Source organism: Nicotiana tomentosiformis, chromosome 6 (genome assembly GCF_000390325.3).
Source record: "Nicotiana tomentosiformis chromosome 6, ASM39032v3, whole genome shotgun sequence".
NCBI lineage: Eukaryota > Viridiplantae > Streptophyta > Magnoliopsida > Solanales > Solanaceae > Nicotiana > Nicotiana tomentosiformis.
The window spans coordinates 149,518,741-149,590,829 of NC_090817.1; the positions used below are offsets into that span (position 1 = coordinate 149,518,741).

The 72,089-nt window shown below is 36.5% G+C and overlaps 2 protein-coding genes across 2 annotated transcripts; both read right to left on the minus strand.

Annotated features, from left to right (window-relative positions):
- Positions 1–18,793: 18,793 nt before the first annotated feature.
- Positions 18,794–40,294, minus strand: LOC104090147 (syntaxin-81-like). The gene is made up of 6 exons (XM_033654611.2): positions 39,937–40,294; positions 39,735–39,861; positions 20,845–20,988; positions 19,717–19,983; positions 19,455–19,598; positions 18,794–19,025 (listed from the first exon to the last, which is right to left on the minus strand). The coding sequence occupies exons 1-6, from the start codon at positions 40,086–40,088 to the stop codon at positions 18,882–18,884; spliced, it is 978 nt and encodes a 325-aa protein (XP_033510502.1). The 5' UTR covers positions 40,089–40,294; the 3' UTR covers positions 18,794–18,881.
- Positions 40,295–56,396: 16,102 nt separating this feature from the next.
- On the minus strand, positions 56,397–58,086 carry LOC104090138 (uncharacterized). Its single transcript, XM_070179663.1, has 2 exons — positions 57,974–58,086; positions 56,397–57,108 (listed from the first exon to the last, which is right to left on the minus strand). The coding sequence occupies exons 1-2, from the start codon at positions 58,084–58,086 to the stop codon at positions 56,397–56,399; spliced, it is 825 nt and encodes a 274-aa protein (XP_070035764.1).
- Between the last annotated feature and the right edge of the window lie 14,003 nt (positions 58,087–72,089).

A 72,089-nucleotide genomic window follows, 5' to 3' on the forward strand; every position in this document is an offset into this window, starting at 1 on the left:
ATATATATATATATATATATATATATATATGTGTGTGTGTGTGTGTGTGTGTGTATGTGTGTGTGTGTGTGTGTGTGTGTGTGGCCTGAGGCCGCAATTTATTTATTTAGATAAATAGGTGGTTCATCATTCAGAAGAGGGAGTATTCATATCTTTACTTGCTTGTTCAGTTATCAGTTATCGGTTATCAGTTCAGTTTTAGTTTCAGTATTTACAGTTCTTTCTTTTAGTTGCTTTACATACCCGTTGATGTGATTCTTCGAGTTAACAAAGAACCAGCCGACCAGGATCAAGATCTTAAAACGAAAATGTGGTTTATGGGTCGATTTCAAGAAATAGCGCATCTCAAGTTTTAGGACTCGAAATCTGATGATTCAAAAATGAGGTGAAAGATGATGATCTTAACTATAAGAAAGACTATTTACTCGTTCAAAATAAGTAAATATTGATGTTGTACCTATTCAATGAAAGTTATGATTCTATGATATCAAAAGAACGAATTTAGATCAAGAAACATGTTCTTGAAAGATCAAGAACTAAACAAGTTCCTAAAGTCACCACTTAATTAACGTGATAAAGAAACTCCACACGCAATTGAAAACAAGATAAAGACTATCACCACCTTGCTTAGAACCAAAAACAAGGATAAAGAAGACAAAATAGAGAAAAATACTCTATTGTAAAACTAGGGCAAGCCTCAAAAACATTAATTCCTTCTCTACAAGGCATGAGAACCCTTTATATAGGCCTAGGGTCTCTTCTTTGATGACTACAATTCCTATTCTAATAAGGAAATAAAATATCTAAAGACAAAAAAAGTAAAATCCTTATTCTACAAGGAAAAGAAATTAGAATCCTGCTAAAAACAATCCTTATTCTAAAAGGAAGAAAATAAATAAAGTCTAAACCTACCAAGAAAAAGAAACAAGAAACCCTTTCTTGTAAAGAAATAATAAATCCTATTTTAAGAAGGAAAGAATCTTGGCTTCTTGAAATCAATCTTGAGCTTCTTGGACTTCTTGCGCTTCTTGAAAATAAGTCCATATGTTTGGACTTGAGTTCTAAAACATTATCTTTGCCAAAATTAATAAAATTTAATATAGATTTTTCATTTTCATCATTCTCCCCTGGTTGAAAAAGACTCGTCCTCGAGTCTAGAGGTTCCACAAATAGCACAAGATTGGAAACTTCCATGATTCGGTTGAACTCGTATTCACCAGGATCTAAGTTGCATTTTTCTAACTTGTCAAAGAGCTTCATCGTAATGTAACAAAGCTTAGGATGTGGCTGAACTAAATCCCACTTTCTCAATAGTTTCTTTGTACCAATATTTCTCCAATGAATCCTCTTAAATCGATTTTTAAACACTAAACCATAACCATAAGTTATTTTCTTTTGATCTTCAAGAATCCTGAACTTCTCCATGTCAATGTGGTACTTATGGGATATGCCCATAAAAGTTTATTTAGTACCACAAAAACCCTTAGAAGAATCAAATTCAAGTACCTTTGGATCAAGCTTGGAGATCGAAGTATATCTTCTTGAGAATTCATCAGCAACAACGCTATCATATTTAACTAGATCATAACCATTGATGGAGTTTGTGTTGAGATCTCTTACATATTCTTGAATATATTCATCCTTTGGGGGCAAGAAAAAAGTTGGAACAAAATATAAACTCAAACCATCCATTATGGACTCCTTTTTAAGCAACCCTTCCTCTTATAAAATTTTATGGACTTCTGGATTAATGCAATATGTTGCCTCGTTTGGAAAAACATAATCAATAATCAAATCATATATTATGTTGAGCATCTCTATTAGGTGAAAAGTTAAGCTCACATATAGGATGCTCCAATGGATCATCATCAAACTTCGGAGGTAAATCCTCAACTTGTGGATCTAGTGCATGCTCCTCCTCCTTGTGCTCTTCCATAGTAATACCAACATTCAATGACTTTTCTCTATTGATTGGACCAATTGTTTGTAATTTGGTCACAAAAGAATCATCTGTGGGCTTCAAACATTTAGCAATTTCTTCTGGATTCAATGGTACTAAAATAATCCTACGTCCATCCTTTGTAAAAGGATAGGTATTAAGGCCTTCATCATATTTAGCACACCTATCATACACCCATGGTCTTCCAAGTAATAAGTGACAAGCATCCATCTTCATTACATCACACCAAATCTGGTCTTTATATATCTTATCAATAGAAAAAGATACTAGGCATTGATGAGTTACCTCTAAAACATCATCATCTTTAACTTCGATGCTGTAAGGATATGGATGAAATTTGGTTGAAAAACCAAGTTTAATAACCATCTCTTCAGAAACGATATTTATGTGACTCCCACAATCAATAAACAACGAACCAACTTTTCCATGGGAGATACATCTAGTGTGGAAAAGAGATTCATGTTGTCTTGTTTCTTCATCTTCTTGAACCAAGAATCTTCCTCTTGGTTGAATCTTAGACATGATGATTTCTTAACCTTAGGACCTGTGGGTTATAGCTCTGATAGCAAATTGATGTGATTCTTCGAGTTAACAAAGAATCAACCGACCAGAATCAAGATCTTGAAACGAAAACGTGGTTTGTGGGTCGATTTCAAGAAACAACGTATCTTAAGTTTTAGGACTCAAAATCTGATGATTCAAAAACGAGGTGAAATATGACGATTCGAACTATAAAAAAGACTATTTACTCATTCAAAACAAGTAAATATTGATGTTGCACTATTTCAATGAAAGTTATGATTCTATGATATCAAAAGAACGAATTTAGATCAAGAAACGTGTTCTTGAAAGATCAATAACTAAACAAGTTCCTAAAGTCACCACTTGAAATCAATTAATGTGATAAAGAAACACCACACGCAATTGAAAACAAGATAAAGACTATCACCACCTGTCACACCTTATTTTTTCCCCGCAACCCTTATTACGAGGTTGGGTTAGAAGAGTTTTTTCAATTAAAGTGACGATTTGAAAAGGGATTATTTATTATTTGGAGTCGCCACTTGGAATTGAGTTTTGGTGTTCCAAGTCACCTTTTATTTGAATCCCTCATCAAACGAAAGATTTGACTCCTTATTTATGGTCTACGAAAATAGAAGACTGAGTAAGGAATTTCGTTGACCGAGGGGAAGGTGTGAGGCACCCCTCGAGTCCCGTGGTTCTAGCACGGTCGCTTTTATTGACTTATGTCCGGCTTAAATCAAGTTTTGGTTATTCTTGTATTGTACTGGTTATGGTTTGCTTTTACCACTTAATTAATTATTCAATTTTATTAATTCTTTGGACCCAGATGCGATATGCACGCAAGGTATTTCTTTGAAGTTAGATGTTAAACCAAAGTACGGAATGTACACATGGTTAAGACATAATTATTTTAAATTTTAAAAGTATCATGACGCGGGAATGCGCACATGATCCTTTCATTACTTAAGCATATCAATCCAAGGTCAGGTATGAACACATGGGCTAATATTTAAAGTGTGTCTAAAGCGTTTCTATTCTATTTATAGTATTTCATTCCTAAGCTTGAGATTATTGTGATGCTATAATTTAGGGATATAAGGTTTTGGGAAAGAATATGAAATCTTTTTGCTAAATTATTTACCAGGTCGATTATACCACTAATGTAATGACCCAAAATCCCAACCTGTCGTGATGACGTCTATCTAGATACTAGGCAAGCTGATAATCTCGATAAACCACAATTTCTCTTAAGTTTGAAAATATAATAATTAAATACAATATAAAATCCCACAAATACTGATACGAACACTCCCCAAAATCTGGTGTCACTGAGTATCTGAAGTCCCTGTACTACCTGGTCTGGAGTATGGGCAACGGGGGTATGAGTACCTCCCCTGGCCTGAGAAGTCGCAGGTGCGGCTTGAGCCGAAACCACCTGAGCCAGACCAGTGCAAGTTTCCAATATCTAGGCCAAAGTCTCCTGAAGGACTGGAATCTCAATGGGCACAGCTGGTGCCTAAGCTGACCCTGTCGGCTCAGCTATATCTGGAATCTGCTCCTGAGCTGGAGCAATTGGTGTTACTATAGGTGCTGGTCCAACTGTGGTACGAGCTATACCTCGACCTCTACCTCGACCCCGGCCTCTACCACGGCCCCGGCCTCTACCACGGCCCCGCCCTCTTGCGGCCCTAACTCGTGGCTGACCGTCCGATCCGGTAGTACGTGTCCTCACCATCTGTGAGAGAATAGAATAACAAAAATTTAGTTTCCGGAATCAACAAATTCGTACAATAGAATACAAGAAAGTGAAATTTTCCTAAGGGTTCTGCAGCCTCTCGAAGATAAGTACAGACGTCTCTGTACCGATCCGCAAGACTCTACTAAACTTGCTCATGACTCGTGAGACCTATGTAACCTAGGCTCTGATACCAACTTGTCACGACCCAAAATCCCAAACTGTCGTGATGGCGCCTATCTCGATACTAGGCAAGCCGATAATCTCGATAAACCACAATTTCTCTTAAGTTTGAAAATATAATAATTAAATACAATACAAAATCCCACAAATACTGATACGAACACTCTCCAAAACCTAGTGTCACTGAGTACATGAGCCCATACGCCCGTCAACTAGCATGTGCGTCACCTCCAAAGTAATCACATGATACCAAATTTCGGGGGTTTATACCCTCAGGATCAGATTTAAAACTGTTACTTACCTCAAATCGTGAAATTCTTATTCCACTAAGCCCTTGCCTTGTGAATTGGCCTCCAAACACCTCGAATCTAGCCATAAATAATGCATTTCAGTCAATAAAATTTATTAGAATTAATTTCATATGAAAATATAATTTTCTCATAAAAATCCGAATTTTAGCTCGAAAATCGTCGTCTCGGAACTCGACAAAAGTTACAAAATATGAACCCCCATTCCACCACGAGTCTAACCATACCAAAATTACTAAATTCCGATAACAATTCGGCCCTCAAATCCTCAAATTTATCTAAGAGGGTTTTCAAACTTTTCCAACTTAATTCACCAATTAAATGATAAAAACAACCATGGGTTCGGGTAATTTGACCAATAATGAGTTAAGAACACTTACCCCGTTGCTTTCCTTGAAAATCTCCCGAAAATTGCCTCTTTCCGAGCTCCAATCTGTCAAAAACTGAAAATGGGACGAAGTCCCATTTTCAAAACTTAAACTCAATGTCCAGACCTCTCTTCTTCGCGAACGCGTCGCGTTCGCGAATCACAACTCGACTGCCCACAAATTTAACCCTTCGCGGACGCGACCACGGCTTCGCGAACGCAAAGCTTTACCAGCTCAGACTTTCGCGAACGCGACCACCACCTCGCGAATGCGTAGATTAAGGACCCGGGGGTCCCCAATAGTCTCACTCCTCTTCACAAACGCGACACTACTCATGCGTTCGTGATGCACACACAGACCATACCTTCACGTTAGTGTCCTCCCCTTCGCAGACGCGAAGAACAAAACCTCACACTCAGAAAACACTCTTTGCGAATGCGAGGGCCCACTCACGAACGCGAAAGAGAAAATCAAAAAAATACAGCAGTAGATATCAGCTGTCACGACCCAAAATCCCAACCTATCGTGATGGCGCCTATCTCGATATTAGGCAAACCGAAAATTTCAATAACCAAAACTTCTCTTTAAGGTTGAAAATATAATATTTAATACAATACAAACACTCCCCAAAACCTGGTGTCACTGAGTACATGAGCATCTAATATGAATACAAGTCTGAAAAATATAGTCTATAATAGTATGATACCAAATACAGTAAACAAAGAGATAGCACGGCAGCTACCTCAAAATCTCCTGAAAATCAACCACTCGAAAGGATCAACACCCGCTATGTCCGGGAATACCTGGATCTGCACACGAAGTGTAGGGTGTAGTATGAGTACAACCAACTCAGCAAGTAACAATAATAAATAAGGAACTGAAGATAGTAACGAGCTACACAGTTATGTTTCATTTCCAGTAATTCCGGCAAAGAATAAACATGCTATCAAATCTGGCAGTTTAATGTCAAATCAATTTTTATACAGTTCTTGTTCATGTAATCCGTATATCAACAATCTTTCAGAGATTTCACAACAATGACAGATAGCAACTAAGTGTAACAACAAATGAAAATCAAGTACAACCTCTTAGGACAACAATCACTCACTGGGCTACCTCTTAGGACAACAATCACTCACTGGGCTCCCAGCCCTCATCACTCACTCTCAATGGGTACCCGCGCTCACTGAGGGGTGTACAAACTCCGGAGGGGCTCCTACAGCCCAAGCGCTATAATCTGCACGGACAACTCACGTGCCATAATATAAATATTTGGATCCGCACGGCCAACTCACGTGCTACACGGCCAACTCACGTGCTATAGTATAATATAAGGATCTGCACGGCCAACTCACGTGCTGCACGGACAACTCACGTGCTATGATATCAATATTTCACAATCAGGCCCTCGGCCTCTCTCAGTCATAAATCTCTCCAATCTCTCAGGCTCTCATTAATACAAAAATCATCCCAAACAACAATGATATGATGTATCAATAATAATAACATAGACTAAGATAAAATGTGCAAGTAAAAACTGAGACTGAGTACATATAGCATTTAGCAGGCAATTTAACAAGTACGCGACCTCTGTGGGTCCCAACAGTACTATCATATAGCCTAAGCATGATTTCTAACATGATTTACAGTCAAATTTTTATCAACACATAGAGAGCATATAGCTAACAACAGATTATTCAACTTTACAGTTTTCCGGGACGGACCAAGTCATAATCCCCTCGATGCACGCCCACACACCCGTCACCTAACATGTGCGTCAACTCCAAAATAATCACATAATACCAAAATCTAGGGTTTAATACCCTCAGGACCAGATTTAAAACTGTTACTTACCTCAAAACGTGAAACTCTTTACTCTGCTCTTTGCCTCGCAAATCGGCCTCTGAATGCCTTGAATCTAGTCACAAATAATTCGTTTCAGTCAATAAAATTTATTGGAATTAATTCCATAAGAAAATACTAATTTTTCATAAAAATCCAAAATTTAGCTCAAAAATCGCCCGTGGGGCCCACGTCTCAGAACCCGACAAAAGTTACAAAATCCGAAAGCACATTCAACCACGAGTCTACCCATACCAATTTTACCAAAATCCGACCTCAACTCGACCCTCAAATCTACAAATCTTATTTCTAAATTTCTAAGTTCCAATCTCCGATTTATACCTTAAAATCATGTAATCTAGTCGGATTATTCGATGATAATTCAATATTATGGAGTAGAAATGATCACAAGGGACTTACCTCAAGTTTTCCTTGAAAATATATCAAAATCGCCTCTCCTCAAGCTCCAATTTGTCAAAAATGGCAAATGGGATGAAGTTCCTATTTTTATAATTCTGCCCAGACAACCTCGGTTCTGCCTCGATCTTGGCCTTCGATCGAGGTCCTCGAACCTAGGCCTTGATCCTGGGCTTCGATCCTGACCCTCGATCCTGGTCCTCGATCCTAGGCCTCGATCCTAGGCCCTCGACCCTGGCCTTCGATCATGTCTTCGACCCTGCCTTCGATCGTGGCCCTCGACCCTAGGCTCGATCATGGCTTCGATCGTGGCCCTCGACCCTGGGCTCGATCTGGGCTCACATCTGGGATCAATTTCTGGGCTCGATTCTGAGAGATTTCTGGGCTCGAATTTTGGCAGAAGAAATTTCCAACAGAAGAAAATTGCAACAGCTGTTGTAGTTCATTTTTTGATCCGTTAACCATCTGAAACTCACCCGAGGCCCTCGGGACCTCAACCAAATATACCAACAAGTTCTAAAACATCATACGAACTTAGTCGAATCCTCAAATCACCTCAAACAACGCTAAAACCATGAATTACTCCCCAATTCAAGCCTATTGAACTTTGAAATTTTTAATTTCTACAAATAACACCGAAACCTATCAAATCACGTCCGATTGACCTCAAATTTTGCACACAAGTCATAAATGACATAACATACCTATTAAAATTTTCAGAATCGGATTTTGACCCCGATATCAAAAATTCAACCCCTCGGTCAAACTTTCCAAAAATTCAACTTTCGGCATTTCAAGTCTAATTCCTCTACGGACCTCCAAAAATTCTTCCGGACACGCTCCTAAGGCCGAATTCACCATACGGAGCTATTGGAATTATTAAAATTCGAATCCGAGGTTGTTTACACATAGGTCCATATCTTGTCCACTTTTCTAACTTAATATTTTTTCAATTATGAGACTAAGTGTCTCATTTCACTCTAAATTCCTTCCGGACCCGAACCAACTAACCCGATAAGTCATAAATCAATAGCAAGGCATAAATTGAGCAGTAAATGGGGAAAATGGGTTATAATATTCAAAACGATCGGTCGGGTCGTTTTGAATCAATCTCACCAAGGCCAAAAATGACCCGTTAATCATCCAAAACTCACCCGAGCCCCTCGGGACCTCAATCAAATATACCAAGAAGTCCTAAAATATTATACGGACTTAGTCGAACCCTCAAATCACCTCAAACAACACTAAAACCATGAATTACACCCCAATTCAAGCCTAATAAACTTTGAAATTTCTAATTTCTACAAACGACTCCGGAATTTATCAAATCACGTCCGATTTACCTCAAATTTTGCGCACAAGTCATAAATGACATAACAGAGGTATTTTAATTTTCAGAATCGGATTTTGACCCCGATATCAAAAAGTCAACCCCCCCGGTCAAACTTTCTAAAAATTTAACTTTCGGCATTTCAAGCCAAATTTTACTACGGACCTCCAAATAATTTTTCGGACACGCTTCTAAGTTCAAAATCACCATACGGAGCTATTGGAATTATCAGAATTTAAATCCGAGGTCTTTTACACATAGGTCCACATCCTGTCAACTTTTCTAACTTAAATTTTTAATTATGAGACTAAGTGTCTCATTTCACTCCGAATTCCTTCCGGACCCGAACCACCTACCCCGGTAAGTCATAAAATAACTGTAAAGTATAAATTGAGCAGTAAATGGGGGAACAAAGTTATAATACTCAAAACGACCGGCCGAATCGTTACATGATGTTTTTTACAAATTGTGACTTGTCCTAGCGAATTTGGCAATTAAACAAGAATGAAGACAATATAACAAAAGCAATAAAAATATTCTTATTCCCAACTCTCATCTCAGTCATATCCAAATAATATTTTATATTTATTTATCAATAAAGCTAATAGGCCTCTTAATAACGAGCAAGGTTCCATTTTTTTTACAAATCATCATACCTACAGTTTTTATTTTAGACTAAACTAGCTAAATACTCCAACTAGCGTCACGTTAATACTTAATAAATTCAAAAAAAAAATAAAAAAGAAATAATCCCAAACAAATCTACTACGTGACATAGAAAAAAACTAACTAATGACCTAAATTATCAAATTTGTAGTCATCAAAGACTGGCCTTGGAAGCAGAATTGTAGTCATCAAATACATAACATATAGTTTATATGTTAGTTATCAAGTACCATATAGTTTATATATATATATATAAAAAAACATATTTAAATCCCACAAAACATAGAAATTAAAGCTCGGGCTTTATTTAATATGTTAGAGTAGAATCAACGCATTGTAAATCCAATATTAATGGTAGATTACGACTAAAAATAACGGGAAAAGCGCCTCAAGAGCAAAGGGCAGAGAGCACAAATGACAAAGAGATAACTTACAACTTGAGTTTCTCCGCCGAAAGAGCAAACTCGCCACCGCCGGCGATGACTATCTACTTCGGCCGCACTGGACTAATTCAAAATTGATCAATCCTTCGTTCGCGATCCGACCCGCAAGAAGGGATTTAGGGGGGGTGATTCTACTCTAACATATTAAATAAAGTCCGAGCTTTAATTTCTATGTTTTGTGCGATTTTCACTAAAACTTACATTCTTACAATTGACACTAGGCTTTTGTGAAAATTCTTGTGCAACAAGGCGTGCCTTATATCTTTGTACCTCAATTTTCTCAATTCTCTTACGTACAAAGGCCTATTTATAGTTAACAGGCTTAACACCATTAGGGGCTTGGACTACAGTCCCAAAAACTTCACGTTTTGCAAGTGAATCCAACTCAGATTGGATTGCTTCTTGCCATTTTGGCCAATCACGTCTTTGTTGACATTCTCCAATAGATTGAGGTTCAAGATCCTCATTATCTTGCATAATACTAGATACAACATTATATGCAAAAACATAATCCACCACTATATCTAATCGATTCAAATATGTCTCAATATCAATTGGATTTATTGATAGTTCGTTATTTTCTTGAGTCTCAGGCTCAGTGATTTCCTCATGAATCTCAGGATTAGTTAATTTGGGATTTCTTCATGAGACTCTTTCATAGTGTCATCTTGATCATTTGTTTTTCTTTTTCTAGGATTTTGATCCTTAGAGCCCAATGGTCTGCCACGTTTTAGGCGTGCTTTTGACTCATTAGATATGACACTAGAAGATTGTCCAATAGGTACATCAATATGGATTGAAACATTCTCTGCAGGGATATATGCTTTTGTTATCCTTTTCAGATCCATAAATGCGTCTGGCATTTGATTTGCTATTTTCTGCAAATAAATAATCTTTTACGCCTCTTTTTTTACAAATAGAGGCACGTGGATCAAGATGAGACAATGATGAATTTTTTCACAAAATGTCTCGTTTGGTTTCACCAATTTCTCCCCCTAATTTTGGGAGACAGTCTGCAAATCGAGCACTGAACAAATCTCTCGTTAATGTTTCGAGTAGCGAATAATAGAGAGCGATTCAAACCCAACATATATTCCTAACCTTCTTCAGGGACCCATTTTGGTGCGATATGGCGGTGTTACATGCACATATACTGCGCTTCCAAAAATTCTTAAATGCGATATATTAGGTTCATGAACCAAAACTAATTGCAACAGGGGATATTTATGATAATTTGTCGGTCTGAGACGAACTGGCATTGCTGTATGCAAAATGGCATGATCCCAAACAGAAGTGGGTAACCTCGTTTTCATGAGTAACGGTCTTGCTATCGATTGCGGACGTTTAATCAAAGACTCTGCAAACTCATTTTGAGTGTGAACATGAGCTACAGGATATTCCACTTATATCCCGATTGATAATCAATAATCATTAAATGCTTGGGACGAAAACTCAGCAGCATTATCAAGTCTAATAGACTGAATTGGATTATCGGGAAACTATGCCCGTAATCGAATTATTTGTGCCATTAATTTTGCAAACGCGAGGTTGTGAGATGATAATAGGCATACATGAGACCATCTAGAAGATTCATCTATTAAGACCATAAAATATCTAAACGACCCACTAGGTGGGTGAATAGGTCCACAAATGTCCTCTTGTATACGTTCCAAAAATGCAGGGGACTCAAACCCAACTTTTGTTGGTGATGGTCTAATAATTAACTTGCCTTGATAACAAGAAGTGCAAGAAAATTTATTATTTAAAAGAATCTTTAAATTCTTTAATGGATGCCCATTTGAATTTTTTATAATTCGTCTCATCATAATTGATCCAGGATGTCCCAATCGATCATGCCAAAGTACAAAAGTATTGGAATTAGTAACCTTTTGGTTTACGATAGAATATGCCTCAATTGCACTAATTCTTGTCCAATACATGCCACAAGACAAAGATGGGAACTTCTCAATAACCATTTTCTGTCCAGAGACATTTTTGGTAACGATGAGATATTCAAGATTATTCTCATCTATTGTCTCAATATGATATCTATTTCGGCAGATATCTTTAAAACTCAACAAGTTCCTTCTGGACTTGGAGGAGAATATTGCATTATCTATGACAAGTATTGTTCCCCTAGGCAGAGTTATAGTGGCTTTTCCACAGCCTTCAATTAAATTATTACTATCAGAAATTATTGTAACATCTGCCTTACACATTTAAATGAGAGAAATATTTCTTCTCTTTGAATATTGTATGTGTCGCACATGAATCAACTATACAAATATTTTTATAATTGAGCTTTGATCCAAGTTTGTTTTGTGAGATATCCATGTTTGCTTCCAATAGTTTGGCATACAAAAGAAAATATACGAATAAATATTAGTATTTTCACAGAAAAAGAAAAGAAAACAAAGTTAAACCAATGATTCAATAATAATATTTTAATGCAATTTCGAACAAATCGTATGATACAAATAATAACATAGCTAAAAGTAATGTAATTATAATTACACTGCTCATATGACTAATACAACTAAGACAAATTTAAGTAGGTGTCTAACGTACGAGTTGTACTTGTCAAGATCAAATTCTTTAAAATTCTATGTACTTACGGTCCAAAGAAGTTTCACGGAAGGTGAAGTATTATCAAATTTCGCTGAATAAAACAAGTGAAATAATAAAGAATTAACGTCATAAGAAAAAGAAACATCAACGAGACAACACACCTTGGAATTAACACCACTTTTCCTGGGAAAACAAAATCTTGGAGTTTTCTGTTTGTCCAAGCAAGAACAAAATTTTGGAAATTTTGTGGTTATATTTTATTACACTAATATGATCAATTTAAAGATATGCATTTGTACCCTTTCTGTCCAAATCAGTAACTAAATTTTCTTTTCACATCACAACGTTACTTTAATAAAGAATATATTAAACCTTGAATACTAAGCAAACTGAAACATTGTTTAAAATGAATACTAGAACTATATTTAATCAAAACGAACTAACACTAATTCATAAATCAATACTAATTGATAAGTATTGATACTAATGACTACTACTAATATAAAGAACTATAATTACATGATATTTATTCACTAGTTATTACGAACAGGCCAAAAAATAATAATCAAACTACTCAATCATCTTTAACCATGGATCCACCGTCGATCAAGTGGTCTATTTTTCCACGAGAGTGTTCAAAGAAGCATGTCACATCCAAGTGGGTGATGTCAAATTCATTGTCATAGACAAAATTAGCTTCAAGAACTTTATTCTTTAGAGATGTTTGATAAAGCTCAACCAAATGTCTTGGTGCACGACAAATATTTGCCCAATGGCCTTTTCCACCGCAACGATAGCATTTAGTTTCTGAACCCTTTGCTTTTTTGGCTTCTCATCTTTTCCCTTTCCACTTTTGGTGGTTATTTTTCGTTGGGGGATGATTAACACCAGAAAAATTTCTTCCTTGGTCACGACCACGACCACGAACATGGCCACGACCTTTTTCACGCTTAGAATAATAGGAATACACCTCATTCACTTCAGGCAATAGTGTAGACCCAGTGGGTCGATTTTCGTGATTTCTCATGAGCAAGTCGTTATTTCGTTCAGCCACAAGGAGAAGTAAAATCAACTCAGAGTACTTCTTGAAACCTTTCTTTCGGTACTGCTGTTGCAAGACCATACTGGAGGCATGAAACGTTGTGAACGTTGTTTCAAACATATCATAGTCACTAATACTCTCTTCACAAAGTTTTAATTTATAAGTAATTCAGAACATCGCAGAATTATATTCAAAAACAGACTTAAAAGTCTTGGATCCTCAGATAAACCCAATCATATCGTGCTTGTGGAAGAGTGACTAACTCTAAGTTGTCATATATTTCCTTTAAGCAATTTCACAAAATAAGTGGATCTTTGACTAAGAGATATTTTATTTTCAACCCTTCATCAAGGTGATGGCGCAAGAAAATCAAGGTCTTAGCACAGTCTTGGGTAAATGCTTTATTTTTATCCTTGATGGCATCTCCAAGACCCATTGCATCTAAATTGATTTAGCATCCAATACCCATGTCATATAGTTCTTGCCCGAAATTTTAAGGGCAACAAATTTTCTTTTCATAATATCAGTCATAATTAAAAGAGGAGAAAAATTATACCTTAGTCTTCTCAAAGAACTTCTTGAGACGGTAGAGTCTCGTGCTGATAACATGTAATGAAACAATAAAGAATATTGCAAAGAAAGAGAGAGAATTCTTATTGATTTGGAGTGAATTACAATCCATTGTCTTTGTTATTGTCATTATACCGTTGTTTGGCTAAATTCTGCACTACTCGGGTTCTCGATCCTAACAAATTGATATCAGAGCCAGATCTAATCGGATTAGTTTAAATAGCCTAAATGACTCTAACAAAGTCTTATGTTGAGAAATTTGACCGAAGTACAAACTTCGGAATGTGGCAATTAAAGATGGAAGCTATCCTAATTCAGGATGGCTTAGATTTGGCACTGCAAGGAAAAGAGAAGATGCCGGATAAAATGACGGACGAGGAGTTTACCGTCATAGACAAAAAGGCAAAAACATGTATTATTTTAAATCTTTCAAATGAGATTTTGCGTGAAGTTGCAGCATAAAATTCAGCCAAAAGGCATATGGGAAAAGCTTAAAACCCTATATATGAAAAGAACAGTAGAAAACAGACTTTACCTAAAGCAAAAACTCTACACTTTTCGTATGGTCGAAGATACCTCTATACTTACTCATCTTGATACTTTTGATTCTCTTCTTATGGATTTAAGTAACATAGATGCTGAAATCAAAGATGAGGATCAAGCTGTGTTATTGCTTGTTTCCTTACCCTAGTCGTTTAAACATATAAGAGATACTATGCTTTATGGAAAGGACAATATCTCTTATAAAGATATCAAATCTATTTTGAAATCAAAAGAACAAATAGATAGAGATATTACTGGAAAAACTAGTGGGAACCAAGGGGAAGGCTTATTCATAAGAGGTAGATCCAATAAAAAAGATTCAAGTAGTGAGAAACCTAAATCAAGGTCAAAATCCAGATACAGAAATGTCATGTGCAAATATTATCATAAGAAAAGTCACATTATTTCTAAATGCTTTAAATTGAAAAACAAAGAAAAGCATACAGAAAAGAAAAATGAGCACAAAAATACTGACACTGCCGAAGCAAGTGTAGCTGCTGATGAGACTGAGGGAACTATTTTTTTAGCAACTAATAATAGTTTCAAATCTAATAATTAGTGGATTTTAGATTCGGATTGTTCTTATCATATGTATCCCAGTCGGGATTTATTTACCACATATGAATCTATTGGAGGTGGAATTGTCTTGATAGGAAACAATGATGCCTGCAAAGTTATTGGAAAAGGTACAGTCCGAATCAAAATGCACGATGGTGTGGTGAGAACTCTCACCGATGTTAGACATGTTCCTGACTAGAAGAAAAATCTCATCTCTTTAGGCATTCTAGAATCTCTTGGGTGCAAGTACATAGGTGAAGGTGGAGTTCTGAAAATTTCTCATGGTGCTCTTGTGATCATGAAAGTACGTAGATCTGGTACGTTGTATACTCTTTTGGGATCTACTGTTACAGGTACTGCTACAGTTTCAATATCAGATAAATCAGATTCTGACATCACCAAATTGTGGCATATGCGATTGGAGCATATGAGTGAAAAAAGTCTTTTCATCCTCAGTAAAAGAGGTCTCTTATGTGGCCAAAGTACCAAAAATATAGAGTTATGTGAACATTGTGTGTTCGGGAAGCAGAAAGAGTCAGCTTCAAATCTCCAGCGATTCATAGAACAAAAGGTACTTTGGATTACATTCATTCAGATCTTTGGGGTCCTTCATGTACTCCATCAAAAGGTGGTGTCAGGTATATGTTAACTTTCATTGATGATTATTCAAGAAAAGTTTGGGTTTATTTCCTGAAAAATAAAAGTGATGTTTTCTTAAATTTCAAACAATGGAAAGTTTTGATTGAGAAGCAAACAGGAAAACAGGTTAAGCGGCTTAGAACAGATAATGACTTGGAATTTTGTAATGATGAATTCAGCGAATTTTGCAAGAATGAAGGAATTGCTGGACATCGTACTGTGAGAATGACACCTCAGCAAAATGGTGTGGCAGAAAGGATGAATAGAACTCTTTTGGAAAGGGCTCGTTGCATGATTTCAAATGCTGGGTTGACAAACGCCTTTTGGGCAGAAGCTATCTTTACAACTTGTTATATTGTCAACCGAGCTCCCTCTGCACCTTTGAACTTTAAGACTCCAAAAGAAATGTGGTCAGGTACTCCTGCTAATTATTCTGATTTAAAGATATTTGGTTGCCCTGCATACATGCATGTAAATGATGGAAAATTAGAGCCAAGGGCTAAAAAGTGCATTTTCCTTGGGTATGCATCTGGGGTGAAAGGATACCGACTATGGTATCCTGATCCCACGACACCAAAATTTATAATTAGCAGAGATATAACCTTTGATGAATCCTCTATGTTACATTCTAAAAAAGAGTCTTCTAGTTCTTGTAATACAGATAAAGGAAAGAGTACACAAAACCAGGTGGAGATTGAGATTGGCATTCCTTCTGAGCCAAGCTCATCAACTTTGGAGAAAAATACAGTTGAAACTCCTAAAGTTGAGACAGAAGCTGAAATTCCTGAAGTTGAGACTCCTAAAGTTGAACCAGAAGAAGAGGAGTATTCTATAGCCAAACATAGACCAAGAAGAGAAGGTAAACAACCATTAAGGTTTGGAGATTATGTTGCATTTGCTTTTTCAGTTGCACGAGAAACTGAAGAAATTGGAAAACCATCAAAATATTCAGAAGCAGTTTCTGGTGCTGACTCAGCCAAGTGGCTGATTGCAATGAATGAAGAAATTGAGTCTCTCCACAAGAATGATACTTGGTCTCTTGTAAAGCCGCCATCAGGAAAAAGAATTGTTGGTTGCAAATGGGTCTTCAAGAAAAAGGATGGCATTCCAGGGGTTGAAGATGCGAGGTATAAGGCACGATTAGTTGCAAAAGGCTATAGTCAGGTACAAGGAGTTGATTTTAATGATATTTTCTCACCTGTTGTTAAACATAGCTCTATTCGTGTCTTGCTTGCCTTCGTTGCCATGTATGATTTGGAATTAGAACAACTTGATGTTAAGACAACTTTCTTACATGGCGAACTTGAGGAACAAATATACATGCATCAACCCGAATTTGAAATTGAAGGAAAAGAAGATCATGTTTGCTTGTTGAAGAAATCCTTGTACGGATTAAAGTAGTCTCCAAGATAATGGTATAAAAGGTTTGATTCCTTTATGTTGGGTCATGGTTATTCGAAGAGCATGTATGATAGTTGTGTTTACTTCCGGAAGCTAACTGATGGTTCATTTGTGTACCTATTATTATATGTTGATGACATGCTCATTGCTGCTAAGGATTTAATAGAAATTCACAATTTGAAATGTCAGCTGAAAAGTGAATTTGAGATGAAAGATTTGGGAGCAGCTAAGAAAATCCTTGGCATGGAGATCAAAAGAGATCGAAAAGCCAACATGCTATTTCTGACCCAGAAGAAGTACTTGGAGAAAGTCTTGGACAGGTTTGGCATGAAAGATGTTAAACCAGTTAGTACCCCTCTTGCTGCTCATTTTAAGTTATCAGCTGCTCAGTCCCCGCAGTCAGAGGAAGAAGAGAGGTACATGGCACATATTCCTTATTCCAGTGCAGTCGGCAGTATTATGTATGTAATGGTTTGTACACGTCCGGACATTTCACAAGCAGTGAGCTTGGTAAGCCGGTATATGGCTTGCCCTGGTAAAACACATTGGCATGCTGTGAAATGGATTCTCAGATACTTGCGAGGTACTTCAAACACATGTTTGGAGTTGGGAGAAATACTAACACTTTGGTTGGTTTTGTAGACTCAGATTATGCAGGTGATCTTGACAAAAGAAGATCCCTGACAGGCTATGTATTTTGCATAGGTGGTTGCGCTATTAGTTGGAAAGCTACATTACAACATGTAGTAGCTTTATCTACTACCGAAGCAGAATATATGGCAGTGACCGAGGCGACCAAAGAAGATTTATGGTTGAAGGGTCTATTTGCGGAACTCAGTTTACACCAAAGTGGTATTACCATTTTCTGTGATAGTCAAAGTGCCATTCACTTGACTAAAGATCAAATGTATCATGAGAGGACGAATCACATTGATATAAAGTATCATTTCATCCGAGAAACCATTGCTGAAAGAAAAGTCTCTGTTCAGAAGATCAACACTAGAGACAATCCTGCTGACATGTTCACAAAACCTCTTCCAATGTCCAAGTTCAAGTTTTGCCTGAACTTGATTGGCATTTATGAAGAATTATTTTGCCCATTGGGGTTTTTGCGGAGAAGGTGGAGCAAATTTACTATATATAAGCCGAAATTAGGCCAAGGTGAAGATTTGTAATATGGCCAAATTTTCATGACATTTGCCATAACATAATATACATTATAATAAATTTGTGGTTCATGACATTTGCCATGACATAATATCTATTATAAGGCTAAGGATTTCTTGCTATAAATAGAGGAGTTTCTCCTCATTTGTAAACACACCAATTCAAGAGCTTTTCACTCTTGTCTTTCTTTCTCCTCCTTTTTTTCATTATAGAGTATTTTGTAAGAGAGTGAGTGTTGGGAAACACTTGTGTGAACCCTTTCTTTGGAGTGATCTTGTGAGGTTATTCTCTTGGGGTATTTGGGATTAATTAGAGTATTTACTCTAATTTTGTACTCTCTTTTGTACTCTTGTTGGTATAGTGAAATTGCTCCTCTCCGCTTGTGGACGTAGGTCACCTTGACCGAACCACGTTAAATTTGTGTCTTCTTTATATTCTTTAATTGCCGTTATTATCAACTTCCATTGTCTTTGTTATTGTCATTATACCGTTGTTTGGCTAAATTCCGCACTACCCGGATTCCCGATCCTAACAAATAATTATACTACAAATTAAGGAAGAGGATTGAAAATGCAACACAAATAGAGAAGAGCAAAAGAAAAGTTCTATCCTATGGTTAACTATACCAATCAAGGAAGAGGATTGAAAATGTAAGCACAAATAGAAAGAGCAAAAGAAAAGTTCTGCTACTGCTGTTCCGTTGAATGGCTTGTGACAGTTCTTTGTTACCAAGTTCCACATTCTTGGTAGCTTCAATTGCCTGAAACGAAAAACTGTATGGTCACACCAACTGAAGCTCAAAGCTTAATTTAAAAATAAAAAAAAGGGGACACACACTTCTTCAAGAGGATGAATTTTTTAATATAGCAGATATGATATATAACATATAATATATGACCTGCCAATGGAAGAATATCATTCAAAATTTTGTGGTGCAGTTCAAAGAAAAATGTAACCTGGTTAATCATTTTTGGTTTACAACCCACGTCTATCATTTTTGCTGACAGTTGTTAAGCTCAAGAAGCAGATGGTGATGTTTGTTAGTTCTACTAGTAAGTGGTTACACATGGGAAAGTTAATACAGAAAATGAAGAGATTGTCAGAATTATTTAAACAAACGAGAGAAAATGACTTTCTTGTTATGTTAACAAAATAGAAATTCTATCCAACTGGAAACTAAAATAGCTACAATGTTGCTAATCTGCTCATATAAAAGCTCTATCTGTTGGGCCTGTTGCAAAACATGAGTCGACATAAGATGGTTCAACGCAGACATTTCCACCATCTTTGTTTCTGTTTCTTGAACAGAATCCAGGAGACTGTTCAGCTCTACCTGCATCATGTGAGTAATCATAGTAGGTAAGAGTACATGAAAGTAGATTGTGATTTTAGCCTCCACATGTTGATTGTTTTCCGGAACTAAATCCTCCAGCAGCAAACTTCCTACTAACCTGGAGCGCACGTGTTTCATCGTCCAAAAGTTGTTCTTGGACTCTAATAGGTGCTGCTTGTGATATATCAGAGTCCCTGATCTCTGAGTCCCTTTTCATGTCGGGGTCGAAACTACTAGACACAGAGGTCTCTGTAGCATTTGATTTAGTAGAGTTCTTCCGTTTCCTTCTTGGTGTTACTCGGTTAATAGCATCTTGAAAGCGGATTGCCCGCAACTGGTCAAACTGTAACATGACCGAGTGAAGCTTTTCGCTTAAAATTAAAACCTAAAGCACAAAAGCAAACAAAAATTATAGGAATATGCATCAAGACTCCTTTCAAATTCCTTAGCACTCTATTATAAGAAAGCACCTCCCCCTTCATTCTTAGTGGGCAGCAAGTGGTACTGGAAGACGGGTAAAAGAAAGTAGAAACGGCTTTAGAACTGTTTTCAACTGAATACATACTTAGCATAGGTTGAAAACGTATATTTTCAGTGTCGAAGAGGTAAGTTAATAATCAGCACAATCTATTAAGTTTAATCACACTATCTCAGAGATACTGTTATGCAGATCACAGAGCCACCACATAAAAAATCCACTTTCCACAAGGAAAATTTGGTGGAGAACAATCTCAGATAGTAGAGATCCACAGATTTAAGATAGGATGATGGATGCTCTCCCCGTAGAATCACACCAAAGACAACCATCCGAAGTATTCCCCCCCAACATCTGAGTTCATTTCAATAATTCTCAACATTAAACAGGCTATTCACAGAAAGTACGAAACACCTGAGAATGGGGGACAAAGTATTGTGATATGGCAACTACGATACTGTTGTGTCAATTGCAGAACAATCACAACAAACATCAACTTTCCAAATAGCAAAATGAAAATAAATCTTTAATTCGAATAATCTAAAATAAGCACATAGATGCAAGAGTTTTAACAGCGTCACATCAAAGAAATCAATTTAAAAAATTCCTCTAACATCACAGGCCATCCAATAGTATCTTTAATTCAAAGTATCTATGAAGTCACTTCATAATTTCCTAATACCAGCGGAAAATGGGGAGAAGATGCTTCATAAGGCAATCATAATCAATTATAAGGATATTTGATGACTATATTGTATGTAGCGACCGTACCACTCCATGCTTGTGTGCTATAGTATCAGCATTCAGATTGTCACCCTTGAATCCAAGCCATCCCTTTGAATGTGCATCTTCCTCATTTATACTATTCTTGAGAACATCTATCTGCTCTTTGCATGATTTTACAAAAACAGTAACCTGCAGAAGTTGTGTTAGTAAAGATCCTTCTAATTTTTTTTCCAATTCTAACTTCATAATCTCGACTAATTACATTTGCATTCAAACACAAAGCTGCAGAAGGAGCACTAAACACAAAGGTGCACAAGGAGCACTTTCTCGAGACTCAAAAGTTAATCAAGACATCAAACTTAACAAAGCAGGAAAAGTAGACAAAATTTTACCTTGCAGGGAGTAAATAAAGATGTACTTTATCAGAAGTTGACTATATAAGAAAGATAGGAAATCAAAGAACAGCGAACTTCAGTGCAGTAGTGTCAATTCTGTAGGTCATATTTTATGGTCTAACTTGGAATGAGAAGTACTGTGAGTCTGTGACCACCAATTCAATTTCTATTGGTTTCATCCTACAATTCTCTTTGTTATTTTCCAAGATTCTGTATTATTGACTGCATTGAACTGTATTATTGTTTATAGGGTATTACAAAAAGTTTAAGCAATATAAGAAAACTAACAAGTTCGTTACTGCATACAAGATCAAACTTTAGAAAAATGTTCAACGTGTGTCACGACTAACTCATTCCATCACAAGACAGGTTCTTCTCCTGGTTTTTCACATCATAAATGTGGGCCAACCCTAAAGCACTTAGTAGTCTGGTAAGCTACTCAAAAATTATTCAAGGTCCAGGAGGAGTTTGGAATTCTAATTCCATGAATTGGGAATTGACGTTTAGGCTTTGATACCATTTTGGGGGGTTTGTGGGTCGGATTTAGCTCCGATTAGCTTTTGTTCATAAATCTTCATAAGTCTGAATATTCTTCTACCAAATCGTATGTATTTTGTGGGTCTTCTACTTCTTTTTCGTATTTAAGTATTTTTTCCCAAATATCTATTTTTATGTCAGTAGGTTTTAATTCTTTGATAAAATATAAGACTAGTATTTTATATTTTTCTAGCATTCTTTTTGTCATGTAAGTAGTTATTCTGTATTTTTCTATCATTCTTTAAAAGTGGTTCAGATTATATTTTTGTTTAGTCTTTAGTGGATTTGTTGTATTTATGACTATTTTTATATTGTAAATATTTTATTGTAATATTCTGTTTGTAACGGTTTTATTTTTAATATTTCCGTTATGTCTTGTTGTATATTTATCAGAAGGTCTATATCCTTTGTTATTAAGTAAGTATTGATTGTTAATTTTAGTTGTTGTTCTAAAGCTTCTATTTTTTCCGTAATTTCTATCCAGTATGATAAATATTCTTGATTTATCATGCTTAATCATAATATTCTCTTATTATAGATTCTAATTTTGATATTTCTATTTTACAATTTGTTATATATTCTACATATTCTATTTCTCCTGTTTCTATATATTCGTTTATATTAATTTTTTGGAGTTGGAAGAATGTTATTAATTTGTTTATATTTAGTTTTTCTAGTTTATCCTTATTATGTAGTTCTTTTAATTGTTTTATATTATCTCTTATATGTTCTAAAAAGATTAGATCTTTAGATTCTTGATATAATTGCATATTTTGATGTAATCTATGTTCTTGTAATTCTATTATTTTTCGGGTTTCTGTTAGGTTCATCTAGTCTGAATATATATCCTCTGTAAGTATATCAAATTCAGATAGGCTTATTGTATTCTCTTCTTCTAAGTCAGATAATTCTGCTAAATCATACCATTGTTGGGTCATTAGTTCTAGTATTTCGTTCATAAGTAATTTGTCAAATATTATATTTTTGATATCATTATTTAGTGATCTAAGTATGTGTAAAATGGTTATTTTATATTCATCAGTGTTATCTAAGATGTAAGGATGATCCATTTTTGTTTGATGTTTTGGCTAAAAATATTCCTTTAATCTCTTCGTTTATCATGTTTATCGTCATCCTATAACAAGTTATTAAGAACAATTCTTTTAGTCACTACCATGATTTTTTGCTTCAATCGTTTTACCCTAACAGCGCCTCAACTCTGGTTACTTCCCTACCACGGCCTTCTGCCTTACTGGTTTCACCCTTAGGATGGCATAGTCTGGGCTTAAACTACTCTCAGCATAATTATTCATGGCAAACTTACTAAAATTATTCTAAATAACAGTTATAACATGATAACAATTATGATAATCTAGAGATTTCAGGAATATATGTATTTAGCTATACATATTTTAAAAAAAACTTACTTGATACTGTATATCGGGGATTTCTTCTTTCATAGGTTTGGATTGCTCCATAGATTAAAGATGTTAATTTATTTCACTGAATAGATTTTTACAAGAGAGGTTACAAGAGTTTTTTCAGAAGGATGTGAAAGGGGTAAGGTAAGGTGTGTCCCTCTAAGCCTTAAGGGCTGTCTATTTATAACGGAAACTAATCCAAACATCGTCCTCCTAACTTTACACTTGGACGGTCTAAAATTAAAGTAAAAGACGCGTTCCCAACAGTTTTTCCACTGACAGTGGTAGTGATAAAGTGGGACTCACAACAACAACTTAAAAACTAAAAGACGGAAAATAATTTACATAAAGTCAAAAGTTGCTTTAATAATTACATAGCTTTTTTCTTTATGTCATTTTCTGCTTCTTCTTGGGTCCTGCCGATCCTGCTAGCTGTCCTTTTGTTTTTGTCTTGTAGCTTTTGTTGTAAGATTCCTTTGTCTCTTTCTTGATATTTTGTTGCGTATCTTTTTAGTTTTCTTCTTCTTCAAATTTGATTTCTGGAACTATGTTTTTCTCTCCTTGACATTTCGAACATATGTGCTCTGAGTAGATTGGACTAATTTGTTTGCAGTATCTTGTCATTAAGTTTTGAGAAATAAATTCTCCTCTAATAGCTCTTGTAATGGGTGCTTCTTCTGGTTGGATTAATGTTTTAATCCATCTCCGTATCTCTTCCATGTCGTTTTCCCTTAGGTTTTTTGAATGGGTGTAGATCATCGTGTGTTCTCGGGATTGGTATCCCCAAATAGGTTTTTCTTCTACATAATTGTTGACTAGTTCACTTAGAATGGTTGATAGTCCTATAATTCTTTTGTTTGAGTAGAATGCTGGTATATCAGGTTTGGGTATTTCTGGTTGTATTTGTACATTTTCTGGGATAATCATTTCTCTAGTTAGTCCTAATTTAATAACTTGGATTATTGGTTTTATCTCGTTATAGAGTATCTCTGCTGGTGCTACATAAAATTTTATATAAAATAGGTCTCCTTTGGTGATTCTCTTGTAGGTAGTAAAGGCACTATATAGCTCTGGTATTGTAGCTATTTCTTGTCCGGTTTGTGTGTACACTGTACTTAATAGTCCGTAATTGTAACATGTTTTAACTAAATTTGCATTCGTCCCTGGTTGGGCAATCAGTCGGTTGTATCCTTGTAATGGTTGTGTTATATAGTCTGTTTTTGGGTTTTGGATTGTTTTTGATCTCGGATTTAGGTTTAAAAAGGTTTGAATCTTGTGGATATTTTGTATATAGCTGTTGGTAATATAATCGTAGGTTTGTTTTTCCTGGTTTAAGCTTTCTCTATAGCTAGTTGTTTGTGGTGATGGTGTCAAAGGATTTTGGGATTTTGGGGTATATGGCTTGTTGAACATGGCGTTCATATTTGTATTTGTATGTTTTCCTTTTCTTATTGCTGATGTTGATGTACCTGCAGCTGTATGTAAAATAGTGTTAGTTTGTAGGTTTTGGGTTTTTAGGTGTTTCCCAACGTCACCTCCTAGGTCCGCATGTTTTGAGCCATGCTGCTGGCTTAGTTCCGCATGTTTTGAGCCATGCTGCTGGCTTAGGTTTTTTGCTTCTATAATCTGCAACCTCTTTTCTACTTCCGTCATTTGTAGTGATAGTGTAGTAAGTATTGAAAATAGGTCTTGTGTAGTTTCTTCTTCATTTGTTTGTGTACTTTTGTCTTGATAAGTAATCTGCAATCACATTCTTGTCAGTAGGAATTATTTCTATTGTAAATGTGAAATTTAGTATATTTAATACGAGTCTTCGTATTTCTTTCGTTGTAACTGAGTCTTGTACCTTTTTGGTTATCCACCATTTAACTTGTGTGTTATCTGTTCTAACAATAAATTTGTTATATACTATATATGGTTCAAACGATAATAAACACTTATATAAAGCTAATAATTCTTTTCTATTTATTTCCCATTTTAACTGTGGTTCCGTAAATGATCCTGAATAATATCTACAGTGATGTTCTATTTTTTCATCCTTATATTTGTATTTAAGTACTCCTCCATAACTATGGTTACTTGAGTCTGTCTCTACTATATATATAAATTCTCTATTTTCATCTGGAAAATATAGTTTTGGTAATTTTTTACACATATCTTTTATTTTTTGTATATATGTTTTGTCTTTTTCATCAAAGTGATATTCTATATCTTTCTTTAATTTTTTCTGTAAAGGTTTTAAATTTTCTGCCAATTTAGGTATATATTCTCTAACTTGGTTAACTAATCCTAAGAATGATTGTAATTTCTTTTTTGTATCTAGGGTTTCATTTAAATTTATTATTTTTTGTACTATATGTGTTTGCATTTTAATTCCATTTTTATCTATTTGAATTCCTAAGAATTCCACCTGATTTTTAAGTATTTCTGCCTTATTTTTACTAAGGCTAATTCCTGAGGATTCTATTATATGTATGAATTTTTCTAATAATTTTATATGTTGATCTTGTGTCCTTGAGTATAGTAGTATATCGTCTATGTAGATTATACAGTTTTCTAATTGATTAAAATAGCTATCCATAAAATGTTGGTATCTTCCTGGTGCATTTTTATATCCAAATGGTAAAACGTTCCATTCATAAAATCCTTGTGGTACTGTAAAAGCTGTTAATTTTTTAGATTCTTCTTCTAATTTTAGGTGATAAAATCCTGATTTACAATCGAATTTACTGAAGTAATTATATCCTTGTACTTGCCTTATTTTTAATATTTTATTTGGTATCGGGTAATTATATGTTTTTGTTTTTGCATTTAAATTCCTATAATCTATTACCATTCTACTTTTACCTCTTTTTTGCTCATTATGTTTATTTACTATAAATGCTGGGCTATTATGTTTACTATTACTTTCCTGTATATAATTATTTTTTAATAGTTCTTTTATATGCATTTTGAATTCTTCTAGATCATTAAAATTATATTTTAATGGTTTCTGTGTTATTATACTATTTTCATCTATTAATTCTATTTTTACTTTCGTTTTATGTTTATCCCATCCTTGAAGGGGATTTTCATTATATAATGATTCTAATTTGTCTTGAATTATTTTTATCTTATTTATAGCAAATATTATTAATTCTATTTGTTGCTCATTTATTTTTTCATTTTCTAATTTTTGGGTTACCTTTTCACTTCCTTTAATCCACGGTGTTGTTTTTCTTATTTTATTTCTTACTCTTTTTGCTCCTATTTTTTGTTTGCATGGTGTAGTAAACCACCAATGAGTTTTTGTTATTATATGTGGGTATAATTTATCTAAAAAGGGCATTCCTATTAATATATCTTTATTTGTAAATTCATAACTATATATTTCATCCATAGTTAGTATTTTATCCCATATTTGTATTTTTATATTTTTTGCTTTTTGCGTTATCAAGCTTCCTTCATTGTTAAATCCTGTTACCACAATAGGTGTTAATAATTTTTCCCATTTATCTTCAGGTAAACAGTTATGTCTGCATACATTTACTCCTGCTCCTGTATCTATCATGGGTGTATAATATCTGCTGTAATATCCTTCTATTATTATTTTTGCTAGTATATATATTTTTGTCATGTTAAGGTTCTTTCAATTGTTATTTTCTTATTTTTATATGTTATTATAAGATGTCTATCTCCTAGGTTATATGGTTTAACTGTTTCTAACCATTTTATTCCTAAGGTAATATTTTCATTTCCTTGGTAAATATTAAATTCTATTTCTACTGGGATTCCTCCAATAATTAGTTCCTTCTTTGTTATTTCTTCTGTTCCTACCAAATTTTTAGGTAATCCTGGGCATATTGTTTCTGTAGTTATTATTTCACTTTCTTTAACTAGTTCTTTAGTTATATAATTGTCTTCTTGTCCAGTATTTATCATTATTAGGTATTTTCTTTGATCTATTACTCCTGTTATATAATAGTTGTGTAACTCCGGTTCTTTTATTAATCTTTGTGGGTTTGTATATTCTAATCTTCTCGAGGTACTTGCTCTTGAAGATGTAGTTTGTGGGGATTCATAATTTATTCTTTTAGATGTGCTTAGTCTTTCTCTTACTATTTCTAAATCTCCTTCCATATCTATATCTTTGTAACTATAATCATTATTGTCTATGACTGATATTATACTATCAAATGGGTTTTCTATCTTTATTTTTTCAATCTTATTTCGTGCTGTTATTTTGTGATTGGTTGTTAATATATATAAATTTTTACATTTTGCTGTAAATATTTTACTTCCTGGTGCCAGCTCTATTCCTGACATTTTCCAGTACAATACTAGTGATTTATCTATATTAGCATCTTTTAATGCTACTGTATAGTTAGCACTAATTATAAATTTAAATTTTTGGTATATCAAATTTCCTTTTATTGCACAAATTATACTCTTTTCTATAGGTTGTACTATTCTATCATCTGCTAAATATATTTCTATTGGTGTATCTATCCCTTCTCTAAAACAGGCTTTTATAAGTATTTCTGTTCCTCCTAAGTGTACATATTTGATCGGATTTTTTGCTTTTATATTCTGAATTTCTTTATTTATTGTTCTTTTATTTATTATAGGTATTTTAGCTTTTCCTCTAGTATATTTACAATCTATTATATGTTCTTTTTGACTTATTACATAATATTCTTCTTTTTTAATTTTGAACCAGTTTTTTATTGTTGGTACTTCTAATATTTTACCGATGCTTAAATCTAAATCTTTTCCTTTTATTTTTTCAAAAATATCATTATCAAATATTACTTTTTGTTCACTTGATTCTTCATCCTTATATTCTTCTCTGCTTATTATTTGTATATCGTTTTCAGTCATTTTCCTCTATATCTGATAGTTCTTTTTCTGATTCTATTTCTGTTTCTAATTCAGGTTCTAATTCATAAATACTATCTTCACTATCTAATTCATAATCTATATAGTCTAGTTGCATGTATTCTTCATTATCAGTGTTAATTTCTGTTATTTGTTTCTTTTTAGGGTCTCTAGGTAATTTACAATCTTTGGCTAGGTGTCCTAATTTTCCACAATTGTAACAAGTACATTCGGATAATTTTTTCTTAATTCTATATGGTCTTTTTCTTTTGTAATCTTTTATATAATATCTTTTCCTCGGGTTTTTATACTTATATTTTAACTTATTTCTTCTATATTTTTTATATTTTCTTTTATAATTTTTCTTTTTATAATAATTATCTGTACATCCAAACTGGGGTGCAGTTTTAATTTTACAACATGTAAGGTTTTTTATCAGTGTTTTTTCCATTTTAATTTCTTCTTTATGTTTTTCACATAATTCTATAAACCAATTCTTTAAATATCTAATTCTAGCTCCTAAGGTATCTTCTAATCCTGCTTTTTCCCAATCTCTTATTATTTTAGAACTAAAAGGTTCTGGTAATTTTGTAAAGTATATTTTTCTGATTTCTTTTCCTTCTTCAACACTATATGTTCCTTTATAGTAATATTCTTTAAATGCACACGTATATTCGTCTATGTAACACATGTTACATATAGCTAGTTTGTTCATTAGATTTCTACTTACTGTTTTTTCTTTTTGTTGCTCTTCTATTTCTGTTGTCATACTACTAAATTCATTTCTTATAGCTAATTCATATTTTATTAATATGTCTATAGTTGTTGTAGCTGATTCACCATCGAATTTTTTATTACTTCTTAATGCTTTTATACTTTCATCATTTAGATTTTGTATCCATAATTTTACTGTTCCTATTATTGTCCTTTCTATATATCCTGGTGCTTCTGGAATTGGTATTTTATTATCTATTAATTGTTTTGATATATATCCTACCCATAGTTGTATTATTTTATTAACGTCTTCTACGCAATCTAAGTCCAAAAAGTTATATTGTTCATTTATTGTTTTTGGTGTCCATTTTCTGTTTAATCTTTTATCCCATAATACTTTACTTCTGTCACTTCGTTCATAATTATTATTGTAATATGTTGGTATTGTTTGTTTGTATTTTCTTTCTTTTGATGTACTTGGTTTTTCGCTTATATCTCCGGCATATATTTCTGGATTTATTATGTTATTTGTTTTAGTTATAAGTTCTGTATATGTTTCACTTATTTCTGAATCTTCTGAACTTTCTGTATTCTGTTCATTTTCATTATTAGTTTCATTTATTTCTTCAAGTTTTACTTCTATGTCCTCTTTTAATTTTTCCCTAAATTTTTCTATTTCTTCCTTCAATCTTTCTTCTTGCTCTAATTCTTTTTTCTTTTCTCTTTCTCTCTGTTTGTTTTCATACAATTCTTTTAATATTGCTAATTCTTTTTCTAATTCCATTATCCTGGTGTTTTTGTTTTCTTCCACTTGCTGTAATTCTTTTTTAGCTTGTTGCCTAATTTTTTCAATTTCATTTTTCCTATCAATTTCTTCATTTTCTTTTATTATTCTTGTCATTGCTGTTAAACTATCTTCTAATCTTGCAGTTTCTTTTTCTAACATTAAATATATGTTTTCTCCTACTTTCTTATATCTTCTTCCTATATTTGAAGTTATTATTTTTATTTTTAATCCATCCAAATTTTCGTATGTTTTTTCGTCTACCGCAAATTCTTCTTTATTCATATTTTATGTTTAATCTTAAGTTGTAAGATATACTTATATTCTAGTTTTGACATTTTGTTTATTAATTTGTCCTTTTTCGTGGTTTTATATTCTTTATATAATTCCTGTAATTTTGTTATTGTTTTCTTTTCTTTTTTAGGATTTTTACTTGTTAATTTTTTATTATTTTTATCAATTATAATTGGTATATTGTATTTATTTGTTATGGCTCTGATACCATTTTGGGGGGTTTGTGGCCACAAACCCCCCAAAATGGTATCAGAGCCATAACAAATAAATACAATATACCAATTATAATTGATAAAAATAATAAAAAATTAACAAGTAAAAATCCTAAAAAAGAAAAGAAAACAATAACAAAATTACAGGAATTATATAAAGAATATAAAACCACGAAAAAGGACAAATTAATAAACAAAATGTCAAAACTAGAATATAAGTATATCTTACAACTTAAGATTAAACATAAAATATGAATAAAGAAGAATTTGCGGTAGACGAAAAAACATACGAAAATTTGGATGGATTAAAAATAAAAATAATAACTTCAAATATAGGAAGAAGATATAAGAAAGTAGGAGAAAACATATATTTAATGTTAGAAAAAGAAACTGCAAGATTAGAAGATAGTTTAACAGCAATGACAAGAATAATAAAAGAAAATGAAGAAATTGATAGGAAAAATGAAATTGAAAAAATTAGGCAACAAGCTAAAAAAGAATTACAGCAAGTGGAAGAAAACAAAAACACCAGGATAATGGAATTAGAAAAAGAATTAGCAATATTAAAAGAATTGTATGAAAACAAACAGAGAGAAAGAGAAAAGAAAAAAGAATTAGAGCAAGAAGAAAGATTGAAGGAAGAAATAGAAAAATTTAGGGAAAAATTAAAAGAGGACATAGAAGTAAAACTTGAAGAAATAAATGAAACTAATAATGAAAATGAACAGAATACAGAAAGTTCAGAAGATTCAGAAATAAGTGAAACATATACAGAACTTATAACTAAAACAAATAACATAATAAATTCAGAAATATATGCCGGAGATATAAGCGAAAAACCAAGTACATCAAAAGAAAGAAAATACAAACAAACAATACCAACATATTACAATAATAATTATTTACAATATAAAAATAGTCATAAATACAACAAATCCACTAAAGACTAAACAAAAATATAATCTGAACCACTTTTAAAGAATGATAGAAAAATACAGAATAACTACTTACATGACAAAAAGAATGCTAGAAAAATATAAAATACTAGTCCTATATTTTATCAAAGAATTAAAACCTACTGACATAAAAATAGATATTTGGGAAAAAATACTTAAATACGAAAAAGAAGTAGAAGACCCACAAAATACATACGATTTGGTAGAAGAATATTCAGACTTATGAAGATTTATGAACAAAAGCTAATCGGAGCTAAATCCGACCCACAAACCCCCCAAAATGGTACCTACGATTATATTACCAACAGCTATATACAAAATATCCACAAGATTCAAACCAACTATAGACATATTAATAAAATATGAATTAGCTATAAGAAATGAATTTAGTAGTATGACAACAGAAATAGAAGAGCAACAAAAAGAAAAAACAGTAAGTAGAAATCTAATGAACAAACTAGCTATATGTAACATGTGTTACATAGACGAATATACGTGTGCATTTAAAGAATATTACTATAAAGGAACATATAGTGTTGAAGAAGGAAAAGAAATCAGAAAAATATACTTTACAAAATTACCAGAACCTTTTAGTTCTAAAATAATAAGAGATTGGGAAAAAGCAGGATTAGAAGATACCTTAGGAGCTAGAATTAGATATTTAAAGAATTGGTTTATAGAATTATGTGAAAAACATAAAGAAGAAATTAAAATGGAAAAAACACTGATAAAAAACCTTACATGTTGTAAAATTAAAACTGCACCCCAGTTTGGATGTACAGATAATTATTATAAAAAGAAAAATTATAAAAGAAAATATAAAAAATATAGAAGAAATAAGTTAAAATATAAGTATAAAAACCCGAGGAAAAGATATTATATAAAAGATTACAAAAGAAAAAGACCATATAGAATTAAGAAAAAATTATCCGAATGTACTTGTTACAATTGTGGAAAATTAGGACACCTAGCCAAAGATTGTAAATTACCTAGAGACCCTAAAAAGAAACAAATAACAGAAATTAACACTGATAATGAAGAATACATGCAACTAGACTATATAGATTATGAATTAGATAGTGAAGATAGTATTTATGAATTAGAACCTGAATTAGAAACAGAAATAGAATCAGAAAAAGAACTATCAGATATAGAGGAAAATGACTGAAAACGATATACAAATAATAAGCAGAGAAGAATATAAGGATGAAGAATCAAGTGAACAAAAAGTAATATTTGATAATGATATTTTTGAAAAAATAAAAGGAAAAGATTTAGATTTAAGCATCGGTAAAATATTAGAAGTACCAACAATAAAAAACTGGTTCAAAATTAAAAAAGAAGAATATTATGTAATAAGTCAAAAAGAACATATAATAGATTGTAAATATACTAGAGGAAAAGCTAAAATACCTATAATAAATAAAAGAACAATAAATAAAGAAATTCAGAATATAAAAGCAAAAAATCCGATCAAATATGTACACTTAGGAGGAACAGAAATACTTATAAAAGCCTGTTTTAGAGAAGGGATAGATACACCAATAGAAATATATTTAGCAGATGATAGAATAGTACAACCTATAGAAAAGAGTATAATTTGTGCAATAAAAGGAAATTTGATATACCAAAAATTTAAATTTATAATTAGTGCTAACTATACAGTAGCATTAAAAGATGCTAATATAGATAAATCACTAGTATTGTACTGGAAAATGTCAGGAATAGAGCTGGCACCAGGAAGTAAAATATTTACAGCAAAATGTAAAAATTTATATATATTAACAACCAATCACAAAATAACAGCACGAAATAAGATTGAAAAAATAAAGATAGAAAACCCATTTGATAGTATAATATCAGTCATAGACAATAATGATTATAGTTACAAAGATATAGATATGGAAGGAGATTTAGAAATAGTAAGAGAAAGACTAAGCACATCTAAAAGAATAAATTATGAATCCCCACAAACTACATCTTCAAGAGCAAGTACCTCGAGAAGATTAGAATATACAAACCCACAAAGATTAATAAAAGAACCGGAGTTACACAACTATTATATAACAGGAGTAATAGATCAAAGAAAATACCTAATAATGATAAATACTGGACAAGAAGACAATTATATAACTAAAGAACTAGTTAAAGAAAGTGAAATAATAACTACAGAAACAATATGCCCAGGATTACCTAAAAATTTGGTAGGAACAGAAGAAATAACAAAGAAGGAACTAATTATTGGAGGAATCCCAGTAGAAATAGAATTTAATATTTACCAAGGAAATGAAAATATTACCTTAGGAATAAAATGGTTAGAAACAGTTAAACCATATAACCTAGGAGATAGACATCTTATAATAACATATAAAAATAAGAAAATAACAATTGAAAGAACCTTAACATGACAAAAATATATATACTAGCAAAAATAATAATAGAAGGATATTACAGCAGATATTATACACCCATGATAGATACAGGAGCAGGAGTAAATGTATGCAGACATAACTGTTTACCTGAAGATAAATGGGAAAAATTATTAACACCTATTGTGGTAACAGGATTTAACAATGAAGGAAGCTTGATAACGCAAAAAGCAAAAAATATAAAAATACAAATATGGGATAAAATACTAACTATGGATGAAATATATAGTTATGAATTTACAAATAAAGATATATTAATAGGAATGCCCTTTTTAGATAAATTATACCCACATATAATAACAAAAACTCATTGGTGGTTTACTACACCATGCAAACAAAAAATAGGAGCAAAAAGAGTAAGAAATAAAATAAGAAAAACAACACCGTGGATTAAAGGAAGTGAAAAGGTAACCCAAAAATTAGAAAATGAAAAAATAAATGAGCAACAAATAGAATTAATAATATTTGCTATAAATAAGATAAAAATAATTCAAGACAAATTAGAATCATTATATAATGAAAATCCCCTTCAAGGATGGGATAAACATAAAACGAAAGTAAAAATAGAATTAATAGATGAAAATAGTATAATAACACAGAAACCATTAAAATATAATTTTAATGATCTAGAAGAATTCAAAATGCATATAAAAGAACTATTAAAAAATAATTATATACAGGAAAGTAATAGTAAACATAATAGCCCAGCATTTATAGTAAATAAACATAATGAGCAAAAAAGAGGTAAAAGTAGAATGGTAATAGATTATAGGAATTTAAATGCAAAAACAAAAACATATAATTACCCGATACCAAATAAAATATTAAAAATAAGGCAAGTACAAGGATATAATTACTTCAGTAAATTCGATTGTAAATCAGGATTTTATCACCTAAAATTAGAAGAAGAATCTAAAAAATTAACAGCTTTTACAGTACCACAAGGATTTTATGAATGGAACGTTTTACCATTTGGATATAAAAATGCACCAGGAAGATACCAACATTTTATGGATAGCTATTTTAATCAATTAGAAAACTGTATAATCTACATAGACGATATACTACTATACTCAAGGACACAAGATCAACATATAAAATTATTAGAAAAATTCATACATATAATAGAATCCTCAGGAATTAGCCTTAGTAAAAATAAGGCAGAAATACTTAAAAATCAGGTGGAATTCTTAGGAATTCAAATAGATAAAAATGGAATTAAAATGCAAACACATATAGTACAAAAAATAATAAATTTAAATGAAACCCTAGATACAAAAAAGAAATTACAATCATTCTTAGGATTAGTTAACCAAGTTAGAGAATATATACCTAAATTGGCAGAAAATTTAAAACCTTTACAGAAAAAATTAAAGAAAGATATAGAATATCACTTTGATGAAAAAGACAAAACATATATACAAAAAATAAAAGATATGTGTAAAAAATTACCAAAACTATATTTTCCAGATGAAAATAGAGAATTTATATATATAGTAGAGACAGACTCAAGTAACCATAGTTATGGAGGAGTACTTAAATACAAATATAAGGATGAAAAAATAGAACATCACTGTAGATATTATTCAGGATCATTTACGGAACCACAGTTAAAATGGGAAATAAATAGAAAAGAATTATTAGCTTTATATAAGTGTTTATTATCGTTTGAACCATATATAGTATATAACAAATTTATTGTTAGAACAGATAACACACAAGTTAAATGGTGGATAACCAAAAAGGTACAAGACTCAGTTACAACGAAAGAAATACGAAGACTCGTATTAAATATACTAAATTTCACATTTACAATAGAAATAATTCCTACTGACAAGAATGTGATTGCAGATTACTTATCAAGACAAAAGTACACAAACAAATGAAGAAGAAACTACACAAGACCTATTTTCAATACTTACTACACTATCACTACAAATGACGGAAGTAGAAAAGAGGTTGCAGATTATAGAAGCAAAAAACCTAAGCCAGCAGCATGGCTCAAAACATGCGGAACTAAGCCAGCAGCATGGCTCAAAACATGCGGACCTAGGAGGTGACGTTGGGAAACACCTAAAAACCCAAAACCTACAAACTAACACTATTTTACATACAGCTGCAGGTACATCAACATCAGCAATAAGAAAAGGAAAACATACAAATACAAATATGAACGCCATGTTCAACAAGCCATATACCCCAAAATCCCAAAATCCTTTGACACCATCACCACAAACAACTAGCTATAGAGAAAGCTTAAACCAGGAAAAACAAACCTACGATTATATTACCAACAGCTATATACAAAATATCCACAAGATTCAAACCTTTTTAAACCTAAATCCGAGATCAAAAACAATCCAAAACCCAAAAACAGACTATATAACACAACCATTACAAGGATACAACCGACTGATTGCCCAACCAGGGACGAATGCAAATTTAGTTAAAACATGTTACAATTACGGACTATTAAGTACAGTGTACACACAAACCGGACAAGAAATAGCTACAATACCAGAGCTATATAGTGCCTTTACTACCTACAAGAGAATCACCAAAGGAGACCTATTTTATATAAAATTTTATGTAGCACCAGCAGAGATACTCTATAACGAGATAAAACCAATAATCCAAGTTATTAAATTAGGACTAACTAGAGAAATGATTATCCCAGAAAATGTACAAATACAACCAGAAATACCCAAACCTGATATACCAGCATTCTACTCAAACAAAAGAATTATAGGACTATCAACCATTCTAAGTGAACTAGTCAACAATTATGTAGAAGAAAAACCTATTTGGGGATACCAATCCCGAGAACACACGATGATCTACACCCATTCAAAAAACCTAAGGGAAAACGACATGGAAGAGATACGGAGATGGATTAAAACATTAATCCAACCAGAAGAAGCACCCATTACAAGAGCTATTAGAGGAGAATTTATTTCTCAAAACTTAATGACAAGATACTGCAAACAAATTAGTCCAATCTACTCAGAGCACATATGTTCGAAATGTCAAGGAGAGAAAAACATAGTTCCAGAAATCAAATTTGAAGAAGAAGAAAACTAAAAAGATACGCAACAAAATATCAAGAAAGAGACAAAGGAATCTTACAACAAAAGCTACAAGACAAAAACAAAAGGACAGCTAGCAGGATCGGCAGGACCCAAGAAGAAGCAGAAAATGACATAAAGAAAAAAGCTATGTAATTATTAAAGCAACTTTTGACTTTATGTAAATTATTTTCCGTCTTTTAGTTTTTAAGTTGTTGTTGTGAGTCCCACTTTATCACTACCACTGTCAGTGGAAAAACTGTTGGGAACGCGTCTTTTACTTTAATTTTAGACCGTCCAAGTGTAAAGTTAGGAGGACGATGTTTGGATTAGTTTCCGTTATAAATAGACAGCCCTTAAGGCTTAGAGGGACACACCTTACCTTACCCCTTTCACATCCTTCTGAAAAAACTCTCTTGTAACCTCTCTTGTAAAAATCTATTCAGTGAAATAAATTAACATCTTTAATCTATGGAGCAATCCAAACCTATGAAAGAAGAAATCCCCGATATACAGTATCAAGTAAGTTTTTTTTTAAAATATGTATAGCTAAATACATATATTCCTGAAATCTCTAGATTATCATAATTGTTATCATGTTATAACTGTTATTTAGAATAATTTTAGTAAGTTTGCCATGAATAATTATGCTGAGAGTAGTTTAAGCCCAGACTATGCCATCCTAAGGGTGAAACCAGTAAGGCAGAAGGCCGTGGTAGGGAAGTAACCAGAGTTGAGGCGCTGTTAGGGTAAAACGATTGAAGCAAAAAATCATGGTAGTGACTAAAAGAATTGTTCTTAATAACTTGTTATAGGATGACGATAAACATGATAAACGAAGAGATTAAAGGAATATTTTTAGCCAAAACATCAAACAAAAATGGATCATCCTTACATCTTAGATAACACTGATGAATATAAAATAACCATTTTACACATACTTAGATCACTAAATAATGATATCAAAAATATAATATTTGACAAATTACTTATGAACGAAATACTAGAACTAATGACCCAACAATGGTATGATTTAGCAGAATTATCTGACTTAGAAGAAGAGAATACAATAAGCCTATCTGAATTTGATATACTTACAGAGGATATATATTCAGACTAGATGAACCTAACAGAAACCCGAAAAATAATAGAATTACAAGAACATAGATTACATCAAAATATGCAATTATATCAAGAATCTAAAGATCTAATCTTTTTAGAACATATAAGAGATAATATAAAACAATTAAAAGAACTACATAATAAGGATAAACTAGAAAAACTAAATATAAACAAATTAATAACATTCTTCCAACTCCAAAAAATTAATATAAACGAATATATAGAAACAGGAGAAATAGAATATGTAGAATATATAACAAATTGTAAAATAGAAATATCAAAATTAGAATCTATAATAAGAGAATATTATGATTAAGCATGATAAATCAAGAATATTTATCATACTGGATAGAAATTACGGAAAAAATAGAAGCTTTAGAACAACAACTAAAATTAACAATCAATACTTACTTAATAACAAAGGATATAGACCTTCTGATAAATATACAACAAGACATAACGGAAATATTAAAAATAAAACCGTTACAAACAGAATATTACAATAAAATATTTACAATATAAAAATAGTCATAAATACAACAAATCCACTAAAGACTAAACAAAAATATAATCTGAACCACTTTTAAAGAATGATAGAAAAATACAGAATAACTACTTACATGACAAAAAGAATGCTAGAAAAATATAAAATACTAGTCTTATATTTTATCAAAGAATTAAAACCTACTGACATAAAAATAGATATTTGGGAAAAAATACTTAAATACGAAAAAGAAGTAGAAGACCCACAAAATACATACGATTTGGTAGAAGAATATTCAGACTTATGAAGATTTATGAACAAAAGCTAATCGGAGCTAAATCCGACCCACAAACCCCCCAAAATGGTATCATAAGATTTAAATATGGTCTTTTTTCATAAGATTATGGCTTTTATACTGATTGATTTAATTCTAAATATTTTTATGCACTGCAAGATTAGCGCCTATAAGAAAAATGAATGTGAAATGAGATTGGATGAGATAGCGGTGCGGTGCCCAAATGCAAACAATTGAGACATATAGACTGAGTTTTCCAAGAGAGTGGCATGATAGATAAACATGCACCACATAAAAGTCATATAGATGGTCGAACTAGAAGAATGCTACAAGAGATTTGTGTACAGATGATACTTAACAAAGTGAAAGGCTAATTCTATAGAATGATTCTGAGACGAGCAATATTATATGGGAGTAATTGTTGAGCCTCAAACGCTAACATGTCCACAAGATGACTGTCGTAGATTACGTAAATTAAGATGAATGTGCATCATACAAAATTAGACAAGATCATAAATTATCACGTCAGGATGCAAGTAGCATACATAGAAGGATAATATAAGAGAGTGTCATCCGAGATGATTTGACCATGCCTTCATAAACCTCCAAAAGCACCAGTCCATAGAAGAGCGATACTATGGTAAGTTGAAAGTTCTAAAAGGTATGTGGTAGACTAGAATCATGTGGTAAAAATATAACACAATGGAAGGAAATTAGCCATATTGGCAATACCAACTGATAAAGATTAAGGCTCGTTGTTCTAAGACTTATATTTGGACAGGGTCGGGATACGTGTGAGAGTTAGAGAATAATTAGTTTTAGATAACTCCTAATTTGCCTTAGCAGACACATTATTTACAAGTATTGGAGTGAAAAGGGCCCCGATACAGCAAACCAGATATAAGAGACTCCTGTTGCTATTCAGACTAGTTTGGAATTGAAGAATGATTGATATTTTATTAAATTAAAAGGGAGCAAATCACTGCCGATTAACGGACAAACTGAATAATTGTCTCAAACATGTAATCCTAACTCCAATCTCACCCTTAAGCCTATAAATCAAGAGGTAGATACCATTGTAATAATCACATTATTAGTTCCATTATTATTTTCATCTTTAAGACACTAGTTCATAGAGCCTGCAATGAGACAAACTTATGATATGGCCTTATCCTATTTGCAAACCGAAACACCCGTTTGTTCTCATCAAAATATATTTTATACTGAAGCATCACAAAACAAGAATAAATATATTCAGGAATCCAACATCGCAGCAAGTAGAAGATAGTTTAGCTAACTGTCATGTTTTGAAATAACAGAGAGGGAACAAAAAAAGAAGGGAAAAACAGACATCAAGTATGCAATCTTACTTCATGCTCAATGCTATCCCTCTCTTGTTCTGTTATACTGTGCAAATCTACATAATCCTTTTTGTATTTCATCAAAAATTGCTCTAGAGCTCCAATGCTCTCCAGCTGACATAAGGGAGTTATGAAGCTATATGCACGATCGGAGCCTACACCAGAGGCAAAGGATAGTATGGATCACATAAGCATGAAGATTCATCAAGACAATTCACAATACGCGACATAATTCTTTCGAACCAAGAAAAGAGAAAAGCAATGAACTGAATAAGTTAAATGTACCTCATCATATCCCAAAGACAATGCTGAACGACGTGCAGCATCTTTAAAATCTTCTGTTCTGTCTCTAATTTTTGACATTCCTTCAAATTGCAGAGAAAATTCAGAAGACTTCTCCCAATCAAATGATGCAGTTTCAATGGTATATAGTGGTTTGGTATATCCAGCTAAAAGCCGAAGATATTATTCCTCCCACATTAATCTCTACAAGAAAATGAAATCAGCAAGTTCTAATTCAGCAACTACAATCTCATGTCTAACAACTTATAATCAGAAAACAGAAACATTACAAGTAGTTTGTTATAAATAGAATTGTATTTAAGGTAAATGTCAAGAGATTCTATGGTTTGTTACTTTGTAGCTAAGTCACCCTTTCCCTATAAATAAAGGGTTCGGCAATTAAAGAATATAAAGAAGACACAAATTTAACGTGGTTCGGTCAAGGTGACCTACGTCCACAAGCGGAGAGGAGCAATTTCACTATACCAATAAGAGTACAAAATTAGAGTAAATACTCTAATTAATCCCAAATACCCCAAGAGAATAACCTCACAAGATCACTCCAAAGAAAGGGTTCACACAAGTGTTTCCCAACACTCACTCTCTTACAAAATACTCTATAATGAAATAAAGGAGGAGAAAGAAAGACAAGAGTAAAAAGCTCTTGAATTGGTGTGTTTACAAATGAGGAGAAACTCCTCTATTTATAGCAAGAAATCCTTAGCCTTATAATGGATATTATGTCATGGCAAATGTCATGAAAATTTGGCCATATTACATTATTGACATTGACATGGTATAGAGCGTATATTGTCATCTTTCATACTTTCTGCTTAAAGACATTCTGCTTTATATATGTACTGCAATTATTATTACTTTCTCATGCCAGCTATATTAAACTTTAACTGCATACCATGAAATGAAGGTGATAGACTCTATGGCCAATGTAATTACCAGCCAAATTCTAGCAGGAAGTAGGGCAGGAAAAATGAAAAAAAAAAAAAAGGAAGAAGGAATTGTACAGGATAGTAGTATAGACCTGGGGTAATCCATCAACTAATATCATACTTTTTATTTTTTCTCAGGAGAATAAAAATATAAAAGAGAAAGGAAGGGGAAAATATGCATGGTAAAGAAAGAAGAAAAAGTGTTTGGCACGACTACTAAAACAATATGATTGCAAATATGCAAACCGAAAGAGAAGTAGACTCCTCTAGTTATGAAGGATAATTGCTATTTTAAATGCTTAAAAAGGCAAACTCAATCTCGATTGTTGCCTTGTTGGTGGAATACAATGATGGTGTTTTCCCTCCAAAACATAGAGGGGGAAGACAAAATGAAAAGCAGGAAATGAAGAAGAAAGAAAAGAAGGGCCAACGAAATGTTCCGGGACAAATTTATTTTTTCTTATAATCGAGAAATTTGAGAGTGAATTGTGTATGATTTGAAATTCGATGAATACTGGGTTCATTCCTCTACTTAAATATTAAGATTTTGTCTGCGGTAAAATTCAAAACTATTAGCATTTCGGTTATATCTTTTCTATCCACTAGAAACTCCACTGTCTTCTAATTTTTCTCTTTTCTTTTTCCTCTGTTGTGGAATTCTCTTTATTACAAAAAAAAAAAAGAGTTAAAAGCACACTGTCTTCAAGTGGGACATTCTACTTATAAGTGAAAGTTTTGGTATACAATAGGATTCGATTACCTAAATATAATACCAAAATGGAAGGATTGAGCCTTGAATTTGTTAGTGTTACTTCACCATACTATTATAATTATAGTAATAGTAATAACACATTATAAGTTTGTTATTACTTCATCAAGCATGGGTAGCAGGAATACACTTAATCCAAATAATGACACTCAACTGCCCATGCTTACTTTTAGAGTTAAAACCTCATAATTTCATTAGTCTTTTCAAAGCTTCAAATGCCTTTTGCAACCTGCACTCATAAGTAGCAGAGTACAATAGCCGGATCGACCAAAAGTGTTTTTTCCAACGTTAAGGTATTTGGCCAAACTTTTAGAAGAAAAAGAATATTTTAGTAGAAACAAAAGCAGTTTTTGATAAGTAAAAAAATATTTTTCCGTTAAAAGTACTTTTTTAAAAAGTATTTTTGAAAAAATACACTTGAAGCACTTTTTAAAAGTTTGATCAAATATTAATTGCCGATCAAAAGTATTTTTAAAATTAATTAGTCAAACACCAATTGTTTCTTAGTAAAAGTACTTTTTAAAAAAAAAATATTTTTCAAAATAAGCTGATTTTAGAAGATTGGCCAAATATACTATTATAAATTGTTCTTGAGAGAGCTGACAACTTGTGCTATCCAAATAATTTGGCATGCCATATTTTCATGTGATGTAATCAAAAGTCATATCTATCAATCAAATTGGAAAATATTTACCCTTAAAATTGGATAACAATTAAACTTATAAATAATTTTAAGGATATGTGATTTCACTTGGCACAAAATGATAAATATGAGAATTAATGCTAGAAATTAACAGTAAAATAAAGCAAACTAATGTGATGAACAAATGTGGCCCTCGAGCTAAATCGCCCTCGAACCAACTGAGTATGCTATTGGAAAAGTATAAACTAAACAGTAGAGCTTAAGAGAGAAACATGTAGTATATTGCTTGATTATGCGTGAATGTATGATGATTACAAAATGATTAGGACCCTCTTTATATAGTAAAGGAATCCTATTTATGGTATAATTTTAATTATAGAAAGAAATCTCATGATTAGCTAAATGTCCGATCTCGACTTGATACGTGTCGAGATTTTCGCTACGATCCTTGCTCGATCACGGATATCTCGGCTTTCTGTTATTCGACCTAGAAGGCTTCCTTCGATCTCGCTCGATCTCTTTCTCGCTTCGATCTCGATCACGAATGATCTCGATCTTGATCGGCCATTGTTTCACGAGCTTACCAATCCATCTCTATACCATGGTCCGATATAACCGAAGCCGAGCCTTAATCTGTCACTCTGATTTCGGTTAGTCATACAAAATTAGGCAAGCTCGATTTTAACCGTAGACAGATAGTCCCCTCATTTTTTGGAGTGCAATGACAAGAAACGAATTGAGTCTTCGAACTTCCCCTCGGTTTATCATGATGTAAGCATCGTGACGTAAGCAGCAGAGGTGACTGAAACGTCTCGTCGGTACAATTCTCTAGGCATTTAATGCTTGTCAGTCGATGGTCGGCCACCACCGTAACTGAATCGTCGCCTTCAACCTATAAATACATCTTTCTTTATCTTTCAAACTTTACTTACAAATTTTCTTCCCTCTAATTTCCAAAATATTTGCCTTCTTCAAAGCTCTATATTCTCAGATCTCTGAATTTCTTTACGTGTTCCATCGCAAAACACTAAGATTTCTTCCCCCGTTTCATCTTTCTCTACATATAAGAATGGCTAAAACATCAAAAACCGTTCCGCACAAGGAAACCGCTTCTTTATCAAAGTCCACCGGCATCGCAGCCGCGGCGGAACATCCCCTCGAGGACTTCTTTCCGACTAAGTGTGCCACTGCTGCTGATTTCAAGGTAGAGAACACACCCTCGACACCGGATCGATGTGAACCAATGTCGAAGTACATGTGTACAATTACAGAAGGTCTCCTCGAGAAGGTGAAAGAGGAGTGCAACTGGGTAGGCAAGGATGTAGTAGTGCCTAGCCCCGAGGAATCCATCACAACTCACGTGGAGGGGTATCTGAGCGTCTATACCTACCCCTTCACGATAGGTCCCTTAGACCCTATCATCATTGCCTTTTACAAGAGGTACGATGTCACCCTAGGTCAAATCCATCTGTCATTCTGGAGGATCATGATCCTCCTCCGATTCTTTGCAAGCAAGATCGAGGGGCATCATTTTACCCTCGATCACCTCATGTGCCTCTACGGCCCCCGACTTTATCGTGGAGGCATGATCAAGCTTCACCGCCGAGCCACCAATCCCCCATTCTTGAGCATAGACGAGACCCGAGACCGAGGTTGGATGGGCAAATTTATCCGAATAAAGACTTCGGATTTAATCCCTACCGAAGATATGTCATTCCCTAAAAAGTAGAACATGAAGTGTAAGTATTGCTTTACCTTTGAATATTTATTTTTTCCGTTTTACTTCTTGTCTTCCTCTCATCCAAGTTTTTTGTGTTGCAGTTGTGGCCATTGTGCCGGAAGTGATCTCCGACCTGGGGAAATAGGTCGAGGGATTAGTATCACAAAAATATTACTCCGAGCATGCCTGGATGGAGTTATCAAGGGGCCAATGGGAGGCTCGTAACCGCGGTAATCTTCTTTCCTTAGAAAGGTTTTCATTCGGGCTTCATTATTGTACTTATTCATCTTTTCCATTTTGTAGGCCTCGGGAAGGATATACCAATGAGGCCCCCCTCTGCTGAAGAAGAGGCACTTCTTTCCTCATCTGCCCAGAAGCAGGGCAAAGAGAAGAAAAGAAAGGAGGTTCAGAGTTCTCCAGGCCAGGAAAAGAAAAGGCCGACTAGGAGGCCCTGTAAGCCTCAGGGGGATGTTATCCATGTAACTCTGGAGTCCGTCCAATAGCTAGTGGATGAGACTGAAGATAAAGACGAAGAAGAAAACTCTGGATTGGTGACTCGTGTGTGAGCTGGCACCGAGATTCAAAGAATTGGACCGGCGGGAGCTGAAACTGCTTTGCCCCGACCTGATGAGCCCGAGCCGGAAAGAATCGAAGATGCCTCATCTCGAAGTAGGAAGGCTACCGAAGATGATGTCGATGATGGCGCAGAAACCAGGCTCAAGGCTCCCCAGAATGAAGACAATGCCTCAAAAGACCCACTTGGGGTAATAGAGATTGGGGGTTCCCCCTCGTTCCCTCCAGTTCCTAACTCGATGATACGTGACGCTCAAGCTATGGAGACTTGTCACGGGGAGGGAGCCCATGGAGAGGAAGATTTCTTCCAAGGTTATTTCATCGAGATAGAAGATGTCACCGGTCTAGGTGATTTGGACGAACCGAGGAAGAGCTCAATTGAGGCTTCTTCGAGCTTTAAACTGACCAACAAATTCCCGGCTCCCAGCGTTGATCCCGAGCATAAGCGGCCACTTATCATCTCGATCCCGGAGGACGCTCAAGTTTTCTCTGCCCCCGTAGGGGTGGTTAGCTATCTTCGATACTTGGTCACTGAAGAGGACCAAGCCAAGATAGATGCAGTGGAAGTTGGTTGTTTGTTTAACGAGGCCCAGCATGCTCTGAATCGGGTAAGTTCAAGGGACATTGCATTATTTCTTTATGACTTTGAATTGTAGATATCTCTAACATTTCCTTCCTTTCTCGTAGGCTTCGGTGTTGCTTCATGAGGCCTTTCTTCGAATCCAAGAAGAACGCAAGGCCGAGATCCAGGGCCTCACTGAGAAATGCGATTCTTACAAGCTTTTTAGTGAGAAGCTTCAGGTAGACTTGGTGGTGGCTCAAGATGAGCATGCTGAGATGGCTGAGCAGGTATTCCTAGTTCTTCATGATAGTGAGGACGAATCATAGATAACAACTGACGATCCAATTCTGCAGGTTCGACAGAGGCTCGAACAAATCAAGGATCTTCAAAGGCAAATAGATGAAGTACGAGCCGAGGCTGAAAAGTTCAAGGGTTATATGGATATCTTAGCCTAAAAAAAGGAGGTCGTCCAAAAAGAGCTGGAGTCAGCCAAATCTCAACTTTGGGTCGCAAGGAAGAATGCCTCGGTTCAGGCAAAGAAAGTCGAGGAGCTCAAGTCCAATTTAGCCAGTTTGGCCAAAGAGCTCGAGGTTTCCAGATCTGAAGCGGCCGCGGCCAATACTAGGGCCCAGGCTACTGCGACCAAATACAATGTCGATGCCGAAGCCACCCTTGAGTAGGCCAAAGACATCGTGGATCATTCGAAGTGGCAGGCCCGAAGTGAGGCTCTCAAGGGGGTTCTTGCTCAAAGTTTTGATATATCTGCTGAACTCGAGATCGCCAAGGCTGAGGAAGCAAAGGCTCGGAAGCTAGCATTTCCTGAGGAGGATTCCAAGAATGTTAGCGGATCTGGAGGAGAAGATTTCGAAGGCGAAGAAGCTTCCTCCGATAAGGGTCGTGCTGCTTAGGCCTAGTAATTTTCGCTATTGCTTTTAGGCTGATCGGCCTTTGTAAAGAATTTTTTGATCGGGCCATGTGACCCTTGTAAAAAACTTTGATATGTAAAATCTTTTTCCTTTTCATGGCTCCCGAATCCGTTGTCCTTTTGTTATTTTTTGCAAGTGTCAAAGTACCTTAGTATAAAGTTATATAATTGTATTCAACGGTCCCAGATCGGATATTTGAACTCAGCCTGAGGCGGTTTTCAATAAAGGAGCCGAGTGAGATCATTTATTTGGACTCGGAATAAGGTAATCTTTGAGTTTGATGTCCGAGTGAGAGTGTTATCTCGAACTCAAAATCAGGTGGCTCTTAGGCTCGAAAAACAGTCCCCGAGTGAGAATTTATTCGAACTCGAGTTGAAGTAGACCTTGAGCTTACTAGTTGAGTAGGAGTGATATCTCGAACTCGAAGTGAGAGTAGCCCTTAGGCTTTTGCCAATTTTGTATTTGGCCGATTTGGCCTTTGTAAAATGATCGTTTAATCATATACATAAGGCTTTTCTCCCCTTTTCGGCCTTTAAAGTTTTCCCTTTGTTTATCATTCGTGTTCACAAAGGTTGAAATGTCTTAGCATAAAATAAGGAACTGTTTGAGAGTTCAAATAATTTTGTACTCTTTAGAGTTTTCGAGGATTGATACTATCAAAGCCTTTTATGATTTCGCCGGGGATAGCCCTTTTAATCTGTTTATGAAAGAATTCGAAAGCCTATGTTGTTACCGAATTCGGACGTCTCTGATCCATGTTAATTTGGCTGTAGCCTCTTTAGTTCGACATTTTTTCCTTGGGCTTATTTTCCCGTTTCACTTTGAGCTTTCTCGAAGTGTCAGTCCCCAAGTGGGATAGCCGTGGCCTATAAAAATCGAGAGTTTCCTGAAAGGTCTTATGGTCTCGAAACTTTAACGATTCGATCTCGTTTATTTTTTGGGCGGCAGTACCCGATTGTGGGGGTAATTATCCGAACTCTGGTTATGATTGGCCCTTAGGCCTATTTACATAATAGATCGAGAGTATGAAATTGTAAAGTAGAAGAACTTTTCTAAGGTATGAGATATTGGAGAGGAAAAATACTTCTCTTTATAATTGATTATATATGCGTACATGTTCTGTGCCAGAGATCGAACAAACTACACAGGCACGGTTCGTTTGACCGTTTGGCCCTTACAAATTTTCCTATCAAGACCCCGATGCTATGGAGTAATTTCCTCGCAACAATGTTAACATTCGAGGGTAATGCCCCCCAGTTTTCGAGGTTGATTATAAAGAAGACTCGGATACTGTTGAATTGTTTTAAGTTAGCACAATCAATGGTTACCTCGTTAAAAACCTCGCCGGAAAACCCATTTGGGATAAAATCAGTCTAAGGGAAAAAGAGTGCAATGCGTGCTTTCATACCTAAAGACTTCGTGTCGAGGAGTCCATCGTTGTTTCTGATCGGACACCTGCAAGGGTTAGTTTTAAAACATAAATGAAAATGGAAGGGGCCGTACCTTAGCAGTAGTATCGTTTTAGGTGCGATACATTCCAATTGTTTGGTAATTATTCTCCGTTCATCGTGCCGAGCTTGTAGGATCCTTTTCCTGTGATTTCGAGAATCTGGTATGGGCTTTCCCAGTTCAGACCCAATTTTCCTTCATTTGGGTTTTGGGTGTTTAGCGTTACCTTCCTTAGTACCAAGTCCCCGACATTAAAGTATCAAAGTTTGTCCCTTCGATTGTAATACCTCTTGATTTGTTGTTACTGGGCAGCCAGTCGAACAGAGGCAGCTTCACGTCGTTCATCCAATAGTTCCAGGCTCGTATTCATAGGCTCGTCATTCGATTCCTTTGTCGTGTATCAGAACCTGATGCTTGTCTCCCCAACTTTGACAGGTATTAAAGCTTCCGTGCCATAAACCAAAGAGAACGGGGTAGCCCCGGTACTAGACTTTGAAGTTGTGCGATATGCCCAAAGGACTTCTGGCAGGATTTCTCTCCACTTTCCTTTGGCGTTGGTCAACCTTTTCTTAAGGTTTTGTATTATGGTTTTGTTGGTCGATTCGGCTTGCTCATTTCCACTAGGGTGATAAGGTGTTGATAAGATCCTTTTGATCTTGAGGCCTTCGAGAAACTTGGTCATCTTGCTGCCGACAAATTGTTTTCTATTTTCGCACGTAATTTCGGACAGTATCCCGAATCGACACACGATATGGTCCCAAATGAAGTCGATGACTTATTTTTCTCTTACCTTCTGATAGGCCTATGCTTCAACCCACTTAGAAAAATAGTCAGTCATAAATAAAACAAATTGAGCCTTATCTTGCTGCCGACACACGATTCCTTTGTCGTGTATCAGAACCTGATGCTTGTCTCCCCAACTTTGACAGATATTAAAGCTTCCGTGCCATAAACCAAAGAGAACGGGGTAGCCCCGGTACTGGACTTTGAAGTTGTGCGATATGGCCAAAGGACTTCTGGCAGGATTTCTCTCCACTTTCCTTTGGCGTTGGTCAACCTTTTCTTAAGGTTTTGTATTATGGTTTTGTTGGTCGATTCGGCTTGCCCATTTCCACTAGGGTGATAAGGTGTTGATAAGATCCTTTTGATCTTGAGGCCTTCGAGAAACTTGGTCATCTTACTGCCGACAAATTGTTTTCTATTTTCGCACGTAATTTCGGACAGTATCCCGAATCGACACACGATATGGTCCCAAATGAAGTCGATGACTTATTTTTCTCTTACCTTCTGATAGGCCTATGCTTCAACCCACTTAGAAAAATAGTCAGTCATAAATAAAACAAATTGAGCCTTACCTGGCGACGACGGAAGGGGGCCGACGATGTCCATCCCCCACTTCATGAATGGTCGTTGGGATAAGACCGAATGCAGCAGCTCCCCGGGTTGATGAATCATCGGAGCATGCCTTTGACATTTATCATATTTTTGCACAAACTCTTTCGCATATTTTTCCATATCAATCCTATAATAGCCACATCGGATTACCTTTCGGATAAGCGATTCGGCGCCTGAGTGATTCCCACAGGTGCCTTCGTGGATTTCCCTCAAAACGTACTCGGTATCACTCGGTCCTAGACATATCGCTAGCGGACCGTCAAACATCTTCCTAAGTAAGGTTCCATCCTCGGACAAGCTAAATCGGGCTGCCTTCGTACGCAGGGCCCTCGATTCCTTTGGATCTGAAGGAAGTATCCCATTTTTCAAGTACTCTATGTACTTATTTCTCCAATCCCAAGTCAAGCTTGTGGAATTTATCTCGGCATGGCCTTCTTTGACCACTGACCTCATTAGTTGTACAACAGCCCCCGAATTAAGTTCATTGTCTTCGACTGACGAGCCTAGGTTCGCGAGGGCATTGGCTTCGCTATTTTTATCTCTAGGCACATGTTGCAAAGTCCATTCTTTGAACCCGGCTTAGAGTTACCTATAGCTTATCCAAGTATCTTTGCATTCGCTCTTCCCGAACTTCAAAGGTCCAGTTAACCTGATTCACAACAAGGAGGGAGTCGCATTTGGCTTCGATCACTTCTGCTCCCAAGCCTTTGGCTAGTTCGAGACCTGCAATCATGGCCTCATATTCGGCCTCGTTGTTAGTCAATTTTATAGTTCTAATAGATTTTCTAACCATGTTACCTACGGGTGGTTTCAGCACGATGCCGAGTCCGGACCCCTTCATGTTTGAAGCACCGTCCGTAAAGAGGGTCCAGATCGCCAAAGATGTACCCGAGTTGACAAAAAATTCTCTTTTGACTTTGGGTACTAGGGTCGGCGTGAAGTTAGCCACGAAGTCTGCCAAGATTGGAGACTTGATGGTTGTTCGGGGTCGATACTCAATATCGTACCCGCTGAGTTCCAAGGCCAATTTGGCCAATCGCCCCGAAAGTTCGGGTTTATGCAAAATATTTCGAAGGGGATAAGTTGTTACAACACATATGGGATAACATTGAAAATATGGTTTTAATTTCCTAGAGGCGCTTATCAAAGCGAGTGCTAACTTTTCTAAGTGAGGATACCTAGTTTCGGCCTCACCTAAGGTCTGACTAACATAATAGACAGGGTATTACGTACCTTGTTCTTCTCGGACCAGGACTCCACTTACCGCTATCTCCGAGACTGCCAAGTACAAGTAAACTTGTTCATCCATTTTTGGGGTATGAAGTAACGACGGGCTCGATAAGTACCGCTTTAGTTCCTCCAAGGCCTGCTGGCATTCCGGGGTCCATACAAAGATGTTCTTTTTCCTAAGCAGTGAGAAGAATCGGTGACTCCTGTCTGAGGATCTCAAAATGAATCGTCGTAGGGCGTCTATGCGCCCCGTTAGCCTCTGCATGACCTTTATATTAACTACGACCTTGATATCCTCGATAGCTCTGATTTTATTGGGGTTGATCTTCATTACTCGATTAGACACCATGAAGTCGAGAAACTTTTCCGAGCCAACCCCGAATGCGCACTTTTATGGGTTGAGCTTCATATTGAACTTCCTCAGTATATCGAAAGTCTCCTGCAAATGCTTCAAATGGTCCTCTGCTCGCAGGGACTTAACTAGCATATTATCAATATAAACTTTCATAGATTTCCCTATTTGTTGTTCGAACATTCGATTTACTAAGTGTTGATAGGTTGTACTAGCATTTTTTAGTCCGAACGGCATTACATTATAACAATAGGTGCCATACTTAGTGATAAACAAAATCTTTTCCTGGTCCTCCGGGTTCATCTGTATTTGGTTGTACTAGGAGTAGGCAGCGAGAAAACTGAGAGTCTCGTGGCCGGTCGTGGCATCGATCATACGATCGATGTTAGGAAAAGGAAAAGAATCCTTGGGGCATGCTTTATTCAGGTTTTTATAATCTACACACATTCTAAGTTTATTTCCCTTCTTAGGGACTACCACTACGTTTGCTAACCATTCGAGGTACTTTACTTCCCGAATGGATCCTACTTTGAGAAGTTTGGTTACCTCATCTTTGATGAAAGCGTGCTTTACCTCGGACTGAGGCCTCCTTTTTTGTTTCACTGGGCGGAACTTCGGGTCCAAGCTTAGTTTATGAGTAGTGATCTCTGGTGGGATCCCTATCATATCGAGATGGGACCAGGTAAAACAATCTATATTAGCTTTAAGAAATTGAATAAGTTTTTTCCTAAGCTCGGGAGTTAACCCCGTGCCCAGGTATACCTTTCGATCGGGCAGATGCTCGATAAATATGATTTGTTCCAACTCTTAGACAGTTGATTTTATGGCGTCAGAATCATCGGGGATTGTGAAGGATCAAGGTATCATACAATCATCATCCTCGTAAGTTCCTTGCTCCTCCGGTTGGGTCGAAGTTGGCGGCTGTGGTTGCTATTTGGCCTCCTATTTTTCCTTTGAATCCGATCTCTTTGCTGATTAAAGTGTCAATACCAGTATCACTTCGTCGATTGCAAACATCTCCTTGGCGGAAGGTTATTCCCCGTACACTATTTTTGACTCCCTCCGATGTTGTGAACTTCAAAACTTGGTAAAGGGTTGAGGATACTGCCCTTATGTTATGGATCCAAGGCCTTCCGAGTAGTGCATTGTACCTCATGTCACCCTCGATCATAAGGAACTTTGTTTCTTGGATGGTCCCCGCTATGTTTACTGGTAAAATAATTTCACCTTTGGTGGTTTCGCTTGCCATACTGAAGTCGTTAAGTACTCGGGCTGCGGGCACAATTTGATCTCGTAGGCCCAGCTGTTCCACGACCCTTGCTCGAATAATGTTGGCTGAGCTTCCTGGATCAATCAACATACGGTTAACTTGAATTTTATTCATAAAGACAGATATTACCAGTGCGTCATTGTGAGGCTATTCGATCCCTTCTGCATCCTCATCATTGAAAGACAAGGTTTCTTCTGGTAAGTAGTCCCGAGTTCGCTTTTCCCTTGTGATCGTCACCATGGTGCATTTAAATACCGGTCCTTGAGGAACATCGATCCCTTCAGCGATCATGTGAATCACATATTGTGGCTCTTTTTACTTGTTCTGTCTGGTCGAATCTCTATTTTTAAAGTGGTTCTTGGCCCGATCACTTATGAATTCTCGAAGATGCCCCTCGTTAAATAATCGGGCTATTTCCTCCCTTAGCTTCCTGCAATCTTCTGTCTTATGACCATGGTGCCATGATACTTGCATATTTGGTTGGGGTTTCTCTAGGCCGGATCGGTCTGCAGAGGTCGAGTCCATCTAGTATCCTTGATATGTTCTATGGCTGATACGATGGCTGATGCATCTACGCTGAAATTATATTCCGATAATGGAGGAGCTTCTTTGGGCCCGACATCCCTGTCAAAACCACATTTGCTTACGAGTCTCCGTGAACTTTGACCTGATCGTTTCTCCTCTCATTCCGTGCAAAGTTTTGTCCAGACCCGCTGCCTCTTCGATCTCCGTTGTACGGTTGGTATCGATCTCTATTCGACCTTGGCTCTCGATCGATATCCCTTTTGATTCTATCCATGGACCTGTTAGGATAAACGGACCTGGAGGAAATTCCTAGTTGGTCATCCTCGACCCTGATCTTCGATTGATATCGATTATGTACATCGGTCCAAGTGACAGCTGGATACTCGATCAAATTTTGCTTTAACTGCTGCGAAGCTATGGAACTCCGAGCATTGAGACCTTGAGTGAAGGCCTGAACAACCTAATCGCCGGTGACCGGTGGCAAATCCATTCTCTCCATTTGGAACCGAGACACGGATTCCCTGAGCATCTCGTTATCTCTCTGCCTTACCTTGAAGAGGTCTGACATTCTTGCTGCAACCTTAATGGCTCCAGCGTGCGCCTTTACAAAGGAATCTGCAAGCATAGCAAATGAATCAATAGAATTAGGTGGTAGATTATGGTACCATATCATGGCACCCTTTGATAGAGTCTCCCCAAATTTCTTCAGCGATACGGATTCAAGTTCGTCATCTTCCAAGTCAATTCCTTTGATGGCGCATGTATACGAGGTGACGTGTTCATTCGGATCAGTCGTCCCGTTATACTTTGGAATCTCGGGCATACCGAACTTCTTGGGGATTGGCTTCGGAGCCGCACTTGGGGGGAAGGGTTTTTGTACAAACTTTTTAGAATCTAGTCCTTTCAATATCGGAGGTGCCCCCGGATTTGGTCGACCTTGGAATTATAAGTTTTCACTTTCTTATCGTTTTCCACGATCTTCTTTTCCCCAATCTCGATTCGCTTCGTCAGTTCCTCGAGCATCTTTACGATAGCAGGATGAGTCTCCGATTCTCCTCCATTCGATCTCTTTGTTACCGATTCGGCTATATGAACAACTTCTTGTGATGGCTCGAGCTCAATCCTGATTCTGATTTTGGAGTTGTGTTATTGCAGCTTGTTGAGTCTGCAACATTTTGAATATCATTCGAAGGCTAATTCCTCCTTCTTCAGCACTCTGTGCATTCTGATCGGCTGTTCGAGCATCTCTGCAGATGCTATTTTCGGGATCGACGCCCAAATTCCCATTAATGGCAATATGGGAGCTGACGTCAATTGGGACCATGGCCGGAACTCCATCGGGGTTGACATGAGGTACTCCGTTTACTGGGGCGGCTATGTTTTCGTTCTCGACATCAAGACCAAGGCTATTGTCTGTGTGTGTGGGTGCTACTTAGGAGCTTGACATGTTGATCCTGGAATCAAAGACACTTCAAAGAACAAGTGTAAAATAATGTGTGTTACGAAAATTGTACCAGGCAATCACTATTATCCTTAGCCCCACGGTGGGCGCCAAACTGTTTACCCTTAAAATTGGATAACAATTAAACTTATAAATGGTTTTAAGGATATGTGATTTCACTTGGCACAAAATGGAAAATATGAGAATTAATACTAGAAATTAACATTAAAATAAAGCAAACCAATGTGATGAACAACTGTGGCCCTCGAGCTAAATCGCCCTCGAACCAACTGAGTATGCTATTGGAAAAGTATGAACTGGACAGTAGAGCTTAAGAGAGAAAAATGTAGTATATTGCTTGATTATGCGTGAATGTATGATGATTACAAAATAATTAGGACCCTCTTTATATAGTAGAGGAATCCTATTTATGGTATAATTCTAATTACAGAAGGAAATTCCATGATTGGCTAAATGTCCCGTCTCGACTTGATACGTGCCGAAATTTTTGCCATGATCCTTTCCCGATCACGGATATCTCGGCTTTCTGTTATTCGACCTAACAGGCTTCCTTCGATCTCCTCGATCTCTTTCTCGCTTCGGTCTCGATCACGGTTGATCTCGATCTTGATCGGTCATTGTTCCACGTGCTTACCAATCCATCTCCGTACCATGGTCCGATATAACCGAGGCCGAGCCTTAATCTGTCACCCCGATTTCGGTTAGTCATACAAAATTAGGCAAGTTCGATTTGAACCGTATACTGATAAGTTAAAAGGAAGGCAAATTTTACAAAAATTGCTTCATTATCCAATTGCATGAAAGATTATCTCGAAACAATATATGCCTATATATATATATATAGTACGTTATATTGTGCAGGTATACTTGGCGACAATGGTTGTTGAACCTCAAATTAAACTTGAAACAATATATCCAACAAATTGATTCAATGATCTTAACACAAAAGGTAGGTAAAATTGTGGACAGTATATATCTAGTTTTGGTTAATACAGACTCTTGGTTTTGACGAGAGGGAATATATACCCTGTTAACGATAGAGATCAATACTTGCTTGCGATAGACCCTAAGAGCTGGGATATTTTAATTAGTGCTATACTTTATCCAAAACCCCTTAGGTAAGGTGCACCTTGGAATAATGATAAAGTTGTCTCCATATGATCTATAAGCCACCGGTTTAAGCCGTGAAATCAGTCACCAGGGGCGGCTCAAGCGCACGTGGGGTCTAAGGCGAAAGTTTAATATGGGGCCTAAGCATTTATAAGAATGTTATAGTATATATTTTTATTTAAAATTTATTTTTCTAGAATCTAGCTATTGGTGCCAAGATGGTTTTGAATAACCGGATGCATATTTATATATTTTTTTAAAATAAATAATATGTACAGAGTAAAATTAATAAATAATAAATAACAAATAAAAATAACACTAGAGAAAGTTAGAATGATATTATCCAATGACTGACTGATTCAAAAAGTTTGAAGACTTTGATTCCAAAATATCTAGTTGGCTTGTTGGAGTTTTGGAGAAAGAAAAAAATCTAATAGAAATAACTAAGAAGATGAGCATAAATAAAGAGGAATGAAGAAGATATGTCTTCTAAAATATGAAGAATGAAATGAAATTGAAATGTTGGATTGGGATTACTTGGGAAGAAGAGTAAAAAGTAGAGTTGTCAAATCAAATTAAAGTATTTTAAGCTTTACTTTATTAATATATATAAAAAAAATTCTTTCTTTTTATATAAAAAGTACAAAAGTACTATATATATATATATATATATATATATATATATATATATATATATATATTATATATATATATATATTATTTATTTTTAAAAGAAAAACCTATAAACCTATAAAATATATATTATTCCTAAAAAATGGTTGGGGGACTAAGTCACTTGCCTTACCCCATACATCGTTAGAGCCGGCCCTGTCAGTCACTGATACTAACAGTAGGGTAGACACACCGTTAGAGTCGGCCTTGTCAGTCACTGATACTAACAGTAGGGTAGACGGCCCTATCAGTCACTGATACTAATAGTAGGGTAGATACACCGTTAGAACCAGCCCTGTCAGTCACTGATACTAGCAGTAGGATAGACTACTTACAGTACATCCTCTTCAGGTGCCGCCCATTTTCGAACTCGAGATAAATATAGATATTCCTTTTTCCAAAACAAGAAACGAAGTTTTGGCAATATTGGATAGTAAGATACCTTGAAATTAGCATACAATAGCTAGTGGGAATTTGAGAATACATTCCCTATTTCCATCTCTCCGTTTCAATACTAACCTAGAAAACGAAAAAAATCAAAAACAAAACACTTTCTAATAATCTCTCTGAAGTTAAAAACCAGCTCAGTATTCTAAAAGCAGCGATCAACTGCATGCATTAGGAACTTCTGGAATCTTCATTCTCTATGCAATTATCAACGGCTCAGATCAATTAGTACCCCCTGCTTCAATACCAAATCTACGGCTCCTATTATTTATGAATAAAACTAATAATTCGCACTAATTTTCAGTATTCATTTTTTGTTTTTGAATTTAGAAGTTAGCTAAGCTTGGCTATGAAGTACAATAGCCAACTTCTCTTGTTGATGAAACTTGACTTGCTTAGCAATAAACTTTTCTATAGCCTTCTCCTCATTACTTAATCCGTCAACTCCATACGCTGTCTCCGTTGACGGCGATACCTCGCCGGAATTTTCAACTTTCACGCACTTCTCTGTCTCCGGTCTCCGAAACTTCACGCAAATTTCCTCTACACTCTTCCTATCCAGATTCTCCGATTGCGTTCTCCTTATCGGACCTTTTGATTCCATTGCCTTAACTTTAGCCATTTCCGGTTCTTCGTCGGAACCACGTGAATCCTCATTTTTCACTGAGCTCTTTTCAAATATCATCTGTTTGTCTTCGTACACAATCTCTACATCTTCCTTTTCGGACGAAAAATTAGACGAAAACTCCGACTTTTTGAGAAACGAGTCGTAGAGTTCAGTTTCATCGACATTGCGGAATGTGGAAGAGTAGTCACCGGAGAAGAGGCCGCCGGACTTCAAGAGGAGAGTGAGGACGATAAAGTTGCATAGGATGAAGATGAAGCAAGGACTAAGTAGTACACCGATGAGTTGACGGAAATACTCGCCGGAGATTTTCACCGCGAAAGGTAAGCGAGTGGAAATCCATGACAACAGAAGAAGCACAAAGCACAACTCAACAATGCGTAAAACTTTCCCAACGCATTTGAGACTGCGAGTTTTAGAATCGCTGCATTATCCATTGGAGAAGCGATGAAGGTTCTAGAAGTACCAGAAATTCAAATACTAATTTTCCCGAGAAATTTCGAAAGAAAATACGGATAAGAAAATTGAAATGGCGAGAAAATACCAAGCATATCATTCACAATTTGAAAAATTGAAAGAGCAGAGAAAATATAGTGGAAAGGGAGAGGTGGAATTAATGCAGAAAGCAGAACTATGGCTATGACGCTTTTGGTTTTATTACTGAAAGAGGAGGAAAAGGACTGGGTTTTGGATTATTGCAGTAATGGAAGCGTTTCGAAAGAATAGGTTTTGGCGTTTTCTATAGAGTACCAGTCAAATGATGAATAAACAATAGAAGTAGAATTTTGGCCAAATAACCAATTTTTTTTATTCGATACAAAAGGTCAATCCGATGCACAGCTCACATTGATTCGGGGGAGAGCCGTGATCCGGGGAGTGTTTACTCTCAAAATCGAATAATAATTGAATTTGTAAGTGATTTTAAAAATACGTGAATTAATTTAACACAATGCGATAAATTAAGTTGCAATTGAAATAAATAATGACAAAGTAAATTCAAACCACACGAATGAGATAATTTCAGCCTTGGTCAATCTTATAGTTCATGACTATGAACTATTCCAAATGAAAGATGGAGAATCAGTGGAAGAAATATTCTCCAGGTTCAGTAAAATCCTTGAAGATCTAAAGTCTCTTGGTAGACCAATCAAAAGTGGAGAACAGGTCAGAAAAATCCTTAGAAGTCTACCCACAATTTGGCAGCCCAAAGTTATTGCTTTAGAATATCAGGACCTTGACAAAATGTCCTATGATGAACTTAGAGGTGATCTAATTGCCTTTAAGAAAACTCACTTGGACGGCCAAATTCAACAAGAAAGAAGAAAACGGTTTCCTTTAAAGCAACTGTTGCTGAATCAGAAAATGAAGAAGAGGAGGAAGAACATGATGAAAATATAGCCATGCTCTCCCAAATTATCACAAGCATGATGGGGAAAAACAGATATAGCAGAAGAGGTAGATCAAACTTTAGAAAAGGAAGGACGAGCAATGAAAATGATAAAAATGATGGAAGATGCTATGAATGTGGAAAATACGGACACATTCAAGCTGATTGTCCAGAACTGAAAAAAAAACTAAGCAAGAACTTTCAAAAGAAGAAGTCTTGTGGAGCCTGTAGCGATGAAGAAGAATATGACCATGAAGAAATTGCAAATATGTGTTTCATGGTCACAAAAGAAGATAGCAATAAAGACTCAGATAAGCCTGAGCTCATGGCAGAAAATGAAGCAGATGAGGAAGAAGACTCCGACGAACTCTGTTTTATGGCAGACAAAGGAACCAGTGAGGTACGTCTTCCTTCGTATCCCAACTGGTATGAGCTTCAAGATTTTGTGGATATTGCTCTTACAGAAATCGAAAAAGTTTTAGGAGAACTCAGAAAAATCCAAAGAGAAAAGAAAGATTGGGCCCTGAAGTTAGAAGTATGTGAAATTGAGCGTGACACGCTTCAAGATGAAGTTAATGAACTTAAACTTCAACTGAATGGATTACTAAAATCCACAAGTCATAGTTCTGTCAAATCAAATCAGACTGTTCCTCATACATCTTTGATTAGAACTAGAAACTCTCTGGGATGCTCTTATTGTGGTAATAATGGTCACAACACTAACCAGTGCAGGAACAAAATCAGAGCAGAAAGAGACTCTAAAAATCAAAAAAAATTCATTGTGTTTTTACTATGGAAAACCTGGTCACACTTTTTATCGTTGCAGGATCAAAGACAACAGCAGATGGGTATGGCGACCTAAATCCATTAGTCAAGCTAACACTCAGAAGTCTAACCATTCAGGACCCAAACAGGCTTGCATACCTAAAAATAAGTAATTTTGTTTTGCAGGAACACCGCAAGAAGAATCAAAAAGAAAAATAATATCTTGACAGTGCGTGTTCGAGACATATGACTGGTGACAAACAATTATTCAAAATTATCACCAGACTAGATGGAGGAACAGTTACATTTGGAGACAAATCAAAAGGAAATGTAATTGGCGTTGAAAAAGTTTCTCTCAGCTCAACATGTGATGTAGATGAAGTGTATCTGGTTGAAGAACTTGGGTACAATCTTCTCAGCATTAGTCAACTATGTGATGATGACTATGAGGTTCGGTTCAAAAAACATGGTTGGTTTATTGAAGATGAATCATGTAAAGTTATTCTCTCTGAAAATAGGGAAAAAATGTTTTTACTATCAGTAACTTGGAAAGCTCTAGTAATCAGATTTGTCTATCTTCCATTCTTGATGACCCCTGGGCATGGCATAGAAAACTTGGTCATACTAGCATGCATACTATTCATAATCTTTATAAAAACGATCTTGTCATAGGTCTTCCAAAACTAGATTTTTCTAAAGATCAAATTTGTGATGCATGTCAACTAGGAAAACAAACCAGATCCTCTTTTAAAGTCAAAAATATTGTCTCCACTTCAAAACCTCTTCAACTATTGCATATGGATCTCTTTGGACCTACTAGAACTGTTAGCATAGGTGGTAAAAAGTATGTTTTTGTTATAGTAGATGATTTTTCTAAATTCACCTCGGTTATTTTTCTGAGCCACAAAGATGAAGCTCTACAAAACTGCCACCCTTGAACTGGATGCCCTTCGATCAGTATCAAGATACAGTAGAATATGAGCTTAAAGAGAGAAATAATAATATATTGCTTTGCGTGTTACAATCTGTTAAATAAATTATTAGACCCCCTTTATATAGTAGAGGAGTCCTACTTTAGGTATAATTTTTATAAAAGGTAAAAATATCTTGATTTGCTGATCGCCGGTTCCTTATTGATACATGACGAGATTCCCGCCGTAATATCCGACCGGTCACGGATATTTCGGTCTTCTGTTGGTAATGCTAACAATATTTCTTCGAGCTCATACGGGGTTAAGGTCGACTTCGGGATTACGAGCCCAATATTCTCGAAGGCAGGTGTTCTGATCCCGGGTTCTAGTCTAGTGGGATTTGGAGTCAACCTTCAGTCCTTTATTGCCAAGTTTTGAGCCTGACCTACCATGTAGTAGGCGAACTCGATTTCGACCGTATACAGATAGTACCCTCATTTTTCGTAGAGTAGACGATGAGAAACGATATGAGCTTCCGATTCTTACTTCGATACCCTGCAACAAAAATGAAAAAATAAACGAAACGTCTCGTCAGTCAAGTCTTAATGGCATTAAATATTTGTTAGTTGCCGGTCGGCCACTCCTGGATGTGAACCGCCGTTAAAAAATTATAAATACCCCATCATTTGTTCATTTTAACTTTACATCCAAACCTTCTACCCTCGTATCTTTAAAATTTTGATACTCTCTGGTGATTATACTCTGGTTAATTTGGGATCTTTTGCAAGAATTTTCTTACATCTTCATCTCAAGCCTCCAACTTCCTTTCTTCCTCTATTTCTCCTCCATTTTTCAAAGAAATGGCAAAGACCTCAAAAACCGTTCCCCAAAAAGAAACACATTCTGCTTCGCGCCCGGCAACTAAGGCAAAAGAAACTGTTTTGCGTACTGGCGTCGATGAACCAGCACAGGAACCCCCTTTGAAAATGTTCACCCTCGAAGGATGATTGGTAAATAATGATTTTAAGGTTGAAAATGCCTCTTCTGTACTGGGCCGATGCGAAGACTTCTCGAGGTACAACTGTTCGATTACCGAAGAGGTCCTCCCTACGGGCCAAAAAAACAATAGTGGTCCCTGACCCCGAGGAGGCCATTACCACCCATGTCGAGGGATACCTGAGTGTTTATACTTATCCCTTCACATTGGGACCGGTGGACCCGGTCATCATAGACTTCTACAAGAGGTACGAGATGTGCCTTAGTCAGATCCATCCTTCAATGTGGAGGATAGTGATCCTCCTCCGGTTCTTCATGAGCAAAATCGACGGTTGTCGGTTCACCGTGGATCACCTGCTTCACTTGTATAGTCCCTGACTATTTCGAGGGGGGTTGATAAAGCTTGTACGCCGGGCCAGCAAAGCCCCGTTCTCTAGTATCGATGAGGAACGAGATCGAGGCTGGCAAGGCTGTTTTGTTTGGGTGAGAATCTCGGACCTAATTCCGGTGGAATTCATGTTGCTCCCCGAGAAGTGGAATACAAAACGTAAGTGGAAATTCCCTTCGAATGTTGATTTTTATGTTTACTTCCCCTTTTCTTATTGGTGTTCGTGATGGTGCAGCCGTTGCTCGGGTACCAAAGCTATTCCTCGACTTGAGAGGTGGGTCGAGGGAATTGTTTCTCAGATGCCCTACTCCGAGCATTCGTGGCGCGAACTCTCCAAGGGTCGTTGGGAGGCTTGTTCCCATGGTAAGATCCCCTTTTCGATCTGGCCGTGTTAGGCCTCTCCTTTTACTATCAAGTCCTAATTCTCTTTACTTTCTATCTCATGTTTGCCTAAGGATGTCGATCTTAGGCCTCAGGTTGGTGACGAGGACTTGCCTATTGAGTCCCTTACTCTGGTGCAGGCCGGAGAAAAGAAAAAGAGGAGGGCTCCGAGCTCCCCAAGCTCGAAGAAAAAGAAACCGAGAAGGAGGCTGGTCCGCAAGCCGAAGGAAACCTCCAGCTCCCGAGTGCTTGACTCAAACTTACTCCACCATCTCAGGGACTAGTCTGAAGAGGATAAAATTTTAGTGGCCCGAGAGCCATCAGCCCCCGAGCAACGGGTGCCATCCGGGGAGGGAACAACAGAGGCCAATCCCTCACAAATACAAGAGGCTGATGCAACAGTGGGGGTCGAGAGCCCTCAAAATGCCGGTTCTGTCCTACCCGGCATTATTGACATAACAGGATCGCCTTCATACAGGGACTCAATGTTTGTTGAAGCTCAAACGACGAAGAAGCGATCGAACGAGGGGGTCCATGGAGTGAACGATATGCTCCAAAACCTTTTTGATGGCGTGGACTCTACCGCCACGGAGGATGTCACCAGATTGGGTGACTTAGAAGTACCAAGGAAAAACCTTCCCTCAGGGGCAGGTGGGTCTAGTTCAAACCCGAGACTGGTCAACCGGTTCCCTGCCCCGAGTGCCGATCCCGGTCAGAAGCGGTCGATTATTATCTGCATTCCGGAGGACGCCCAGGTCCTTTTTGCACCCGTCGGGGTAGCTAGTTACCTTCGGTGCCTGGTGACTGAAGAGGACCAGGTTAAGATGAACGAGCTGGATTCCCCATGCTTGTTCAACAAAGCACAACAGGCGTTGAAACGGGTAAAGTGTTACTAACCTTTTCATCTTCCAGCTTTGGTTACTTAGTGATTTTTAATATTTCTCCTTATATTCGCAGGCCTCGGTGCTTCATCACGAGACCTTCCTCCGATTCCGAGAAGAGCTGAGCCTCCTCGAGGCCGAAGCCAAATAACTTACTGAGAAGAGAGACATGTACAAACTTCTCAGTGAGAAACACAAGGAAGAGGCTAAGAGTCTTCCAGCCGAGTTGGATATGGCGAAGAAAGAACATGCCGACTTGGTGGAACAAGTAAAAGTCTTTGAGGTTAGTGACGATGAGCTAGACTCGGTAACTAACAGTCAGAACCCGCAGGTCCAACATAAGATAGATCGGATCGACCAGCTTCGGGCTGAGATGGACGTTATCAAGGTCGAGGCCGAGGAGTGGTAAGGAAAAATGGATCGTTTGGCCTCGAAAAAGGAAACTGCCCGGGCGTAATTTGCCTCTGCGGAGGCTCAACTTTTGAATGATGAGGGAGAAGGCTGAGGCATAGTCCCAGAAAGCCGAAGAACTCCAATCTCAACTGGGCTCGGCTGTTGCCGATCGGGAAGCCCTTGCCAAGGAGCTCAAAATGGCCAAGTCGGTGGCTGAAATAACCAAGGCCGATGCCGACTAGATGGTAGCCCAGTATAAAGCTGATGCCGAGGCATCCCAGGACCGCTTGAAAGACATCGTCGAGTACGAGAAGCGGCAGTCCCGAAGGGAGGCCCTTAAGGAGGTTCATGCTCGGGGTTTTGATTTGTCGGCCGAGATCAAGATCGCTAAGAGGCTTGAGGCTGAGGCCAAAATATTGGCTTGCCCCGAGGATGAAGAAGAGGAAGATTCTGAGGGTTCCGGCAAGTCCGGAGTGAATAGGACCCCGATGGTCCCGGTGATGAGGCGCCCCCGGTGAAGACCAGATAGTTTAAGTGCCTTGTACATTTTATTTTGTTTTTTGTATTTTTGTAGTCGTGTACTTTTGTAATTTTTGTCAAAGTCGTTTAACCTTTGTAAAGACTATATGTATATATAATACAAGGATTTTTTTTCCCTTCGACAATCTCTGAGTTTTATTTTCCTTTGCTTTATTATTTAAATTTGCAAAGATCGAAATGCCTTAGCATGAAATAGTTAGGTCATGTTCGTGGGTTCAAACAGGCCTTGCCTTCGAAATTATTTTGTTTAAGGCATCGTGGGGGTTTGGTATGACCGAAAACTTTTCCCCAAAGTACTTGTAATGTTTTAGATTACAGTTTGCCGAGGGTAGCATGTAGAACCGGTTGAGAAAATTTTGAAGGCCTTATTTTTGTTACTGGTCTCGAATGTCTCCGAGCCATTTTAATATGGCCGTAGACTTTTTAGTTTGGGTGTTGCCCAGTGGGCTTGTTACCCCAAGTTATCTGGGCTTGCCTAATATAACAGTCCCCGAATGGGAGTGATCGTTTGAACTCGAATTAAGGCGGCCGTTGGGCTCAATACCTTTAGGGGGTCGGATGTAGGAAATTCCTTAAGAAATGAAAATAGGAAATTTTTTAAGGGACAAAATATTTATCCGCAAGGTAGAGACTTCTTTTTTATTATTATGCGTAATAGTTACACATGTGTACATGCTTTGTGCCAGGGCTCGAGCATTATATGCGGGCACAGTTCATTTGACCATTTGGCCCTTAAAGTAAATCCTATCGATCGAACCGAGACCGTTCAATGACAGTCTCTTTCCTTGCTAAAGTCGTTATCCGAGGGTAATGCCCCCCAGTGTTCGAGGTTGATCATAGAGAAGCCTCGAATACTGTTGGTGCGATCTTTGACACCGATTCATGACCGACCTTCGATTCTAAGTTAGCACGATCCATTATTGCCTCGTTAAAAACCTTGCCAGAAAACCCATTTGGGACAAAACCGGTCCAAGGGAAAAAGAATACAACGCGTGTTTTCAGGCCTAAAAATTGTATCGTTCCTTGTTGGTTACCTGCAAGTGTTAGTTCAAAATGTAAATAAAAGAAATGAATGGGGCCATACCTTAGCAGTAATATCGTTTCAAGTGAGTTATATTCCAGTTGTTCGGTAGTTGCTCGTCGTTCATTGCTCCGAGTTTGTAGGACCCTTTTCCGGTGATCTCGATAATTTGATACGGACCTTCCCGGTTCGGTCCCAACTTCCCTTCGTTTGGGTTTCGCGTGTTTGGCGCAACCTTCCTTACTACCAAATCCCCGATATTGAAGTGTCGAAGGTTGGTTCTTCGATTGTAATACCTCTCGATCCGTTGTTTTTGGGCAACCAACGGGACGAGGGTGACTTTGCGCCTTTCATCTAACATTTCCAGGTTCGTATTCATGGCCTCGTTGTTGGACCTTTCGATTGCATATCGGAACGTAAGACTCGGTTCCCCCACTTTGACCGGTATTAGAGCTTTGGCGCCGTAAACTAGTGAGAACGGGGAGGCCCCATCGTACGGTATGCCCATAAGACCTTGGGTAGGATTTCCTTCCATTTTCATTTGGCGTCGGTTAACCTCTTTTTGAGGTTTTGGAGTATGGTTTTGTTGGTTGATTCTTCTTGTCCATTTCCACTAGGGTGATAGGGTATTGATAGGATCCTTTTGATCTTATGGTCTTCGAGAAACTTGCTTACTTTGTTGCCGATGAATTATTTCCCGTTATCGCACACGATCTCGGTCGGCATTCAGAACTGGCATACGATGTGGTCCCTAATGAAATCGATGACTTCCTTCTCCCTGACCTTCTTGTATGCCCGGGCTTCCACCCACTTAGAAAAAATAGTCAGTCATAAACAATATAAATTGAGCCTTACCGGGTGCCTATGGAAGGGGGCCAACGATGTCCATTCCCCACTTCATGAACGGTTATGGTGACAAAATCGAATGCAAAAGCTCCCCGAGTTGATGAATTATCGGAGCATGTCTTTGACATTCATCACATTTTCATACGAACTCCTTCGCATCCTTTTTCATATCGATCCAGTAGTAGCTGACTCTAATTATTTTTTGAACCAATGATTCAACGCCTGAATGATTTCCACAGGTGCCTTCGTCGATTTCTCTCCGAATGTACTCGGTATCTCCTGACCCTAGACATATCGCGAGCGGGCCATCGAATATTCTTCTAAATAGGGTTCCCTCTTCGGATAAACTAAATCGGGCTGCTTTCGTATGAAGGGCCCTCGATTATTTTGGATCTGAGGGCAACTTTTCGGCCTTTAGATAGTCTATATATTTGTTTCTCCAGTCCCAAGTTAGGATTGTTGAGTTTATCTCGGCATGGCCTTCTTCCACTACCGATCTCATGAGTTGTACAACTTCCCTCGTCCTCGACCGACGATCCTAAGTTAGCAAGGGCATCGGCTTCGCTGCTTTGATCCCGAGGTACGTGTTGCAAAGTCCATTCCTTGAACCGATGTAATATTACCTGCAACTTATCCAGGTACCTTTGTATCCGTTCTTCTCTGACCTCGAATGTCCCATTAACTTGGTTCACCACAAGGAGGGAGTCGCACTTAGCTTCGATCATCTCCGCCCCCAAGCTTTTGGCTAGTTCGAGACGTGCAATCATGGCCTCATATTCTACCTCATTGTTAGTCAATTTCACAGTCCTAATAGATTGTCTAACTACATTGCTTGTTGGCGGCTTCAATACATTGCCCAGTTCGGACCCCGTTGCGTTCGAGGCGCTATCCGTAAAGAGGGTTCAGATCCCCGAAGACGTCCCCAAATTTACCAACAACTCTCTTGCGACTTCGGGTATTAGGTCCGGCGTAAAGTCGGTCACGAAATCTGCCAAAATTTGAGATTTAATGGTTGTCCAAGGTCGATATTCAATATCATACCCATTGATTTCATTGGTCCATTTGGCCAATCGCCCCGAGATCTTGGGTTTATGCATTATATTTCGCAATGGGTTAGTAGTCACAACACATATAGGATCACACTGAAAATATGGTTTCAGCTTCCTAGAGGTACCTAGCAAAGCGAGCGCCAATTTTTCTAGGTGAGGGTACCTAGTTTCGGCCTCACCTAGAGTCCTGCTAACATAGTAAATTGGAAATTGCGTACCTTGCTCTTCCCGGACCAGGACTCCATTTACCGCTATCTCCGATACTGCCAAGTACATGTATAGTTGTTCGTCTATCTTCGGTGTGTGAAGTAGCGGTGGGCTCGATAGATACCACTTGAGTTCCTCCAAGGCCCGTTGGCACTCCGGGGTCCATGAGAAGTTATTCTTCTTCTTCAGTAGAGAGAAGAATCGGTGGTTCTTATCGGAGGACCTCGAGATGAATCGCCCCAGGGCAGCTATGCGTCCGGTTAATCTCTGCACAGACTTCACATTGTCCACAACTGTGATATCTTCGCTGGCTTTGATCTTGTCAGGGTTAATCACGATTCCCCGGTTGGATACCATGAATCCGAGAAATTTACTTGATCCGACTCTGAACGCACATTTCTCCAGGTTCAGCTTCATATTATACTTCTTCAATATGCTGAAGGTTTCCTGCAAATATTTTAAATGGTCCTCTGCTCGTAGGGACTTAACCAATATATCGTCAATGTAAACCTCCATTGATTCCTATTTGTTCCTCGAATATCCGGTTTACTAGGCGTTGATAAGTGGCGAGGATATTTTTTTAATCTGAATGGCATTACGTTATAGCAGTATGTGTCGTACTTTATGATGAAGGAGGTTTTTTTCCTGATCAACCGGGTTCATTCGTATTTGGTTGTACCCGGAGTAGGCGTCGAGAAAATTGAGGATCTCATGGCCGGTCGTGGCATCGATCATGCGATCGATGTTGGGCAAAGGGAAAGAGTCTTGGGGACATGCCTTATTCAAATCCTTATAATCTACACACATTGTTAATTTATTCTCTTTTTTAGGGACTAACACTACGTTTGCTAGCCAATCCGGGTATTTAACCTCCCGAATGGACCCTATTTTAAGGAGTTTAGATACCTCGTCCTTGATGAAAGTGTCACGCCCCAAACCTGGGGAGGCGTGGCTGGCACCCAGTACCGTGCTGGCCCGAGCGAACCACTCTGTAACTCATGATCGTTCGACCAAAACTAGAACATACATAGGTCGAGTTAGCTGAACTCATTCCTTTTGTAACTATCATGGGCCCACATGGCCACAACTCATAATGTACAATTGTAAGTGGGAAAACACTGTATGAATGAATCATCTTTCTTAAAACATGAATACGTATGGGTCTTCAAGGCCTCTGACATACTGTACAAAATGAACCTCTGTCTACAAAGCCTCTAAGATTATTTGACATCAAATGGGACAGGATACCTGCCCACCCATAAGTCTGTAGCAAAACTTTGACACGATGACTCATAGACTCGGCTGCACTACGAATGAGGTGGAGTCTTACCGATCCTTCCCTGAATGCCAATCTCGTCTACTATGAGGGCTCGTCAAATTGATTATCTATACTTGCATGCATGAATGCAGCGTCCCCAACAAAAGGACGTCAGTACGAATAATGTACTGAGTATGTAAGGCAGAACTGAAACATAACAATAAGTCAACATTAATTAAAGACATATAAGAATCAACCTGAATCTCTGAAGTGCCACCGTATATGCATACTTATTATACTTACATATATAATGCTTCTCTTTGAGACTATTTCTATTATCCATATCGTATGATGCATGACTGCCCAACTGATCAGTGGTAACTGCCCGACCGGCCGTAGCGCGATGGTAAATACATGACTGCCCGACCGGCCATAGCTCGGTGGTAAATGTATAACTGCCCAACAGGCTGTAGCTCTGTGGTAAATGTATGACTGCCTGACCAGTGTAGCTCGGTGGTAAATGTGTAACTGCCCAACCAGTCGTAACTCGATGGTAAATGAATATGCATGTCTACCCAATCAGCCGTAGCACGGTGGTAAATGCATAAAGATGCATGTATCACTATATTATAAACATTAACATCTTTATTAAATACTTTAATAGAGACTTAGGAACGTACTTAGACATACTTGAATATAACTTTACATGAATGAATAACATAGGTATCCTTAACTGTTAAGAGTAGAACCACTTATGGAATAGTATTACGTTTATGTATCGTTACTTGGATCATGCCAAAGGAAAAGGAGGGATAGCCTTAACATACCTGAGACGATTCTCTTGACAATCCTTCTAACACACGCCAATCGCGATGAAACACATAACGGCGAGAGCGAAATAGGGAACAATCTGTATGATATTCTTGAGAAAGATTTTGCCGTACTCCCTTAGAATTGCAAATCCTACATTGCTATAGTATTAAGTAGTCTTTGTATGAAATATTGAAGAAAATCACATTACCAGAACGATAACCTTCTTTGTATGATACATCTCGTTACTAGAATGTTGAAATGTTGAAGCAAATCATTAAGTAGTCACGTTTGTATGAATTGCAAATAAGTAGATACCTCTCTTTAGTAAAGTAAAGAGATCTTTAAATGTTATGAGCTCCCTCTGTTCAAGCTTAGTATCTTAATGAGATAAGGAAATCTCTAAATTTGTTGGTTTTTGTGGGCCCCACTTTAGGATGATTAGGCCATAAAACTCTTCTTATAATGTGCCACCTTTTTACATGATTTAAGAGTCATTTCTTGGATTGATCAAGACAACCTTGGGCTGCCACGTTAAGGGCACTTAGTCTTATCCATTTTTTGCTTAATTAACCAATTAGCTTAATTATTTAATTAATCTCCCATTACAAATCCATAATTACCCAATTATCCACATAATTAGGAATTATCTCAAATTACTTAAAATATTACTCACTTTTAACACACTTTGTACACCTTATTATTATGGTCATGTGGTACCTTGTATGACACTAGTCCATAAATACGGGATATTACAACTTGGACCGTATTTTATCCCAAATTGTCAAACTTCGACGAAACTCATTTTTTTCGATTCGCTTACCTTCTCACCTTCGCGAATTTACTCGTCACTTGTTTGAAATAGCATAATACTTATAATCCCAAAATAATCTCATTCCTGAACTTACGTCGATTAACTTACGACAAAACTTTAACGTATGACAATGCGGGATGTAATATCTCATTTTCGAACTTTCATCAATTTACTTATGGCGTACTTTTATGTACGAAAACATGGGGTGTAACATCATTCCCCCCTTTGAAACATTCGTCCTCGAATGTTGACTGATGCACTTATCATTTTCATAACTTATGTCTTCTGAATACTTTAGTACTCTCTTTGCCCTCTAGGCAACTGTTCTGTGAATAATTCCAAAGGCCAGGGCATCCCCTCCTTTAGGCCTCTTTCTCACACCATGACTTTTGGTCAGAATCCTTCCAATCTCGTAACTGTCTCTGACCTTGTAAATGCGCCTATGTGACTCTTCTCTCCTTTGTAAACTAAGCTAAAACCCAACCTCAATATGATATCTGGACTATTCACAACCTTTTGTACTCGAGTATCTTGTATCTTCTTTACCTTTACCTTACTTTTCAATCTCGCATCGTATCTTCTTTTTCTTTCATAACCTCCCTTCCACATAGGTGGAAATTACGCCTTAAAGCTCTACTGTGATACCTGCACCTCTAGTGCATACAAAATCTGGTGAAAGCTTCATATTGACTTCTTACGACTCAGCTCTATGGCACGATCTGGAAACAAAAGAAGGGTAACATTTCCTAAATGCCCTATAGCCTCTCAATTATAAATGTGGAGCACAACACACCCATAATTGAGACTCTACTAGGCAAGGATTTGTAGACTCCCTAGGACACGACCTGCTCTGATACCACTTTGTCACGCCCCAAACCTGGGGAGGCGTGGCTGGCACCCGGTGCTGTGCTGGCCCGAGAGAACCACTCTGTAACTCATGATTATTTGACCAAAACTAGAACATACATAGGTCGAGTTAGCTGAACTCATTTCTTTTATAACTATCATGGACCACATGGCCACAACTCATAATGTACAACTGTAAGTGGGAAAACACTATATGAATGAATCATCTTTCTTAAAACATGAATACATATAGGCCGTCAAGGCCTCTGACATACTGTACAAAATGAACCTCTGTCTACAAAGCCTTTAAGATTATTTGATATCAAATGGGACAGTGTACCTGCCCACCCATAAGTTTGTAGCAAAACTCTGACACGATGACTCATAGACTCGGTTGCACTCCGAATGAGGTGGAGTCTTACCGATCCATCGCTGAATGCTAATCTCGTATACCATGAGGGCTCGTAAAATTGATTATCTATACATGCAGGCATGAATGCAGCGTCCCCAATGAAAAGATGTCAGTACAAATAATGTACTGACTATGTAAGGCAGAACTGAAATATAACAATAAGTCAACATTAATTAAAGACATATAAGAATCAACCTGAATCTCTGAAGTGCCACCGTATATGCATACTTATTATACTTACATATATAATGCTTCTCTTTGAGACTATTTCTATTATCCATATCGTATGATGCATGACTGCCCAACTGATCAGTGGTAACTGCCCGATCGCCCGTAGCGCGGTGGTAAATACATGGCTGCCCGACCGGCCGTAGCTCGGTGGTAAATGTATAACTTCCCAACGGGCCGTAGCTCGGTGGTAAATGTATGACTGTCCGACCGGCGTAGCTCGGTGGTAAATGTGTAATTGCTCAACCAGTCGTAGCTCGGTGGTAAATGAATATGCATATCTGCCCAACCGGCCGTAGCACGGTGGTAAATGCATAAAGATGCATGTATCACTATATTATAAATATTAACATCTTTATTAAATACTTCAATAGAGACTTAGGAACGTACTTAGACATACTTGAATATAACTTTACAGAAATGAATAACATAGGCATCCTTAACTGTTAAGAGTAGAACCACTTATGGAATAGCATTACGTTTACGTATCGTTACTTAGATCATGCCAAAAGAAAAAGAGGGATAGCCTTAACATACTTGAGCCGATTCTCTTGACAATCCTTCTAACACACACCAATCACGACGAAACACGTAACAACGAGATCGAAATAGGGAACAATCCATATGATATTCTTGAGAAAGATTGCGCCGTACTCACTTAGAATCACAAATCCCACGTTGTTATAGTATTAAGTAGTCTTTGTATGAAATGTTGAAGAAAATCACGTTACTAGAATGATACCTCTCTTTGTATGATACATCTCTTTACTAGAATGTTGAAATGTTGAAGCAAATCATTAAGTAGTCACGTTTGTATGAATTGCAAATAAGTAGATACCTCTCTTTAGTGAAGTAAAGAGATCTTTAAATATTATGAGCTCCCTCCGTTCAAGCTTAGCATCTTAATGAGATAAGGAAATCTCTTAATTTGTTGGTCTTTGTGGGCCCCACTTTAGGATGATTAGGCCTTAAAACTCTTCTTAAAATGTGCCACCTTTTTACATGACTTAAGAGTCATTTCTTGGCTTGATCAAGACAACCTTTGGCTGCCACGTTAAGGGTACTTAGTCTTATCCATTTTATGCTTAATTACTTAATTAATCTCCCACTAAAAATCTATAATTACCTAATTATCCATATAATTAAGAATTATCTCAAATTACTTAAAATACTACTCACTTTTAACACACTTTGTACACCTTACTATTATGGTTATGTGGTACCTTGTATGAAACTAGTCCATAAATACAGGGTATTATAGCTTGGATCGCA

Excerpts from the sequence above, each read along its gene's own strand:
- LOC104090147 (XM_033654611.2), bottom strand. The coding sequence starts at position 40,088 with ATGTCAAAAATTAGAGACAGAACAGAAGATTTTAAAGATGCTGCACGT. Across the intron at positions 39,862-39,936 it reads TATGTCGCGTATTGTGAATT|CTTCATAACTCCCTTATGTC; the intron begins GTCTTGATGAAT and ends TCGTGCATATAG. Across the intron at positions 19,984-20,844 it reads TAGCACACAAGCATGGAGTG|GTTTTAATTTTAAGCGAAAA; the intron begins GTACGGTCGCTA and ends TTTGTGCTTTAG.
- LOC104090138 (XM_070179663.1), bottom strand. The coding sequence starts at position 58,086 with ATGGCTATATTTTCATCATGTTCTTCCTCCTCTTCTTCATTTTCTGAT. Across the intron at positions 57,109-57,973 it reads GAATTTGGCCGTCCAAGTGA|CGATTCTAAAACTCGCAGTC; the intron begins GTTTTCTTAAAG and ends TGGATAATGCAG.